The sequence below is a fragment of the Zea mays genome, chromosome 9 (genome assembly GCF_902167145.1).
Source record: "Zea mays cultivar B73 chromosome 9, Zm-B73-REFERENCE-NAM-5.0, whole genome shotgun sequence".
NCBI lineage: Eukaryota > Viridiplantae > Streptophyta > Magnoliopsida > Poales > Poaceae > Zea > Zea mays.
In genome coordinates, this window is record NC_050104.1 from 156,642,035 (window position 1) to 156,713,427 (window position 71,393).

General features: G+C 44.5%; 5 protein-coding genes across 6 annotated transcripts; 1 reads left to right on the forward strand and 4 right to left on the reverse strand.

Moving 5' to 3' along the window:
- Positions 1–17,652: 17,652 nt before the first annotated feature.
- Positions 17,653–27,352, reverse strand: LOC103639503 (phosphoinositide phosphatase SAC2). 2 transcript variants are annotated; one of them, XM_020544329.3, is made up of 18 exons: positions 26,631–27,120; positions 25,705–25,909; positions 25,445–25,610; positions 24,578–24,800; positions 24,357–24,478; positions 24,081–24,212; positions 23,728–23,804; positions 22,582–22,769; positions 22,408–22,502; positions 22,115–22,248; positions 21,897–22,010; positions 20,491–20,806; positions 20,065–20,186; positions 19,829–19,939; positions 19,188–19,370; positions 18,932–19,090; positions 18,443–18,524; positions 17,653–18,311 (listed from the first exon to the last, which is right to left on the reverse strand). In XM_020544329.3, the coding sequence occupies exons 6-18, from the start codon at positions 24,093–24,095 to the stop codon at positions 18,204–18,206; spliced, it is 1,704 nt and encodes a 567-aa protein (XP_020399918.1). In that variant the 5' UTR covers positions 24,096–24,212; positions 24,357–24,478; positions 24,578–24,800; positions 25,445–25,610; positions 25,705–25,909; positions 26,631–27,120; the 3' UTR covers positions 17,653–18,203. The 2 variants fall into 2 exon arrangements, with proteins under 2 accessions (XP_020399918.1, XP_008660476.1); XM_008662254.3 differs by lacking the exons at positions 24,081–24,212; positions 24,357–24,478 and having other exon boundaries at positions 26,631–27,352.
- Positions 27,353–36,586: 9,234 nt separating this feature from the next.
- On the forward strand, positions 36,587–39,556 carry LOC103639505 (uncharacterized). Its single transcript, XM_008662256.3, has 8 exons — positions 36,587–36,854; positions 36,939–37,000; positions 37,114–37,204; positions 37,315–37,398; positions 38,102–38,176; positions 38,364–38,455; positions 38,562–38,628; positions 39,158–39,556. The coding sequence occupies exons 1-6, from the start codon at positions 36,801–36,803 to the stop codon at positions 38,385–38,387; spliced, it is 390 nt and encodes a 129-aa protein (XP_008660478.1). The 5' UTR covers positions 36,587–36,800; the 3' UTR covers positions 38,388–38,455; positions 38,562–38,628; positions 39,158–39,556.
- Positions 39,557–41,904: 2,348 nt separating this feature from the next.
- Positions 41,905–46,048, reverse strand: LOC103639506 (probable flavin-containing monooxygenase 1). The gene is made up of 5 exons (XM_008662257.4): positions 45,322–46,048; positions 44,062–44,302; positions 43,355–43,533; positions 42,927–43,282; positions 41,905–42,791 (listed from the first exon to the last, which is right to left on the reverse strand). Exons 1-5 carry the CDS (start codon positions 45,808–45,810, stop codon positions 42,452–42,454), a joined length of 1,605 nt encoding a protein of 534 aa, XP_008660479.1. The 5' UTR covers positions 45,811–46,048; the 3' UTR covers positions 41,905–42,451.
- A 14,107-nt stretch (positions 46,049–60,155) lies between these two features.
- LOC103640425 (3-ketoacyl-CoA synthase 10) lies at positions 60,156–64,504 on the reverse strand (the record flags this gene model as incomplete). The annotated part of the gene is given in 5 exon segments (XM_020544811.1): positions 60,156–60,473; positions 60,475–60,502; positions 63,966–64,047; positions 64,050–64,356; positions 64,358–64,504. Coding segments are annotated over 5 exon segments (882 nt in total), but the record flags the coding sequence as incomplete, so codon positions are not given.
- A 4,576-nt stretch (positions 64,505–69,080) lies between these two features.
- On the reverse strand, positions 69,081–69,962 carry LOC100284433 (uncharacterized). The gene has a single exon (NM_001157328.2). The coding sequence runs from the start codon at positions 69,840–69,842 to the stop codon at positions 69,324–69,326; it is 519 nt and encodes a 172-aa protein (NP_001150800.1). The 5' UTR covers positions 69,843–69,962; the 3' UTR covers positions 69,081–69,323.
- Positions 69,963–71,393: the final 1,431 nt, after the last annotated feature.

The following is a 71,393-nucleotide window of genomic DNA, read 5'->3' on the forward strand; positions in this document are numbered from 1 at the left end:
GACCCCAAAAGACCTAACCATGTGTTCAAGCTTTCTAAAGCTCTCTATGGGCTTAAGCAAGCTCCACGCGCTTGGTATGAAAGGCTTAGGGATTTCTTGCTTTCCAAAGACTTCAAAATTGGGAAGGTTGACACTACTCTATTCACTAAAAGAATTGGCAAAGATTTATTTGTTTGTCAAATCTATGTTGATGACATTATTTTTGGGTCTACTAATGAATTATTTTGTGAGGAGTTCGGAAAAATGATGTCAAAAGAATTTGAAATGTCTATGATAGGAGAATTGAGCTTCTTTCTTGGCCTTCAAATCAAACAATTGAAAGATGGAATTTTTATAAGTCAATCAAAATATTTGAAGGACATGCTCAAGAAGTTTGGTTTAGAAAATGCTAAGCCTATCAAGACTCCAATGGCAACAAATGGTCATCTAGACTTAGATGAAGGAGGTACTATAGTTGATCAAAAACTTTATCGTTCAATAATTGGTAGTTTGCTTTATATTACCGCATCTAGGCCCGATGTTATGTTTAGTGTATGCATGTGTGCTCGATTTCAAGCTTCTCCTAGAGAGATTCACTTGAAGGCCGCTAAAAGAATTCTAAGATATTTGAAGTATACTCCCAATATTGGTCTATGGTATCCCAAAGGTGCTCAATTTGAATTAATTGGATATTCGGATTCGGACTATGCGGGGTGCAAAGTTGATAGAAAAAGCACCTCCGGTTGTTGTCAATTTCTTGGTAGATCTCTTGTTTCATGGTCTTCTAAGAAACAAAATTCGGTTGCTCTATCTACCGCCGAGGCGGAATATATATCGGCCGGAAATTGTTGTGCTCAACTTTTATGGATGAAACAAACCTTATTGGACTATGGAATTATTTTCAAGAATGTGCCTCTCATGTGTGATAATGAGAGTGCGGTAAAATTGGCTACCAATCCTGTCCAACACTCAAGAACCAAGCATATTGATATACGGCATCACTTCTTAAGAGATCATGTTGGCAAGGGAGATATCTCTATTTATTCCATTGGCACCGATGATCAATTAGCAGACATTTTTACAAAACCTTTGGATGAAACAAGATTTTGTTCTCTAAGAAGTGAAATGAATGTGATCGATATCTCAAATGTGGCTTGAAGTTGATCACACATGTGTCGCATTGCACCTCGGGTCTCAATATGCTCTTTATGCTATTTATTTGGTATTTTTGGTACATTTTTCATTCCAAACTACTCTAGTTCGTTTAAATTCAAAATTTTACATTACTCAATTACATCATATGTATATGCATGCATACTAACTCTTGGATTGGTCAAAATGTCCATATATGAGCACCAATTCGGATTCGAAATTCAAAATCAGCAAGTGGACAACAATTGGCAAAATGAGTATCAGGCTGCGGACCGTCCGCCCATGGACCGCGGACCGTCCGCAACATCAGGATATGGACAATCCGTTCAGCTTCGCAGACCGTCTGGACACATCAGGGCGCGGACCGTCCGCCGCCCCAGCGCGGACCGTCCGCGACAGGGCAGTAAAATAGACCAGTGGCCGCAGACTTGTCATTTGTGCTCACTCGCTCTATCTCTCTTGCTCTCCACTCGCCATATACTCTCTTGTGTCGAGTGTGCGCGGACCGTGAAGTGCCGTTGCGTGCGGACAGTCTGACAGCTTGCAGCAACATTCCCTCAACATGTCTTCATCACGGTATCTTCAAATCTTGTGGATTTAATCAAATTTCATCAACTTTGAGATTATTTGGGTTTCTTCTCTGATCTGAAATTGAGCAGTGGGTTTCAAAATCTGATTGGTGGGATTGATAGTTCTCCTCAATATCAATGCTATGCAAAATTTTGAACTTGTTTTGCTGGGTATTATCTGCAAAAACATCAAATTGAACACTTGTGGCGGCTAGGGTTCTTGGAGTCGCCCCTGGTCGGTCGCGGACCGTCCGCCTGGTGGACGCGGACCGTCCGGGCCTCTGGCGCGGACAGTCCGGCCCCCTAGCGCGGACCGTCCGGACCCTGGCAGAGCATTACCATTCCATTCCTTTTTATAAGTGGTGATTGGTATCAATTATTTACCTATGGATGTCTGTCACCTTGTTGCAGTGGTTTTGGTGGTCTCCGCAAGAAACTTGCAGGTCGCTTTAAATCCAAGCGCCCTCGTGGCAATGATGATGACTATACACCGACCACTGATTCAGAGGCCCAATCCTCAGCTGGGGGCACTGAATCCATGGATGCTGAAGATTTTCTTCATGTTCATCCTGATTATCCCATTGATATCCAAGGATGGACTTATCCCAAGCGGAGATTTTCTATGGCTGAGTACTGCTCTAGACGGACTGTGAAACAGTATGCTCTGCCATCTGATACAAATATCCAGTTTTTCCACACTCAGCTGCAGTTTGATGTCTTTTGGGGCACCCTGGTGGATACCAATTTTCATAAGCATCAGGTGATTGATTGGTCCTTCTTGCTCAGTCAATCAGTCATGGAGGGTCTCATCCCCAAGTTTGAAACATGTGGACTATATCAGTTTATGGGGCAACGCACCGATTTCAATGAAATGGCAGTTAAGCAATTCCTGGCTACCTCTGAGATTGACATTGCAGAAGAATCTATCACCTGGATGACTGGCTTCAAGCGCTATTCTGCTTCTTTTGCTGACTTTGCCGCTGCCAACAGTCTGGACTATGTCACCATTTCTGCTGGGCTGGATCTTTATACTGAAGATAATTTTGAGAATTTTGTGCAGTTTTATGAGCCAGCCAGGCTCGGTATACCCAGGAGGTTTGGAGAGACAGCAGGACTCTGACATCATCCTGCTGTCATCAACAAGATTGCCAGAGTCACCATTCTTCCCAAAAGTGGTGATAAGAGTAAAATTCGAGATAAGTTCTGGAACATAATCCATCACATCATGAATGGTGAAGTCATGAACATTGTTCTTTTCATGATGAGGCAGCTTAATGATTTAAAGATGGACAAGAATCAAAACTTGGCATATGCTCCATACATTATGGCTCTCATCAAATCCAAGACAAGATTTGAGGGCCCATGCGAGATTGTTCACACTCCATTCAGGCCTTTTAAGAATGAGATAGGGTTTCTCACCAGGCCACTCACTCCATTCCCAGATGATGAGGAAGACCCTGGCTATGAGGGTGGAGCAGCTCCTAATGTTGAGGAACAACAGATGCCTCCTCCTCCACCTCCTCCTCAGCCTCAGCACTATTGGGAGCCTGCTCCAGGATATTTTGATCCTTATTTTCACAATATGCAGCAAGGGCTGGAGACTCATATTGATACTCGCTTTGAGGGGTTGATGTCACATGTGGATCACCGCCTCGATGACATGCAGTCTCGCTTTGACAGCAACTGGGATGCGCTCAACTCTGAATTTTCTGACTTTCGTGATCAAATTCACACTAATGTCACTGATCCCATCATGTCAAGGCTGAATAATATGCAACAAAGTTTTCAAGATAACATGGGTGCTCTCTCCAGTCAGTTTGACAATCTTTCTACAAATGACAACATGCTTGATATAAGTCAGAGGCAGCAGCAGCTCCAGCAGGATTTTGGCCAGTTCTCCTCCCTGTTTGACACCTTCAGCACTCATTACTACAACATGCATCCTCCGCCGAGTGATCAGTGAGGCCTCTCCTTTGTGGCAATTGATGCCAAAGGGGGAGAGATGTGATGAGAAGTTGTCAGGCGTCTCCTTCAGGGGGAGTTGGTGGTTCTATGTGGACATTAAGACCATGCATATGCATTTTACCTTTTCATGCCGCTTTAGTTTATGTCTTATGCATTTGGAACTTGGTTTGATCTATTAACTCTATGTCGTATGTCTGTGGACTATTATCTGTAACTCTATGTCGTATGTCTGTGGACTATTATCTGTAATATTCTGTGGGATGAACTATGTTTTAGTTCAAATTACTCTGTGTGTGGTTAATCGAGATGTGATTATAATTGCTGCGCTCACTCTACGAATCATCTCTTGTATGCCTCGATAACCATGATTGTAGGAAAGTCTCCATCAAGCTCGAATATATTATGTGTGTCATATCTTCAACTTCAAATAATCCTGCACACACTTAGGGGGAGCCTTTCTTGCATACTGAGTTTTTATTGGGATTTATCTATCTCTTGGACAGAACTTCAAATCAAGATAAGTCCTATGAAACTCATCTCCAAGATCTATCTTATACCTTAGGTATGAGAGAGACTTGGAGTAACTAAACTTCTCTTTAATATACTATGTGGTGTTGTCATCAATTACCAAAAAGGGGGAGATTGTGAATCATCTAGGCCCCTTTGGTAATGTTTTGGTAATTAATGACAACTACTTGTGGACTAACGATTCTTGGAGAAATAAGAATGCAGGGTTGGACCACATAGAACAGGAAATGTTGAAGAGTCATACGCATTGGTTGTGGATCAGATGAAGGCAAAGGTATAATATAGGTTTTACTTTTGCCGGTCTTGAGGAGTTTAGAGAAGATACCTGACCGGATTAGTAGGCTAGATAGCCGTACTATTAAGAGGGGTCAATGACTTAGATCTGTGTAAAACTTAGTGCCTCATAGAGCATCAAGTAGTTGCATTTGCATAAGGACTAACAACGCTTATCATTTCGTGAGTTAAAAGTTCATTCAAAAGCATGTTTAAAATTTGAGAAGTCTTGGTCGCGCAGACTGTCCGGCCCTTGGGGGCGGACCGTCCGCGATCCTCCAGAGGGTCCGGGGTTTGACCATTTGTGTTGACTCTGTGTTCTATTGCACTGCGGACCGTCCGGGCCTTAGGGCCGGACCGTCCGCAGTCCTGACCAGAGGAAGGTGGCTTCGGGTCAGTCCCTGAATTATAGGCGGACGGTCCGCCTGTGAGGCGCGGACGGTCCGCATGTGTCTAACTCGTTTTTGGACAGGGACTGTGTGTTTTTATAGATTTGTACTACAGACGGTCCGGGGGACCAGTCCGGACAGTACTGTCTCAGGTCGCGGACGGTCCGGGATTTATAGCCGGACGGTCCGCGTGTGTTAACTCTGTTTGATCCGAGGCTCGGGTGTTTGAAATTGCCAGGTCGCGGACGGTCCGGCATTGAAGGGCGGACTGTCCGGACCCACCTTTTGAGTCTGCTCTGACATGTTTCAACGGTCATTATAGCCGTTATGGTGTACGGCGGACCGTCCGGCCCTAGGGCGCGGACGGTCCGCGTGTGCGCAGAACTGCCCCCTTTTGCACATAACGGTTGGTTTTAGATGGGGGACTATAAATAGAAGGGTAGCTCGTGTGTGAGACCTCTCTTGGCCATTCCTTACACACATTGAGCTCATTTGTGATCCTCCAACTCACTCTCTCACACTCTTTGCTTGAGATTGCATTCTAGTGAGAGATTGAGGGTTCCTAGTGCATTTGCATCATTTGGTGATTCTTGAGGCACTAGGTGGTACACCGAGCAAGCGTCGTTGGCTTGTTACTCTTGGAGGTTGCCGCCTCCTAGACGGCTCGGGTGATTGTCTCCGTCGAGCTCTCCAAGAAGATTGTGGAGAAGCCGCGGTGTTGATTGTGAGGGGTTCGCGCCTACCTCGCCGGAGCGGCAAAGGTGACATTAGTGAAATCGAGGTATTGAGTGATTTATTGTCCACTTGGCTCAAAGATCAAGTCGTGTCTTGATAGAGGAGCAAGTGAGAGCTTGAAGTCCACCTCAACGTGGATTAGGGGTGATCGGCAAATCACCGATACCACGGGATAAATTTCGGTGTCTATTCCTTCTCGCATTACTTATTGCCTTGCAATTGATTAGTGTTTTGCTTATTGTTCTTCAAGTATTCAATCTCCGTAGTTGTCTTTCATACATTGTTTACTTATTGACACTAGTAAATTTATTCCTCTTGTTGAATTGATTAAATTTACTTAGTATTGTTGTTTTTAGTCAAAACCGTCTATTCACCCCCCTCTAGCCGGTGTCCTAGATCCTACAGCTATTTCTAAAAACGCTGGCGCCACCAGACTTCACTCGGCCACTATTTCCAAAGCGGCCGACGTGGCCCGTTATAACTCGGTTGTTACCTCTAAAACGCCGACCTCGCCAGCAGTCACTCGGCTATTATTCCTAAAGCGGTGACGTGGCTCCAAAGGATTCAGCTGTTACCTCTAAAACGCCGACATCACCAGTAACCCCCCGGTCGTTATTTCTAAAACACCGACGTGGCCCGCTATCACTCGGCTATGACTCTAAAAGCGCCGACATCACCAATAATAACTCGGCTGTCATCCTTAAAGCAACAACATGACTCCAAAGGACTCGGCCGCTACCACCAAAGCGTTTGACATCGCGAAGAAGACAGTTAGAAGCGTGATTCGATGATTCCAAGCCGCTACTCAAGCATCACATTCAGAAAGGACATCTGCAATAAGCATTAATACAATCGGCGAGTGACAAGAAGGAAAAACGGTGCACACAAAGTCGGGTGAAATCATTCTTCATTATAACAGGGAAGCACCACCAAACTTACAAATCAACTCATTATGAGTTGATGTCCTCCCCACTACTACATTACATTTCGCTACTCTATACTATTAACTACTACTATATTACTTCACTAATACTACTTCTACTACTAAACTATACTAACATCTAAAACCAGTGGCGTCTAGCCACTGGCCTTGTTGCTGCCCTTGCTGCTGCCGTCGCCGCCGTCGCTGCTGCCACCCTTGCCGCTGCCGTCACCGCCTTTGCCGCCGTCGCTGCCGCCATCATCGTCGCCTCCATCGTCGTCGCCGTCACCGCCGCCGCCCTCCTCGGACGAGCCTGAGGAGTCCTCCTCGTCCGAGGAGTACTCCGACTCATCTGAGCCCTCGAGCCCAACGCGCTCGACGGCCCGGATGTAGGTCCATACCTCCGCGGCGATCCCCTGAGAGTCGTCTGAATCATCAGACGACACCGGGGGAGAGGCAGGAACCGGAGAGCCCTCGGACTCGGAGGAGAACTCCTCCTCCGAGTACTCCGAGTCGCCGAAGTCCTCAGAGGGAGGAGTCGGCTCGCGCTTGCGCTTGTCGCCAGAGTGATGCGAAGAACTACCACCCTTCTTGCTCTTGCCCATGGTTGAGGAGAAGGAAAGAGAAGAGAGCAAACAGCAAGCAGCAGTAAGAGATGTGAAAATGCCGGAGAAGCAAGAACACTATTTATAGAAGAAGAAGGCAACCGCTCACCTCCTACTACGGCCACCGAACAGTCGCAAAAATTCAATATGCAATTCAAACCGTCTGGAGACACGTCAGGCGGCTGACGCCGTTTCACGTAACACGGCACCCATTGGGACTCCAGTCAGCTGCTCGGGCGATATGATTACACCCACGGTCACATCAAATAACTACTCAGAAGCAGTTTGCTAAACGCTCAGCGTACCAAGCCGTCCCTTGCCTACACCCATTGGGGGGGACGTCCAGGAATTTTCAGTATATTTTCCAAAACAGTCACATCCGTACAGTATATGCAATGAATACTTCAAGATAGAAGAAAGATATCAGCAAGGATCAAAGGAAAGCCAAATATAGCCGATGAGGTACAAGTCTAATCGACAGAAGCATTGAAGCACGAAGTGATGTGAAGACTAGCCAAAGGCCATCTATCGAACGTCCAATCAGTCGCAGATCAAATAAATTGCAAGACCTAGCAAGATATGGGCAGATCGCGTACCCGACCTCAAAGACAAAAATGTATGCTGACCTCTAAAGCATAGTGTTAATAATATGACGCTGATCTCTAAAGCATTCGACAATAGGAAAGGATGATTCCCAAAAAAAGGCATGAAATGAAGACATTCGAGTGGATTATTTTCAAAAATTCGCTCGAAGCTCGGGGGCTACACCCATTGGGTGCACCTTCGGTGCACCCAATGAATTTCGAAGTTCTACAGTACAAAATGCTGACCTCTAAAGCATAAACTCAAGGCAGAACACCAAGTTTTGAAGAGTAATAACGGAAGAAGACAGTGAAAGATCGTTTTTACCGGGTCACTCAGAGTTCAGGAGCAATGGCCCAGCAGATTTACTTTCGAATTATCCCGCTAAAAACTGCAAGCTGGACCTTGGATCTTTGGGCCGGTTATTTCAAAATTAACCCAAAGATCGGGGGCTTGTGGGGGACGAATATCCCCCGGGTCCACTAGAAGGATAAAAGACCTCACGAAAGGCCCGTGGGCCCAATAATTCATGAGATCATCCATTCATGGGCCTGGGAGAGAACGCCCAGTGAAGTGGAACGGCACGAGATCAGATCGACGCAGGCCCAGACGGCCCGACGAATTCGAGCAGTGATCACAACAGTGACCCGACCTTCTCGCGCGGGAGCCCCATGCATCGGAACCGAGCGAGGATGGGTCGGCTGAATTATAGGAAGATAAACTCATTCAGTTCACTATTACTTAGGCTCACGTCGTTATCATATCCACATGTAATGCCCCACGGTCGAGTATATAAGGCCTAGGGGGCACCCCTTCAAAGAGATCTATCGACCTCATTACTTAGCCACCCACTTGGCTCTCTACGTCTCCAACACTAGAGAAGCCCCTTGTAACCTACCACATAAAGTATTCACGCCAGGACGTAGGGTGTTACGCATCTCCAAGCGGCCCGAACCTGTACAAAACTGTCCACTATCTCTCGTGCATCAGCACGAACCATCGAGCTACAGTCGATAACACCGTCCTACTCCAAAAAGCACCTTGAGGGGCAACCCCGGGTGCGCGATCGGACCCAAAACACCGACACGACGGGTTTGTTGTACCGTCGTACTTCTCTGGCAGGTGTGGCCAGAACTTGGATGGCCACGTCGTCGCGCGGAGATGGTCTGCTAGAGCGGCGCAGCCCACACCAGCCAACGGGATACCCGTCTGGGATCGGGCACCCCGTAGGGTCTGCGGTGCAACCGCAGCAAAGTCTTGTTCGAGGTTGCGACCCTCTATGTTTTGGCGACGCTCACGCGCCCTATCCAGTGAGATACAGGCATCCTCGCCCGCTCGCCTGCGGTTGAGCTCGTCCCACAGGTCCTCAGGCCTCTCCAGAGAGGCTTGAGCGTCTTCTACCGCACGCCTGCGGTTGAGCTCCGCCCTTAGATCTTCGGTCGGTGCAACCCTCACCAAGGGTGAACGCACCGAGGCCGATGCCCCGTGCTGGCGCCGGAATGATCGAGGCCTGGGCTTAGCTGAGCCAGAGTGCGCCATGCCAAGGAGGTGATCCACATCGTCGCGCCACTGCTTCATAGCCCCTGGCGAGGCCATGGGGCTTGGTGGGTGACGCAACAACTCCCTAGCTGCAGAAAGCGCCCCAGCGGGAGCAACCCCTGATGGAGTTCGGGACGCTTGTGTAGGCGTGTGCTGCCGTGCAGGGCGCACAGCAGCTGCTCTAGGTGCCGGGCGGCTGGAGCTCAGCGGCGCAGAAGATGTGGCATCCTCCTCCATGAGGAAGTCCCCCGAAACCACGTCGCGGTGCTCGACGATGTGAACCATGGCGCCGAGCAGGAAAACAAGCAAAAACCTAATACTTGGCCCCCTACCTGGCGCGCCAAATGTCGGAGAGGAAATCTCCGGCCGGGTGGAGGAGTGCACCCGCCCTAAATCCTAAGATGAGGAGGGGCCTAAGCGTTTTGTTTGTTAGAGATTGGGGGGATGAACACACAAGAACACGCAAGGGTTTAGAGTGGTTCAGGCCGCCGGAGCGTAATACCCTACTCCACTGTGTGTTGTATTGCTCGTGAGCTTGAGTCTGAATGAGTATCCGAGCGTGCCCCCCTGTAACGCAGCGTGCCCTCCCTTTTATAGTCTAAGGGGGGTACGTACAAGGGTGCTGAGCCCCGACACGTGGGCCCAGGGACATAACGGATGTAATACTTGGAGCGACTAATGTCCGCCCCCAGTGCGATCTTCCTCGCGCCCTGATATCCGCGATCTGTGTAGCTTTGGCGTGCAGGGGAAGCTTCCCTGGCAACTTACGAGTGATGATAGATGGGCACAGTGCACCTTACAACGCGGGCATACTGTTCGGCAATGGAATGGATAGGCACGCCGCCTGCAGGATGGCCTGGACGCCGCCTGCCAGCTGAGTGGACAGGACACATTAAATGCTGAAGGGGCACATCGCCTGTCAGCAGGATAGTCAGGCGGTGCATCTTCTCCGCAATAAATGCAGAGACAACGCGGCCCAGAGGCCTTACGTCAGGCTCCGCCCGCTGGCTTACGTCACGTGCGGTAGGCCACGTGGCAGCATCGGGTCTTCGCTTGGGCGGGGAGCAGTAGCGTTATGTGGGCAGGTCCGCACCAGGCTGGGCCTGAACACATGCCGGCACCGGACCCCCGCCTAAGCAGGGCCTAGGTATTCCCTACCCCAGAGTCCCAGGACCCGGCTGCGGGTAGTCCGGACCCCACATAGAGGGGTCCGGGACCCAACCCGGAGGTCCAGGTTGCACTCGCGGGGGTCCTGAACCTTGCCCCGGAGGTCCGGTCTACATGTATAGGGGTCTGACACTTTCCCATGGGGGTCCAGATCCACTGTTGGCATCTTAGAGTGTATCATTCTCTCTGGCCACATGGCGACCCTGGAGCCATCCACGTGGTGGAGCCGGGCGCTGTTCACCACGTGACTAGAGATAGTCGTGTGGGCATCGCGCCTTCATGCTGTAGCAAGGGGTACCCCTGTTTCAGGGTACCGACAGGGCCTTAGCTCCAAAAGGTTTGGAGCCTATGTGCATACGTGATTCAAGACCAAGTCGTTAAGGACCTCGGGGCTAGTAGGGGGCCTTAAAGTTTAATGGATGTCGACTATTTTAGGGCCAAGCCACCCCCAAACACATGTATTATTTTGAATACACTAGGACACGAGGGGCCCTAGGTAGTTAGGCTCATGAATGTTCCAAGACACGAAGGGCTCAAGGACTTACTCCCACGAACTCTCTAGGCATAAGTAGCTCGAGGTTGTACTCTCATGAGTGCCCTAGGACACGAGGGATTCTAAGGGCCTAGATCACTAATCATTGCCCTAAGAAATAAGGCTCTTTAGGGACAACACCATGAGCCTCGATCACAAGAGTGCCCTAGGGTTTGATGGGCCCCAAGTTTCTCTATGTGATCTTACATGGAGCAAGCACAACACCCACACACAAATGTGATCCATTTTGTAGCAGCACATAATCTCCATGCATGCTATAGAAGAGCACACAAATCTCTAGCCATCGAGGAGGTGGCAACCTTCAAGAGTAATAAGCACCATCGGCTCGCAATGCAAACATCTAGTGCCCCTCGTTGCAATCACTCAATGCAATACATTAGAATTCACTCACTCACCAATAAACATGTCCACCACTAATTACAAGTGAGTTAGAGGCCCAAAAGTAAGCACAACACTTGGGAAAACATGTCCTCAAGGTGTTCAACCAGTCCAAAGGGTAGGACACCCTCTAATGTTGCATGAGAGGACTCATGTTTAGCCTTTCCCAACGATACTATGCATCATGGTGGTCTGATCGCCTACCTGATGGTTTGATCGACCGAACCCCCACTAATCAGTGATCACTCATGTGCTCCAATAACTCCCTGCCATAGCAGGACCCATCCTATAGCCACACTACCTAGTGGACCCACCGAGCCTTCCCGCAGTCCGACTACCCAACACATTTAGGCCACAAAATGGTCACTAGAGGGCATTTGGTTCCCCACACTAAAATTTAGTCTCTGCCATATTAAATGTTTGGATGTTAGTTAAAAGTATTAAATATATCCAAAATTACAAAACTAATTCCATAGATGAGGACGAAATGACAAGACGAATCTATTAAAACTATTTAGTCCATGTTTCACTCATCTGATGCTATAATAAAGATTTTTCTAATTATGGATTAATTAAGCTTAATGAATTTGTCTTACCATTTAGTATTCAACTATGTAATTAGTTTTATAATTAAATTATATTTAATACTCGTAATTTACATTCAAATATCGGATGTGAATATATGATACAGACTAAACGTCGGTCTCTAGAACCAAACACCGTTACATGCCCGATGTGGCTTCCTGTCCAACATTGGACACATCCATTGGCTTGTAGCCCATCTTCCCACTTTGCAACTCTTTCGGTGAATGGTGTGGCAAACCGCTTTGGTGGCCCATCGGGCAGGCCCATGGCCTAGGATGTTTGGTTCTAGGGACTAAAGTTTAGTCAGTGTCACGTTGGATGTTTGAATAACAATAACTAGTATTAAATATAGTCTAATTATAAAACTAATTACATATATAAAGACTAAAGGATGAGACAATTTTTTAGGGGCAATTGTGATTATACCCTTCTCTGGCATTGCAATTGCGAGTTTACCCCTTGATTTCCAACTTTGTGATTTTATCCCTATGTTTTGAAAATGAAGCTGTCGTTTGCCCCTCTTTCTTAATACCGTTATTGAAAATCAAAATTAGTAATTAAAACATAAAAACAAGGGGTAAAATCACAATTGCAAGGTGAGAGAAGGTATAATAACAATTAACCCTAAAAAATGTTGAAATTTTTAGAGTTAATTGTGACTACATCCTTGTCTCACCTTCCAATTATTTTACCCCTCAATTTTTATTTTTAATCACTAATTCCGATTTTGACTAACGGTGTTAATGGGTGGAAGCAAACGTAGGCTTCATTTTCAAAATAGAGGGGTAAAATCACAAAGTTGAAAAATAAGGGGTAAAAGCACAAATTGTAAGGTCAAAGAAGGGTATAATCACAATTGCCCTAATTTTAAGCCTAATTAATCCACGATAAGAAAAATATTTACTATAACATCACATGACTGATTCATGGACTAATTAGGCTTAAAAAGTTCACCTTGTCATTTAGTCCCCATCAATGTAATTAGTTTTGTAATTAGAATATATTTAATAGTTCTAACTAGCATATAAACATCCAATGTGACAAGGACTAAAATTTAGTCTAGGGAACCAAATGGGCACTAAGCCACATGTATACCACACACTAGTGTTTGACCCCTTTCAAACATGGCAAGTTCGCATACTACTTCCCACATTTGATTTGCTAGCTATAGCCTAATGGACTGAAATACAGTGCAGAAGTAGATGGGAAACTTTTAGATAGTAGGCCCATATTTTGCAATGGACCAATGCGCATCACTTTGGGCCTGATTGGTTGCTTGTACCCCTCAAAACTAGTTCCCCCATGTGCAACTGGGTCTTGTTTGGTTCCCTGTATTCCCTATTGGGCTTGTCCCTCCATGTGCTACTCATCCGTTGTGGCCTAGATCCCGAGATGCGAGTGGGATTCTCGTTTCTTCTGAGTTTGGCTCTCTCTGTGCTTGCGGGCATCATCGAGCGAACACTAGAAGCTAGCGGGAAATCGCTATGGTTTGGCGCCTCCTTCCCACCAACTCAACACGCTATAAGCACGTCGACGCCGCTGCTCACTCTTTTTGTCCCTCTTGCTAAACTCTCACAGTAAGGTTGTTTTGTTGTCTCCATCTCATTGCGTTCGTCGACTGTTCGTCTTCTTCCTTACAGATCCATGTATTTCTTGGCCTCTTTGCCTTCTAAACATGGTTCCGACCAATTCTCTCTTCAAGGCAAGTGTTCCACTTGCACCCTATATTCCTATTTGATTTGTGCTTAATAATCCCTATGTTCTATGCGGGCTATAGATTGGAACCCAGATCTGGTCCCTTGAGGTCTCCAGCCGAGTGGCGGAATGCACCCACCTAATCCTTAGAACAAGGGGTTGCCTAGGGTTTTCTTGTGGAGATGCAAGAACACATAGATACATAAAGTGGTTCAGGCCGCCAGAGCGTAATACCCTACATCCATTGTGAGTTGGATTGCTGAGAGCGTGGATGGAGATGAGTCTGAGTCTCGGAGAGCTTGCCCCTTGTATCATATGTGACATCCCTTTTATAGTCCAAGGGTGTCTTGTTACAAGGGTTCTGAGTAGCCCCGACAGGTAGGCCCTAACAAACTAGTATCAAATATATATACTACATGAAGTAGTAAAGGCTACGACGGAAAGAGATCTTCTCATCGCCCGTCGTTCTGATTTTCTGACCAGGCGTGTCTTCCACCCCTTTTGCGAGCTTGTGCCTGCTGCAAAGTACACCTGGTATGTTGACGTATGTAGGGGTCAGTCCTACTGACGTGTGGTGGATTTAATGCGGTGGACGTGATAGTGCTGCCCGAGCCAACGACTGCTGATGATGGTGCCACCCATGCGCATGGCACAAAGACACAACTGCCTGCCTCAGTTACCGATGCGGGCGGTCATTCGTGCATGCAATGTCTGACAAAAGCCTGCACATGCCCTATGTGAGGTAGGGCACGCCTCCGCCGCTTGCATTAAATGCGGGCGATCAACTTACTTCTAGTCGAAGGCTCCTATCACGTGCCTACGTGCCACGTGGCGGTATCAGACCCCAGCCTAAGCGAAGAGAGGGAACCAAGGGTGCCTGGTGGCTTCAAGACTTGGGTCCCACCTGTTAGGGGTCCAGATGTCAGATGGAGAGGTCTAGGACCCTTGTGCGTAGGTCTGAACGATAGGCGTGGAGGCCCGGGACCCATCCATGTGGGTCCAGACTACATATGCGGGGGTCCGAGACCCGCCCATGGGAGTCCAGACTATACACGTTGAGGTCCAAGACCTGTCTGTGGGGGCCCAGACCCATTGGTGTACTCGCTGAGCATTTCCCCTTCCGGGACACATGGCAGTACATGACCTAATCCTGAGCTAGGAGCAGGTTCTGAGGCCAGCGATCCTATCAAATGGGTTCGGTCCCGTGGGCCCGGCTGCTCGGTTCCTTAGTACGTGGTTAGAGAGCTCACCACGCGAGTCCCTATCTTAACACAGTAAAAGTGGGTACCCTAGTTATGGGGTACCGAAAAGGTGCTTCTCAAAGGTATGTTGTTCCCCCACTAGTGCTTCATTGTTTTTTTATAGTTTCTAACCTAAGATTTACCATATATGTGACTTTTTGCATGGTCCTAGATCCACTACTCCCACTGCTCCTCCATCGTCCTTGTGAACTTGCGTTCTTCTGTGTCTGTGGTATAAACATTCTTGAAACTGAACCTCTATTTTCTAGTGATTTGCTTGAATGGTTCCCTGTTTCAGTTTCATACGTCTTGCATATGTTGTGTGTATACATTGGGTCTGACCAAATGTTTATAAATAACTAAGAAGTGCCCGATCCATTGGTTTTTATGAAAATGTGAGGTCTATTGGTTTTTATGAAAATGCGAGGTCTATTTGATATTTCTGAGCAAATGTAATATGTCAATGATGTGCTTAATGTTATCTTAACCGTCAGTTTCATACTATTAGTGGGTTTGGGAATGTTTCATTTATAATAGTGATCGAGTTCCTTCATGCCAAAGATGTTAAAAAGTATATGCTGATTTGTTGTCCTGTTATGATTAAGTTATGCCCTATGTTGTGTTGCACATTTTTAGATGACTTCAAAGGAGAACTATGTTCATTGTTTAGGCAGTAGGTCTTATCACTACAATGTATGCATTAATTATGGTCAGGATTAGAGTGCACGAAGAAACTAAGCCTTATATAACAATGCCCAATGAGTGCCATGGATGAGGAAAGGAAACAAAATCTGGATAAAATACATAACTACAAAGATGTAGAGTGTGTAAACATGCTACGCATGAGAAGAGTGCCCTTTTCCATCTATGCACCTTGCTTAGGGAGAGAAACCTATCAAGGGATATCATTCACTGTTGTGTTAAGGAGCAAGTTACGATGTTTTTGCATGTTGTTGTTCACAACTAACGTTTTAGAGAACTGATGTGTTGAGGGATAGGCACATCCTAAGGATGTTGACTACTTGAACAAACCAATAGAGAACTACCAACAGATTCCTACCATCTCTGGCAATGGGTTAGCAACTGGGAAGTAGGGTATGGGGTCAAATGAGGCTATAGGTTCACCTTCTGACTTTACTGAATGCTCACAACATAGTTTGTCAATGGATGGGGCAAAATGTGGTCTAAAATATGAAGAAGGACCAAAACCACATGAAGAAATAACTAATATGAAGACACATGACCAAGGATCACGGGGTGGGTCTGCATCTCAGCATCTGCAAGCAAGACCAAAAAGAGGTATATGCTAACTAAGGAAGATACATTTGTGCATCTAGGAATGAGTGTTGTTGTCAACAATGTCACTAAAGCTATTAGTGAACCTAAGGTGGTAGAAGTCCACCTAGATCTATATGGGGCGGTGATGTTCATGACTGGATTCAGTGATGAGGCCTTAATGGTGGCATACTCCCACTTGATTGACAGTAAGACCTAGGGGCGAGGACGCTACATCTGTTAGTATGAATGAGGCTCATCGTGTCCTCTGGTTACACACATTCCTAGCTAAAAACTGCTACACAATTTAGGTTCTAACCGACAGTGCCGTTTCTAGAAATATGGGGCTCCGAAGCGAACTCAACGATAGGCCCTAAATAAATATGAAAATTTATATATATGTATAGTATAGCCAAAGTATGCTTTAAGTCACTTAAATAACTTAGATATGTATTGTTCCATATCAAATACTAATATTAAAATAGTAAATACGGTGTTAACCTTATATTCTAGATAAAAGCGCCAACCTCAAACGATGATGGTTCGATGTAATTGTATTCTAATCAAATCACTACGAATTGAGTAGCTATTTTATATTTAACTCCTCCAACCTATAGTATTGGATGTAACAGATTGTTTGGTTGCACGATTCTGTGACTGATTTCGAAAGATAATTATAAACGATGGAAATAGATGCTAAACGCGGGCCGCGGATGGCGAAGCCGCTGTCCTAGATACGGCTCTCCATGGACACCACGAAGCTCGAATCCGTTCACGACTACTGAAATGGTGAACTGGCGACATACACATTGCAATGGTTGTGGTTAAGGCTGCAAAAAAAGCTCAAGGCTCGTGAGCCTCGAGTGAGTCAAGTCGAACCAGATTTTCGAGCTTGTTGGTCAGCGAGCCAAGCCGACTCGTTCTGACTTATGAGCTATATCAAAACAATCAACTTATATAATAATATTGAATATTGGATAATTTTATAGGTACGTGCCTTATTCCTTAACCTTTAATGATTGATATATAATAATTTATAATTTAAATTACTTATAATGTTGAATAATAATCATAATTTTTTTATATTTATACTATTAAATCACTATATAATACAATATTATTTATCAAAATATAACCTACGAGCCAAACCTCCTTAACCTTTGATGATTGATATATAATAATTTATAATTTAAATTACTTATAATGTTGAATAATAATCATAATTTTTTTATATTTATACTATTAAATCACTATATAATACAATATTATTTATCAAAATATAACCTACGAGCCAAACCTTCTACAGCTCTTTGAGAGCCGAGACAAACCGAGCGAAGCTAGCCAGCGAACCCACCGAGCTCGAGTCTTTCGTTTCCATCCCTAGCTGTGGTAGGAAGCGGACACCGGCCTCGTCCCGCCGCCGGGGAGCTTGACCGAGGCTGGCCGCACCGTGAGAAGTCAGAGGTTAAGATATTTTTGCAATTTTATCTCTTCCATAATCTGAGAAACAAATAAATAAATAATGCATACTGTGCGTTACAGTAAATTTACACAGTTTTCGTACTGATACGGGATATATTTTGTTAACACTGTCCAACAGTATATTACACGTTTGAGCGAAGTCGTGTCGTCAGCAAAATTTCACAATATTTATACTTCCGTAACATACTAACTATTTACAGCAAAAGTGTTCTTTATCTAAGTTTTTTTTCCTCCTTTTTCTAGATTTTCCTTTTTTTTTTTGCTTTTCAGAATTTTCTATGGAGAAGGGGGACGCACTGTAAGCTAAAATAAAAGAATCATATATATTTTGCCTATTTATTGTCTAAACAAACTATGGTAAAATTTTTCACCACAGCAAATTGAATCTTGTACTCAACCCAACCACCGAAATCTCCATCCCCATCCGATGAATATCAGCGTTCAAGCCTTCCAGTGGTCACAACCATACCGATGCGAGACTTTTTCCACGCCCACCATCTCTGCATCTAGCCATGTCATCTGCTCGCATCCATTTCCTGCGGTCACAGATTCTACCGAGTTGTCAAGCAAGACAAAAGTCCATGGCCTTTTACCAAAGCATGCCTCCATCCGCGACCCAGTGCGCAAACCGGTCAGAATAGTCCCGAACGTCTGAGACCTGGCTGCTTGAACGGGAAAGATCCATGTCATCCCTTCCCTGGTAAAATGAACAAGGCTCACAGCATGAAGTTCAGAGGAAAGCCGAGTAACCGAACATTCAGTTGACCACAATTCTCATTCCATTTTCAGATAGATAGCTCAGGAAAAAATTCAGATAATGAGACTAACCTCATCAGTGTGTCCTTGTTCACTGTACGACGTAGATGATTCAACGCTGACCACATCCATAGGTGAATTGATCAGTGATGACCTGCAAATCACGGTTCTTGTGATACATCTTAACAGTGCAAGGGGAGTAAAAAAAACTCGGCCGTGGAGGGAAAGACCGTCCTCCCAGTATTATATTAAGAAGAGACCGAAACATGGTCCCGGCCGAGAAAATCCCCGAACCCTGGCCCCCCATCACTAGCGGGCCGTCACCGCCCACTCTGCAACGGCCCAGCCGGAGGGTGGCGCGCAGGACGTAACCCGGGAGCGGGCGAGGCACAACGAAAGGATTTTTTTAACCAAGCCAGAAATTCGCCCCCGAGGGGGATCGAACCCAGGATCTGGAGGTGCTACTCGGAAGCCTTAACCATTACGCTAGAGGCCCTTTCGCAACAGTGCAAGGGGAGTAGCAGCAGGACGTGCAAACTAGTGGCAGTCTATCAATGTTACCTCTCAAAAACTTCCTCGTCACAGGAATTCCCAGAAGACGACAACAAATCAAGGTCGAGGAAATTTGAAGAATGCAATTCAGGGTAACCTAATCTTTTCAAATAACTCTGCCGCTCTTCTGAAATAGAGTGTCTTCCAGGCACTCTGCCGTAGTTCACACTGAAGATGTATAAACAGACACAATTAGCTCGTATTGCATTCACGTAAAAAAAACAAATTCAAGTGGCCCACCACATTCATGCAAGTAATGACGCACCTGGAGCACGGGTTAGGTTCACATATGGAGATCTCTGGCGCAGAGTCGGTAGGTTCTCTAATATCATCCAGCTGTTGCATTGGAAGCAATTCTGTGTTGTTTGTTTCATTGTTACAGCTAGTTACAGGCAAGTTGTTCTCCAACAGTATGTTACCATCTGATAGTGACCTCTTTATGAACGATCTGGTAAAACAAGATGAGGATTGATAAAAATTAGAAGAGTCTAAAGAACCAGCACAACAGTAGCACAATTGGCAGAACTACCGATTGAGTCCAGACTGCAAAAGTATCTAGTTTTTGCTGTCCTAAGTTCTTGTTGCCTTTGCAGTTTTAAACAATATCCAGTGTTCCCAAGCATTATATCAGTTGCATAATCATTTTGACACAGTTCTCTTAGAACAAGTGGTTCTTGAAACAGGGTAAAAAAAACTCGATTTGTACTTTGAAATAGGGTCTATTGATTCATGGTCAATACATCAAAATCCTAGCTAACTTTTTCATGTGAAAAAATGCGATTTTCTGAAGTAGAGAAAAATGCTTGTGTTAAGTAGTAAACCATCACTAAAATGCAAAGTGTATAAACAAAAGGTGAATATAAGATATAGCTATTTCAAGAAATATTGGAAGCTTATAATCTGCACCTTCCAATCTCTTCTTTTAAAGTCCCTTGCCTCCCAATGTTGTAATGCTGATCTGAGTCCAGCTTCCACAGTGCAGGTTTCCCTTGCTGAGGTTGGAAATGACCTAAGAACCTGCATTTTTTTAATGACATGTAAAGCTATTTGTGATGATTTGATGAACATACAAATATCAATGATTTACATTGGTTCAGTCATTCCTACAGAATATTATTTTTGCAATATATTCAGAAGCATACATGTTTATAGCATCCTGCTTGTCGTGATCAGTGTAGGCGTTATTATAGTAGCGTTGAATGGTCCGAAGGAACTCCTGAGATTGGGTTGCTGCCTTCCATTGACCCCTTTGCTCGCAGAAGATCTATGGCAAATATGAGTAACATGAAATAAGACTAATATAGTTCAACAAAGGGATTTGGAACATCAAGTATCTTTTTGTAACTAGTTGACTTTGACATTCCTGGGTACAAGAGAATCACTTTAGAAGAAAGAAATGTAGATGTAGCTCAGAGCATTTTTACATATCTGTCAGAGTATTCAGATGCCACTAATTTATAGTGCTTATATTTACAAAAGAAAGAAGCAGGGCCTTGTAAATTAAGCCTTTCAGTAGTGAAAAATGTAAAACATGTTTCCAGAGTAAGCTAATATAACATGAGATATACCTTGTTGTGAGCAGCAGAACCACCATACTGAATAGCTAATGTATCACCCATCCATTCATAGAAGTCCATCAGATCATCAGCCAGAGGATCGTGCAATTCAATTTTCTGTGCTTCAGTAAGCCCCAATGCATGAAGTTGACGCCCTAAAGCAGCTAAACCATATGCAAATTGTGCAACATTTGTGCGATCTAAGCAGTCTATGCAATTTGTCCTGAGGACACCCTTCTGTAATAAAAGAGGTGCCAACTTAGCTGCACATTCAGTTTGATCACTGCTACTTCTGTCATCATGTGGTTTGGCAGCAGTTCTTTCTCCACTGTAATAGAAGGATAAAGAGAATTATGACTGAAAAAACAACCACTTACAAATGTACAATTTTTTTGTGATCTCTAACATATGAATTTGGCATAAATACTAGAGACAGTATGCCATAAAATAAATTATAGTGAAGATTATTCTTTAACAAACTTGATGAACTTTGCTCAACAATATCTTCATATGATTTAACAACTGCAGTTTTAACAACAACAACAACCACAAAGCCTTTTAGTCCTAAGCAAGTTGGGTAGCTTAGAGTTGAAACCCAACAGAAGCCACGAATCATGGTTCAAGCACGTAGATAGTTGTTTTCTACTCGCTTCTATTCAAGGCTGGACCTTTGGGTATATTCCATCATTTCAAGTTTCCTTTTATTGTCCCTACCCATATAAATTTTGGACTTCCTTACCTCTCTTCCCATTACTATCGCGCCTTAGGATCTCATTATGTACTAGTGCCTGACTGCTTGTCTCCGTTGGATATGTCGAAACCATCTCAAACAGTGTTGGACAAGTTTTTCTTTATTTGGTGCTTAGTTGCTTGCCCCTAGCCTATCACGTATATCATCGTTCTGGACTCAATCCCTTCTTGTACGAACACAAATCTACTGGACATGACTTCTTTTTGTAGGCCAAGACTCTGCACCATACAACATAGCAAGTCCAATCGCTTGGTATCCACTTGTCACATAGAAAGCCAGATGCTTGGCACCACTTCCAACAAACTACTTTGATTCTATAATCAACAACTTCATCAATATCCCCATCTATCTGTAGCATTAATCCTAAATGCCAAAAGATATCCTTCTCGAGCACTACTTGACCTTTCAAACTAACATATCCTTCCTCATGTGTGGTAATGATGAAGTCATGTCTCATGTATTTGGTTTTAGTTCTACTATGTCTAAAACCTTTGGACTCTAGAAGTCTCTAGCCACAACTCCAGTTTCCTATTTACCCCTGCCCGACATCCATCAACTAGCACTCCATCGTCCGAAAAAAAACAGGGATACCTTGTGTCCCTTGTGCATTTTTAAGAAAAAATACCTTAGTGAATTTTAGAATGTTTCAAAGTAGATCATAGGTTACCTTGAGGTGTCATCAGGTTTTGTTGATGTACTTATTTCACAGTGGAGGAATTCAGTTAGATCCAACACATCTGATGCCACCTTGGTCAACAGTGCAAGCACATTGGTGCCTTTCCTGAAAGTAGCAGGCAGTACTTCACAAAAAGGTATACACGATATGATTGTCTTACATGGAAGGAGCGATCTTACATAAGATTCGCTTGGAATACAATGCATTACCTTCGAGAAAGCTTACTCAGATCCATGTGTAAAAATTTTAGACGCTTGTCATCAGGCAGGCTCTTGTTAATGTAATGGATAGCCTTTGCAAATTCTGCACGGAGCAGAGATTCACGGGGCTTCTTCTCACGGGTCTGATTGAAACATAATTAAGAGATTCAAAGGAAAAATTCAGACTTATAACAAAGAGCAGAATGCTATCACGTTGGTGATCAAACCCTCAGATATAGAAGTCAAATAATATAAGCACAATTGAAGACATTCACATCAAACAACATTGATGCTGCACTTGCCTTTATTAAGTTCAAGATGATTACTGGATTCCCATATCTAAGTGCAAGGTTCTCAAAATGAAGGCGAGTCGCCTTGTAGTCCACATCAGGTTTCACTGTAACAGCAACACATTTAGAATACCAGATGAGGTAGTCAACATACAAACTCATAATAAACTTAACTGAATAACTTACATATAATATCTGGTCTAATATTAAGTCTTGAAGTTTCCTGAAACCAGACAAGAGGTATCGATCCTCTATGCTGTACAGCAGAAGCCATCTGAGTTGGGATTCCATCAGATGTGTCTTCAAAAACAATCTGCTCAGTCTCAACATCATTCGCTACCCTGCCCTTTTCATTAACGCCACGTTTCAAGAATCTATAATTTGAAATGGGTGAAAAAAATTTCAGCACAATGCACAAGGTTAAAAGCCTGAAATAAAATTAACACGGAATGACAAAACTGGCTACTTGAACATGCGTTTTTTATCCAAATTAAACTAGTGTTATTAAAACTACGTTTAAGTGTCAAAACTCTAATTAGAGGTTGAAACCATGTTTTGGCGTTCTAAACTGTAAAATGCAGTGCTTCATCATTTTAGACAATTAGCTACTTTTGGGCCCAGTCTGTTAGTTACTTTTGGGTCCAATCTTAGTAACCAGGTTCCTGGATCGATGGGATTGAGGAACGGGAACGCGGTACATGGTACGCTACTAAAACTAGGTTGTAACACTATGGGATCGAGATTGTTCCCACGTTCTTGGAATGGAACGAACGTTCCCGAAACGAGGAACGTGGCTGCGTTCCCAATTCCGGTTACTAAGGGTCCAATCCAGCCCTGTCTCCACACGCTTGCCCTACTCCCCTGCCCTGAAGCCCAATGGCTAATAGCACACAACTCTGCTCTCTATCATCGCCGTCGCCTGAAGGTGTTGTTGCCATCGTCTGCTGTACCTTGAGCGCTCTCTCCCTCTCTCACTGCGCCGAGTGTGCCCTCCTTCCGTGGCGTGTGCAGCCGCTTCTCCACGCCGTCCGCACCGCTCCTCTCCCCTCGTGCTGCCCTCTCTCTCCATGCATCTGTTTACTAGCAGCCGGTGGCTGGCACCCAACAGTCGACTCCTCTCATCCTCTCTGCCTCTGTTTTGGTATTTAACTTCATGTTATTGTCTGAAATTATGATATATTGGTATTTTTCCTATGTTGTTTAAAACTTCGTTTAAACTTCATTGAAATGTTTAAAAGTCAAAACTTCACCCATGAGCGTTTCAACGTTTTATCGTTTTAATAACCTTGAATTAAACTACAAAGTTAAAAACTCCAAAATTGTAACACAAACCTGGTTCCCGCAAAGTGTCGTGAGCGCCTAGCTATAAGGGTCAACCAAAAATCCTTCCCAGATACGGAGAGCTTCGACTGTCATACCAAAACAAATGTATTAGCATGTCTTCATATGGCACTTTATTTGCATATGTAATCAGGACTGGCATTTTTTGAGATGTTTTTGTTGTCCTTGGACTAGGATCAAGAGACAGTGCCTGGCACTTGTGAGAAAAATCAAAATGGATAAAATATAGCAATGAAATTTCATAATGAAGGATTAGGAATAAAAGTTAAGACTATATGATGTTAGTCTGTATCAACATTCAACAACATTTATAAACAATAGATTAGAAGGAGCAGACCAAGTACCGGAGGCTCCCACATGAGTGGGGTCTAGGAAAGAGATAAACCGATGCAAGTCTTCCCCCGCAAATGCGGAGAGGCTGCTTTGAACCCACGGCCTGGTGACTAAGTGAGACAGCTCTCACCACTGCACCAGGCCTGCCCTTCAAAAGATAGATTAGAACTGAATAAAAATAATAAGTCTGCTGAGACTTATGAGCAAAGGTTTCAACTCAAGAAAGCTTCAAGCAGCTCAAACTGAAAAAAAAATCAGCAGGTTATACAAAGCATGCCTTTGCCAACCTTGTTTCAAGCTTTCACTATATATCAGGTCATGAGACGCGGAGTAAAACACTTAAGTTAGTGGGGGTGTCATTGAGTTAGCAGCAGCCCTACTTGTGGTCTTCAATGATGAATAGATGATACTGGTGATATGGATAAGCTCATAATCAGAATTTTAAAGGAGGGATCAATTAACACACTAGCAAAAGGACTTTCAATTTAGTTACCGCGAAAGACCATACCTGTTTAAAAAATCCATGGACTAAGGCAACAGTCCAACATGTATTCTTGAGATGATTCCGAATTGCTCGTGTCAGAAATTCATTCCATACACACATTGGTTCATAAACAGCCTGCCCAGTATTCTTCTGGGTTATGTTCTTCTGAAGGCTGCGCATGATGTTGTAAGAGTAGCTGAAGAAGAAATCCTTCGAAAGGTCAACTGAGCAAAGAAGGCGCTTATATCTACAGAAATTGAGAGGTGAGAGCATAAATTTCTTCATAAGACAAAAATGAAAAAAGAAGTTGAAAAATATACTTGTCGTATAGAATGGTGAATGATAATAAGCAGAATACTACAGGAGCAAGGAAATTCGAAACTTTTCTATATATACCTCCAACCATATGAGCAAGTACACAAGGCTCAGAACTGCAAGAATTTCCATTGTTCCATTATGTATATTGGCTATATGAGTTGGATGTACGTTGTTTCTGAACAAACAAATTTATACACATAGGAGAAATGGAGCTAAATGAACACAACGACAAAATGTTACTGTATTATTGTACAATCGAACAAAATCATAAAATGGAATTGTCCATGTTCTACTAGGACATGAACAAATGAAAAAAAACTGGAATGTCATTATGCAAAACAATACGGACAAAGGAGAGGGAGGGGGCACAGCAACACCAAGAGTTCTCAACACAACATAGCAACCAAAATGAGATCAAATATGTGGAAAGAGAGCAACCAACAATGAGGTAGATGAATAGCAAAGCTATAAAACGTACACTAGATAGCAAGCTGGAATTATTGATAATGTTAAGAACCACTGATTAAATTACAACAGGCAATACACAATATTTACATGTTGAAAAAAAAAGACCTGTTCTCGTCCCTAGAATAAGCCACGTTGGGCCAGACTGTAACACTTGAAATTGCAATCATTTCACTCTTGCCGACGGAATAAATTTCATGGCCGCATATTGTGCCGATTTTCCTTCTACTGGTTATTATAACCATGTAATAAGGACCAAGAAACTTTACAAAACCTGAATAAGCAAATAAGTAAATGTTATAATCCGAAGCGAAAAGCAAGGAGTTGTGATTGATATGTTCAACAAGTGTCAATTTATGTTGCATTACCAACTATTCCGTAACATTTTGTGACAAATTTCAGTCCACCAGTCAACATGTTCCCCTCATGGATCCGCCAAAGCAGTTCTTGACATTCACTTTCCGTGTAAATAGTTGGATCCTCATCGACACCCAGCTCAGTGGACTCCAACCGATCAATTTTTAGCACCCTCCAGTGAATCCTGCTCTTGTCTCTTCCAATAAGATAAAATTTCTACACCAAAAAGACGCACACATATTAACTGGAATAAAATTGAGCGATAAATAAAATGCAAACAAGCTTTCAACATCAAGCCTCATCTGCAGTGAACCAATGGAACAGTATACAAGGAGAAAACATCTAAAAATGGCTATTGTCTATCCCTCTATCGTATCAACATTGAGGTCTTCATGTCTAGATCGCAGAGCTAGCTATCCTGGCACTTGAAAAGGCATCTGCATATCAGCATATGCAAACGAAAGCTGAAACCTTGTATTTTTTAATTGGCATAGCACAGTCAAAGCAGAAGGCTATTGCACATTAGGAGCCAAACTACACAACAGTAAAGCCCAAACATCATTCTAGCAAACAGTTTAATGCATCTGAGACAATTCCAAGGAATTAGCATTTAGCTAAAAGGAAACGGCCCTTTTGTTTTCATTCCCATCCCTCCATTGCAAAAGAAACAAAAGGAAGGATCTTTTGCAACCTTTTTGCAGCCTTTTTCCTTTTTCCAGTAACCTAATTGACCTAATTGAACAGAACGAAGCATAATGGACACGCATCACGTGATTGTAGCATTAAATCACACAAGAATTCATCATAAGCACAAGTTTGAAAACACAGCCCTCGTAACAAGTCAAACACAAGATGTTTGGAGTCAAAGGGATCTCTAAGTTCAAACAGCCTCGAACTGAAACCAACAGAGGAAACAAGATTTGCAAGAGATTCATACCGATCTGGTTTCGTAGAGTCGAAACTTTTGAAGGAATTTGCCACCCGTCATAGCCTCCATCCGATCAGATCAACAGACGACGAGAGAGAACGATAAAAAAAACACAAAGACTCAGCTCCTCGTGGGCTGCTTCAAATAGAGCATCTTAGGCCCTCAGAAACATTAATGCTCTGGAAGAGAAAACCCAACCAAAGCTTCCACCTTCCAGAACACGGGCACCCGAACTAGGGATAAACGGATCTAAATCGATTCAATTCAACCCAGCGACCACAGATTCAACTCAACCCGGCGGCGAGGGCGAGGTTTTTTTTTTCTCCCTCCGAGTGAGATTAGGTGAGGGCGAGGAGTGGACGGTGGCGGCGGCGGTGGCGACCGGCGGCGAGGGCGGCGCTGGCCGCGGTGGCGGCAGGGGAATCAGGCTCGACGAGGAAGAATAAAACAGGGAAGGAGGTTAGGATTAGGAGGATGAGGAAACCGCGAAATAGGACCTGTAAAGAGAGTCCCGAGCAATCGTCGAGGCTAAATACTGGGAGTAAAATAACGGAATTTTCTGGAGATGCGGAGTGGGGAGGAAGAGGAAGACAAGGGCGCAGCGCAGAGCCACATGCAAGCTGCCTGGCGACGACGGCGTCGTCCACAAAAGCGCCACGCAACTGCGCTGCGAGCAGGGGGGGTGGCAAGGGGGGCAAAACCATGTAATCATTGAAGGAACAGTATCTTTTTCGGTATCTTCTGGTGCTGGCTCGCCCTCTAGTGTCTAGTCTAGCGAACAACTTGTGTTTCGTCTCGTCCAAGAGGAAAACGGTAAAATGATGCTTTTGGCGCCATGACGGAGTAAAAATGGTGCTACTCTATTTATTCTTTTTTTTTTTGCGAAATAGAGGAGAATTCAGTACCACGTGGAATTATTGTAGCAAACAGGATTTTCTGTTTTCAAATTGAGCCTTTGACTTTGTGGGGGTTTTTTTTCTCTTGAACCGCTTCAATGATTGATGATGTATTTGGCAGAGATCTGGATTTTTTTTTTAGAAACGTTTTATATGATGAATCATGGTCACTTTATGAAATCGTTTTGGAGCCAATGGCCGAAGAAGGGAAGGGAAGAGGAAGGGGGGACGTGTAAGCAACTGACAGAAGATGGTGCTACACATAGCATTCTGAAAGAGGAGGGACTGCGAACTGGAAGCTTAATTTGGCCATGGAATTAAACCTGAGCATTTGCTGGCAACCAATGGCCGGCAAAAGTATATACTGCTGCTACGATCCTGCTGGCCGGCATTCTGAAAGGAGCCTTTAACCTGCACAGGTACTGCACACGGACGGTATATCCTGGATCGACCGTTGTTGCTCGGTGCAGTTGAATGCCAATCAACCAACTACCTGAACTGACAACGAAGCATTGTATGTGTGGAGTGAACAGCACCAGCGGTCCATTTCTTTCCTCCAGGACCACAGGAACCCGGCCCGTTTCCTCGCGCGGCAGGCCGGTGACGTGCGCTGGAGAAAACAGAGCACCTGTGACGCCGAGCGCAGGGAAGCCATTCTGAACACATAAACATTCTTTCTCTCTCTCTCTCTCTCTCTCTCTCTCTCTCTCTCTCTCTCTCTCTCTCTCTCTCTCTCTCTCTCTCTCTCTCTCTCTCTCTCTCTCTGTGTGTGTGTGGGTATGGTTTCAGTCCGTTAAGCACGATGCTTATCTTATCTACAAACCAGCCCATCAACATCGGCGTACATGATCCAATCCAATCCAAAGACAGCTTTTTTTTTACATGGTTACTGTTTAACCCAGCTGTCCCAGCAGGTGCCATGCCAAACAGGTGTTGGGAGCAGGGCGCCATGAGCACGAGCTCTGAATGTCGTACGCGCGTTGCCGAGAGCCCTTTTCTTCTCCCCCGCCCCCCGGGCAGGCGGCAGCTCGCGCGCGCTGCTTGTGCTTCGTCGTCGTTCTCGTCTGTCTGTGAACGCAGGGCACTGTGGACTGCGAGACGTCGCGTTCGTTAGGTGCGTGTCCCCCTCCCTGCTTTCCACATGGATGGATGGATGATTCGAGAGGAACTAGTGGCCGTGAGCATGGCCATGTAGCCAGGAGCGACGTCCTTTTGAAATGTCCCTCCTTTTGGTAGGTGGCTGTGGATGCAGCGAGTCCACGATTACATGCTGCTTTTTTTTTCTTTTTCGCGTACTGTTTTCTTCTGAATTTGGGAGATTGATGGACAGTTCGCAAACATCCAGAGGTTTTGTTTACTGGCCCGTGAAGACTGACGACGTTGTATTTTATGCAAATCCTGGAAGTTTGCTGACAGGCAATGGAGAAATGCTACCGGAGAAAAGGCCCTGCTGCAGCCAGACTGAATCTGTTCGCTCGGTTCATGCATGTCCCACAGTACTTCAGGATCTGCAGAAAAGCTGCTACAGTTCTATGCCATGCGATATTAAAAGGCGTTGCTCTCTCACGTAATGAACTCTAAAGGATTATGTATCCTATATTTATATTTAGGTTGTCCGATGCAAATCCTGGAAGTTTGCTGACAGGCATTGGAGAAATGCTACGGGAGAAAAGGCCCTGCTGCAGCCAGAACCATATATCTAGATCGTGTAAAATATAAGATTTGCGAACTGTCTATCAATCTCCCAAATTCTGAAATATTTTATATTTATGTTGTTCGTAGCAGATCGTGTAAAATATAAGATTTGCACGGTAGACTACACTAATTAATTAGAAACTAATTGATGAATTGAACGCATTAAAAAACAAAACAAAAAATAATTAGTTAAGAAAACTTGGCCTACGCGGGGGCCGGGGGTAGAGATTAGAGAAAGCATCGTAGGCCATGTGAACTAAGTCTGTTCTTCGAGCGCTATTTTGGACATACAGAACAGACGAAGAGGTTATCCTGATGATCGTCCTCGTGGGCCGGGTGTTCGAATCCAAAATGTTAAAATCCAGTTTGAAAGCAATCCAGTTTTTAAGAAACAATTTTTTATTTATTTGTTAGCTAGTAGAGGCTAGTTTCTTGATTTTTAATAAATGTAAATCTAATTTCTATAAACTCATGCATAAACTGGTATGTTTGGAACCACCTTAGTTTCCATAAATCAGTTTCTTAAAAACTGAGTGATTCCAAAACAGGCCATAGGTGTGTTCGCAAATTTAACTAGCCTATATTTAATCTATTATCTAACGGATTAAATTTTAGTACGATAATCCAAAACTATTATGTGTTGAGCTCCAAAATGAGCGACGGACTGTCCGGCCCTGAGGCCGGACGGTTCGTGCCTGTGGGCCGGACGGTCCGCGCGTGCGCAGAACAGATTAGGGTTCTGAGTTGTGTGGTACGGTTTGTTAGCTAGATTCGTGAAATTAGCTCAGGAGATTAGTTTGTAAAGGGTCCAGCCCCCTTTCTCTATAAATAGAGAGGTATACGGTCGATTTGTAATCATCAATCGAATCAATAACACTTCTATTTCACATTTATTTCCTAGGAGTAGTTCTAGTCTAGTTCTAGTTTAGTCTTCCAATCCACAAATTTTTCGTTTCTCCTCGACTCTACGTCGATTAGAGGAGTCTAGGTCGGCCTGCCCGAGTCTAGACAACTCCTAAGATCTCTCCTCCCCGACGGGTGCTCCCGGGAGCGAGATCCAGACGACGCCGGCGATCTTCCGCTGCCCCTGCGCACGCGCGGACCATCCGGCCGTCAGGCAGGAAAACCTAGCCTCGCGCCAGGCCATGGACCGTCCGGCCCCTCGTCGCGGACCGTCCGCCCCTGTGCAGAGAGCAACGCCGCTGGTTCATGTTGAGTGATTGACGCCTTAAAAAGGTGTCAACATATTCTAAGTTTAGTTTGTACATCAATGCATGGGTTCTATGCTTCCATAAACTATTATATATAGTCTTAGTTGTACATATTGGTGCATAGTTCTATGCTTCCATGTGGTACTAGTAGCTAGTAGTGAAGACGAGAAAGACGGTTCACCAAGCACCCAGCAGCGAATGCCAGATTGCCAGCTCTCTACCTGTCACAGGCCCTCCAGTTCAGTTCGTAATCATGGAGATCATCATCGCCACGCGCCAATTGAGCACGAGGAACATGCGTGGCCCTATTCTACAAAACGCCGTCGGTCTCGCTTGTTCAGACATGCACACGCATACATGTAGACAAGCCAACATTTCGTGTGACAATTAAGAATGGACATGGTCGAATTCGCATGCAATTAAATCCAGATGACACTATTTATTACATTTTAAGTATTTTTATATGTAAATTTAAATATATAGAGAAAATCAATTAATATATACATAAATAAATACTTAATAATTAATATGATGCATCATAATAAAGTTAATTAATTAACTTTCCTCTATATATTTTTAATAATATTCTAATGTCATTATCCGTAGATATAGCTTTAAAATAATATTAAAACAATGCATAGTATATGCTATATTAAATTTTTTGTTAATTAGTTATAAATATAATTTTTATATGTTTATACCAGGTACCCTTTTTATAAGGTTTTAGTGGGTACTTAGCTTTGCTACTCTCATATATAGTGCTGGGAATATGGACCGGGTTTTTCAGACCAGCACGAGCACGACCCGAAAATAGGAGCCCAAAGCACGGCCCGGCACAAAATAATATGGGTCGGACTAGCACGGCACGAAGGCGGGCTTGGGCCGGGCCTCAATTTCTGACCCGTCGGGCCCCCGACACGGCACACATAGATGGGTCGGGTTTGGGCCGGCACGGCCCAATTAAGCCCAATTTGTTTAATTTCTTCAATTTAATAAGATATCGACCTTATATTGTTGTTATATTTGGAGTTTACGTGATCAAATAATGCTAGAATTGTTTAATATCTTTAATTTAGTAAGCTATGAACTTTATATGGTTGTAATATTTTGATTTTATGTGGTCAAATATACGGGCCAGGCTTGGGCCGACACGGCCCAAAGAAGGCACGACGTGGTTTAGGGCCGGGCTAGGCCACTGTTTTTACACTTCGGGCTGGCATGACACGGCCCAAAAATCTTTTGGGCTTTGCTGGCCCGAACCGTTTGGCACGAAGCACGATGAGCTTGGACCGGGCTGGCCCGGCCCAACCCAATTCCCAGCACTACTCATATACACATAATGTAGGATATATCACATTTATTTTAAATACGAACCTAAAATCAGAGATATAAGAATCATAAAAATAGATTTAGATGTGTCATTTAATATCTGTCTTAAAACCAAATATGGATATAAATATCCATGTTAAGATTAAAATGGATAGAAAGTTTTTGTTTCAGATTTTTAAACATTAGGTTCCATAGGTAATAGTCTAAATATAGGGTCTATTTGAATCTGTCAAGGCATTTGATTATTAGTAAGAGTTGAAATTTTGTTAGCAGTGCATATTGGATCTTAGGCTAAAATATCCATGCATACATCCCTAACAATGAAACTATTAGCATTATTTGTTGCGTTTGGATAGTAAACTAACAATTGGGCAAGGATTTATTTAAAAATTTGTTCTTATACTACAACTATCTTTAACCGTTAAATTTTAGATGTGGTGGTCATTAATGATGAGACAAAATTATTATTACTAACATATGTTTTGTAGAGGCAATTTTAATTAGATCAAAATAATAATGAATGTTTGGGCAATCGGTAGTTCACATGCCTCTAAATATGAAATTTATTTTGATTTTCAAAGAATAAATTACAAGGTTAATTAATGATGAACTATGACACACACTTATTAAACTTGGCACTAACTAACTCAAAGGAGGACCAAAAATATTTAAAAAATAAACCTTGTTCATACAGTGTTTAAATTGAAAATGGTTTGGTGGTGTTTGTAGGTGTCATGCTCTAAGAAATAGGGTCATTGGACCATCGAACATGGTCCAACGCTTACACGTGGTTGCTAGAGAAAACCTGATCGTCAGGCCATGAGGAATATGGTCGTTGAACCATAACGTTTGAGCCCAACGGTGTCCAGAAATAGACTAGATAGGTTTTGTATGTGTCAGGATGGTCTGATGGTTGTTGTTGGACCAAACTGTGCAGCTGTAGCAACTAGGGTTCTCCTTACAAGGCGTTGGACCCTAACGGGATGGTCGTGGGACTATCATAGAGGTTTCATGAGTGTTGGACTGGTCCGACCGTAGAGGGGGAAAGGGTCGTCCAACTATATGGTCCAGTTGAATACTCTAAAGGTTATATCTAACTCAGTAAGGTCATTATGACTATTGAGTCTCATCGGACCAAGGGTTATGGTCCGACGGCTAGGCATCAGATGGCCCGACACCTATGTTTTTACCCTAGAGTTTTTATAACATACAATTAGGTGGTTGGAGTGTATAAATGCACCCCGACTCTCCCATTCTAACTCTCTTATCTATGTGTCCAGCTCAAAAGTCATTTGAAGAGATAGGGATTTGTTATTTGTGAGATTAGTGCCTTACTAGTGCATTGAGAGAAGTAAATGTGCACCTATCGATCTCATTAGCCTTGGATAGGTCAAGTTAGAGGTTGTGCTTGTTACTCTTGTTGATCGATATCATGCATTTAGATGGTTAGACGTCGATTGAGAGTTTGGTGATCGCTCACAGAGATTATAGGTGGTCCAACTTAAGGTGTAAATGGTTGTGGATTCATCCTACTAGAGTGGTAAAGATTCAATCCGTAGAGAGCATATGGTCCTTGGGTGAATAAAGAGAGAACGATACTCTTGCGTGGTTGCTTCAACGAGTAGTGGAGAGTGTCAACTATTTGATACCTCGTCAAAACATTGTCATCTTTCAAACCCTTTTTACATTACAAATTTATATTTGAACAACTCATTTATTGTCTTTACATTATTAGACTTGTTATGCTAGAGTATAGTTGGAACCTAGGGTGCAAAACTTTTGTTTAGATAACACTTTTAGGTGAAGTGAGCTATCAGGTAGAATTTAGTTTATGCAAGAAACTCTATAAAGAAGATATTTTTAGTATCGATTCACACGTTGCTTCACATGTTCTATCCTGACGACTCTACTAGATATAATGCTACTTGTGAGTAGAAAGAAGATTCTTTTATTATATTTTAAGTTTGTAAGAGCCTTTAGAACCGGTTGATGGTAAAAGCTGGCAGTAAATTAAGGGGGTGTTTAAATGCACTAGAACTAATAGTTATTTAGCTAAAGATTGTTAGTGAAATTAGATAGCTAACCAATAACTATCTAACTATTAACTAATTTATCAAAAATAGCTAATAGCTGAAATATTAGCCAGGGTGTTTTGATGTCTCAACTAATTTTAGTCACTAACTATTAGTTCTAATACATTCAAACACCCCTAAGAGCCATTTGGTACTGGTTTTTGCCATCAAACAATACTAAAGAGCTCTTTAGTAGCTGATTTTGTATCAACCACGCCTTTAAAGATTTTTTGCCCAGTATTATCGATTGGAGCCACCAACCTATGCTAATATGTGAAGGCAACATCAATACAGATAAAACCACCAACCGATATTAACACTCTCACTTGTCACTAGACCCTTAATATTTCGAACCCGTATTAATAATAGCATTAATATTGGTTCTAATTCAATAATCCTATATATGAAGCCCCTTATTTTACACGATTTATCGAAGTTAGCCTTCATATTAGAAACTGTTTCAGTACTCAAGATGGCAAAGGTCGTCATCAGTGTTGTTATTCACGTGTGTTTGCTTACCTACGAAGAGAGTTAATAATACTATAGAACACGTACGACCGATACAGCAGTGATGTCAACTGATGGACGTTTGCTAGCTAATTGAAACGCTAGCAGGATCGAGTTCAGACCCGGACCAATCGATTGAGAACACATAATACACAGACATCTTGTAGCGTCGTCCGCGCGCATATTCTGTCGTGCTCGCCACTCCCACCTCATCATCGATCGATCGATCGCGGAAGGCGTGGTTACTTTTTTAAGCTCTGGATTGAGCTGGGATATGGTCGCGAAGTCAACCCCCCGCAGCCGTTTCTTGGCTGACGGAACCGGCAGCAGCGTGGCGTGGCGTGCGCTGCGGCCCGCCGGCCGGCGATTATTAGCTGGATCGACACGCGATTAGACCGCAGTGATCGCCGAGTTTATCGATCGCAAGGGCAAGACGCGGTGGGTGGGTGACGATGACGAGTTGACGACGACGGACGTCGTAGCAAACATTCTTATCTTTATTATCTTAAAACCATGGCACTGCTACGTGCACTACACTTGGCGATGGATGCACGCGGCATGCAGCTCTGCTCGGACATATGCTGACGACGACCGAGAGCAGCATGCAGGATCAGCAGAGCAGCTCGGGATAACGATGATCCGCTCCAGTAGTTCAGTCGTGGTTATCCATCGGCCTCTCCGCCACTAATAAATTTCCTAATTTGGCCCTCGATCAAAACGGTGTCGTTTTCTTTCTATTCTAGTAGGATAACAGAAATGCGCAGGCCATACTGGATTTTTCGCTTCTGGATGTCGGCGTTTTAGCATGTGGACTGGTGTCCGCCTAGGAATGGTCACCGGCACCGCCTCTTCCGTCGCCCGTCTCTTGTCTCGTGAGGATAGCAAATCCAACATCACAAAAGGCGAAGCCGGCCTGGGCCCTCAAAGCCCAGTCCGGTAAAACAAAGTGGAACGGCCCAACTAAGCCGAGGCAACCCGTTGATTAAAACCCAAACAGTATATCTGCAATGTTACAGAAAAGGACGGTAGGCTTAGGTTTTAATTAAAACATATCATGTGCTAGAAAAAAATGACTTCATGTTAATCCTCATAAATCCTGCTAGTGCTAGGTCGTTGCATTCTCGAGATGCACCGTTGTCTAGTCAACAGGGTTTGATCGGAGGCCGCGCGCGCCTCCTCGTCAAATTCGGTTGATTTTCAGAATCTTCGAGATTAACGATTTCTTTCTCCTGCTACTCGTGGAATCGTATGGGTGTGTGAACATAAATATTTTGAATTCCAACCTCATCCACTTTCAGCATTGATAGTTGATACGCCATTATGCGTGCATTTGACGATGTTTCACCACCCCTTTGCAATTGCCAAGGTTATATGGATGGAGTGCATACGGAACGCACAAATAAAGACCAGCTGCAGTATTGTACATAATATGTATGTATATGCATCTCTAATCTTTTAAAGCGAGTTTGGTGCATTGCGTGCATCAAAGCAAGCGTGTAGGTTAGTTTCTCTCCCGCTTCTCGCCTAATCATAGGTTATTACGTCCTAGATAGACCGTGATGAACTAACTAAGTCAAACACGACACCAAGTCGCACATAGCGCAGTGTTCCCATTTAGTACTATGAAGTAGGACGAATGACACTACACCAAAATCATACACTTCCTACGGTTTTTTTAACTTTCTACAACTTTTATAATAAACCGTAGAAAATAAATAACTTTCGAGAGACAACTGATAGATCTAGGAAATAAACATATTTTCTTATGGTAATTTATAAATGTTGTAGGAAGTTAGCTTTTACATGCTGACTCGTTCGTGTGGTCAAACGAGCCGCTAACTTTCTACGACCTACTCTAGTAAGTAAGCTTCTCTTGCTAACTTTCTACGGCCTACTCTAGGAAGTAAGATTCTCCTGCTAACTTCCTACAGCCTTCTCTAGGAAGTTAGCTTTCAGTTGCCGATCCCCGGGTGCGGTCAAACGAGTCGCTAACTTCCTACGGCCTCCTCTAGTAAGTTAGCTTTCAGCTTTTGACCAGTCAAACGAAAAGCTAACTTCCTATGGCCTGCTCTAGGAAGTAAGATTCTCCTGCTAACTTCCTACGGCCTCCTCTAGGAAGTTAACTTTCAGCTTTTAATCAGTCAAACGAAAACTAACTTCCTACGGCCTGCTCTAGGAAGTTAAGTAACTTCCTACGGCTTTACTTTAGAAAGTTATATTTTTTTATCTTACCCTGCGAATCTACCTTATCTTCCTCTCACTATCCTTTCTCGATCTTGTTCCTTGCAACCACCGTCGGTCGCGCCCCACGCCCGCCCCACCACCCGCCCGCCGCGCCCGCCCCCACCCACCGTGGGCTTTCCCCGCACCGCCGACGCCCCCATCCGCCAGTCGGCCGCCGCGCCCCCGCCCGCCGTGCCCCTCACCGCCCCGCCCCACCGCGCCCCTCGTCGGTTGGTGCTCGTGGCCATGGCGGTGGCGAAGGTCAAATCGGTCGCCGTCTCCGTTAGTCACAAGTGTCGGGTACTGATCGCGAGCAATATCAGCGACCGTTTCGCACCTCCTTAGTTGTTCTTTCTCTTACTTCCCTCGCCCCTGGTTTCACAGAATATCTTGGCCACCGGTTGGGAAGCGCACCTCAACACTGTCAAGGCTGACAACAAGGGAAGGTGCATACGCTCGTATCTTATCATTTCATCTGTGTATTTGTGCGCATAAATAAGGTCTCAACGGTAAGAGTTGTTTGTCTTAATTGTTTTTTTGTTGGGGTGCTATTGGGCAGCAAGAATGAGATTTACACGTCGAGGGTGCACTACATGATCCATAAGGGCACACCCTACTTGATTGTCCCCGAGAACGACATGCACAACATTGTAAAACTCTTAATTCTTCATTTACTTATGGTGTTCGGTAAATAGTAGTTGCTGTTATAATCAAACTGCATTAAAAATTTATTGCTTGTGTGGAATCTTGTGTTTGATAGAACATTATAATCGATGAGCGGGGGTCTCTTGCAGTATTCAGTCTGATTCGTGACCGAGTTGCGAGCTTATTGAAGCCATCGAAGGTACTTCTCTATGAATTTCAACTTGATGCTTTTGAAATTGTTGCTCGCTTGCTTTTCTAGCATTGCTTGTACAAGCACCTTAGTCTTGTTGTTGAATACATACACCTCCTCGTGTTGGTATGACTGGTGATGTTCTGCGCCTGAAAGACTCAAAGGTAAACTTGTTCTGCAGTCACCCTGCATGCATAAACATGCTCCATTGCTTACTATTGGTAGTAAGGTGATGCCGACTAATCTTTATGTATTGTGCTTAAGGTTCCAATTATTGAAGATAGCCTGAAGCAAACTATGCATAATACTTCTTCCTTTGAGTATCCATCTGTGTTCCTATAATTTAAACACCAGTATGCTCATGCCCACCTGCAGGGTGTTGACTCCACCTTCTAGTGCCTCCTTATCCAGCTCTCCATGTAGACATGTCCAATATTTCTCCAGTGCCTTTAAATAACCTAATGAGGGCATGTAAACATTTTGTTATACAATGACTCATTTATGTCCTACAGATTTGTTATGCCCATATGCCAGTTATTGGAAAAACCTATCATGAGCAGCAATACTGATTAAAATAATAATCAACTTTGCTATTTTCATGTGTTGCAAAATAAGTAGAACATATCATTGAACAACATGTTGTCATTTTTTTAGACATTTTTAAGTTGAGTATCAACATGGCTCTTGTTTAAATTATTGCGCTCTTACTCAGGATGAGATTGAAGCTGCTCGAATGGCAGCGATCAACAAGGAAATTAAGCGTGTATTGACTGAAGTCCTTTCGAAGGTTTTATTCTTGACTTGACCATCTTGTTTACTGTTTACATTATTGAATTCATCCAAGAGGTGCAAGGTTATTTCTGATTGGTTAGCTTCTTACCCTTTTTCATCACATACATAATCGGCTATCTTAAGGTTAGTGTCCCTTCATGATTGTTAGCTCATTTTAGGCTGAAATAATTGATTGGTTGTAGGCTGGGCAAAAGGTTCGTGAATAAAGTGAAAGGCGGCGAGCCTGCGACAGCAGGAACGTGAGCAAATTGTAATGAAGCGTAAGCATGAAATGGTAAGTTCATGGCTTGTTTTCATCTGTTACATCTACACGTTCCAATTGAAGCGCCTGCAGCATAATTCAAGGGAAGGTCCAACAATATTAGTTTGTCTCCAACCAGGGAATTGGCGACAAAAATTCAAGATGAAGCAATCAAGTTTGGCAGATCTTCAAGAATATATTCTACTGTATGTCATTTTATATTTTTCTTATATCTGTCATTATCATTACTATGCTTGTCTCACTACCGGAATCCGAGACTTTGCCGAGTGTTGGCTTCTTTGCCGAGTGCCTTTTGTCGGGCACTCGGCAAAGAAAGCTTTGCCGAGTGCCGTACTCGGTAACGTTAGGCACTCGGCAAAACGTGCTTTGCCGAGCGCTGAACACTCGGCACAGAACGGCACTCGGCAAAGACAACTTTGCCGAGAGTCAAACACTCGGCAAAGGAGGCTCTCGGCAAACGGCCGTCAGCGGCCGTCCCAAAGCTGACGGCCGTTAGTCTTTGCCGAGTGTCATCCGTTGGCTCTCGGCAAAGAGGTTCTGTACCGATCTGCCTAGGTCTAGTACATGCCATATTTCTAATTGAATTAACTATGTTAGCGCCTCCAACCATATTGGTTAATTTTAATGAATTCATATGTGAGCAGATGAATGTTCCATTACATTTAATATATGTTATATGTCAGGGATGTTAATTATTTTTGTTGTTGTTTGAAGTGCTTATATGGAGGTGCTCCAAAAGGCCCTCAGCTAAGAGAGTTGGAGCGTGGTGTTGACATTCTTGTCGCAACTCCTAGGAGATTAAATGACATTTTGGAAATCAATAGAGTGAGCCTGCACCAAGTATCATATCTTGTCCTTGATGAAGCTGATCGTATGCTCAACAAATATCATTTGTACAAGTATATTAGACCCCTCCAGCTACCTTGCCGACGCATGAACGAGAAAACGGGTTAGACTTTGTCGAAGCCCTCTTCGCTAGTGGAGGTACCGACCATCACTCGTCACTGTAACCCGATGGTGATCGGCGATCGTGAGCTTCCATGTTATTGTGTTCTGATACTTGAGACTTTTATTATGACTATGTATAAGATATTGTCTCTTATTAGTACTGGATGAGATGTGTCTTATTATGACTATGGATGAGACTTTTGTGATGTAATTGATGAGACTATGGATTTAAATATTGTTATGTGATTGTGTGTGAGATGTTTTATGTGAAATATGTTGTGATATATAGTTGTTGATATATTTGTTATGTTATGGAATGTGGTGTAAAATAAAAATAAACAACATTTGTAATGCTGGTCAAATTAACTTCCTAGAGGCTTATTGGGCCGTAGGAAGTTAGCTGGCTAACTTTCTAGGGCTACAGTCAGCCGTAGAAAGTTAGTCGTAGGAAGTTAGACAGCTGACGGCGCTGACGGCGTGAAGCTACTAACTTCCGAGAACCTACTAACTTCCGAAAGGCTTCTTTGGCTATAGGAAGTTAGCTAACTTCCTAGAGGGCTCTAGAAAGTTAAGCTAACTTCCGACAAAAAAATTTCGAGAGCCAAAGTTCCGACGGGATGGCTAAACTTCCGAGAGTTTAGCTAACTCCCTAGAGTTAATGGCTAACTTACTAGGGTTTAGACACTAGGAAGTTTACTATTTTAGTGTAGTGTGATCGAGCGAGCTATAAAAAAGATTATGCTCTTTTATGCACGGTCATTGTACTAGTACATGGAATTACGACCCATGCCAGTACGACCATGCATGTAGTATATTAGTACATCTGAACTGCACACATATATATGGTGGATGTTCAAGTTACATAATGATGCAAACAAAGGATTGTTAGCTAGATGCATGCATTCCGACGCGTTTGCTTGCGAATTCCAAACCTTTTCTAGGGTCAGCTGAGACTCTCAACTGTCTAGCTAACACAATCATCTGATATCCCTATACGATGTTCAAAACGCAAAATTGCGCAGTCTCCTATGTGCAACCCACGGATCGATTTGACTAGCTCGTTGACAGTTGACACCCAACATGCATGAGCAAGGCCATGGCAACATGCAGATAAACTAAACTAGCAGCTTTGCTACCTCCATCTCTCATCTAAACCCTCCCATTAAAACGCTGTCTAAGGGCAAGGGGGTGTTTAGGTCCCAACTATATAAAATACAGTAATCAGATAAAATAATATAAGTATGGTCCAAATACCGATTATAAGTTAGATTAAATAATTATTAAATAACTGCCAGATTATTAATTATAATCATATAGTCCATCTGAAACCTATTTTTTAGATTATAGGTTATTCGTACTTCAACTAACAAATAATTTACCTCTATAATCTATAGGAATCCAAACCATGCATATATATTATAATCCATAATCATGCATGTAAATTAGCACTATACTGTAACTAAGCAGCTGACTATAATTTTAACTTTATGACTCGCGCCCTGCTTTTTTTATTACGCAATGATGCCTACTTGGAACGGGGAGTCGGGGACTACAACATTCTATAGCTGTTTAGCTAGCTAGCTATATATACTAGTATTTATGCTTATAACGCGGCGATGTAATATATATATATATATATATATATATATATATATATAGGAGTCAAATGTATTCTGTATAATAGCGTCAACTCTTAGTTATTAGGTATAATAATAGCGTCATTGCGAACGGGTATGTACTTCATTAGTATGGAATACTTTGACCGTTTTGACTTGGCTTCATCATATTTTAGTGACCATTTGTGCTTTGGAGCCATTGACTTTGGATAGCTCGTGGGAAACAATGTATTTGCTTGATACGTATGGTGAGAATAGATCATATTTGTTTGATGTGTATGGAGGAGTCTTATTAAAAAATTATCTAATAGCAATGTTTGAAGATTTTCACAAAAATAAGCTCCCTCTACATATAGTCTGAACTTTGGTATCATGATTTTGATACCAAAATTGAAAGAAGTCAAGCAAATACAAAAATATAGACCAAATTATATGTTCAATGTAAACTTTAACATTTTTACAACAGTATTAGCAAAACGAGTCATAGGAATAGCTTGTAAGGTGGTCAAACCCTCATATATGACTTTTTACCTAGAAGAAATATACTGCAAGGTGTGGTAATTTTACATGGAACATCACATGAGATACATAGAAAAAAACATAGTGGACTAGTCATCGAAACTAAATTTTTAGAAGGCATATGATAAGGTGAATTGGCATGCCACGTCGGCATCTGGTGAGCAAATCTGGTTTTGGATGATCTACCAAGTTCGAATTAAGACCTGTTTTTCTGGTTTCGAGAGTTCAGAGATCTAAATGACACAACATCCCAAGTTCGAGAATCGCTGATACATTTTACTTGATAACACACAGACACACACAAAGAGGGTACTATGACAATGACCCCAATCTGCAGACATATATCTTAGCATTATTAGAGCCAGGAGCATGCCAAAATATGAATAATCCATTTTGTGTATATTCAATATACATATATAGCACATACACATATACAATATATTTAATTTATTGATACGTTACAAGAAAAAATAAATTACAGGGAGGACGTGCGGGACATGACATGCATGAGTTGCAGTGGTCAGCTCTTTTGGTACAAGAAGCACTAACTAACTATAGTTTGCTCCACACATGGTCCAGGTTGCTGCTGGTGTTTCCCCAGACATGCATCTCAAAGTCTACATGGAGTCATCTACCAAACGCGCCCTAGGTTCACATGGCATGATCATGCATGACCTAATTTTTTCTCCCGATCACATTATTATTTATGTAGCTATATATATTAGTACTCCTTATTAACTTCATATACTATACTAGTAGTATATATAAACCAATAACGAATCTTAAATTATTCTGCTATACGTACGCACACGTATTATACATATTTTTCTTGCAGATATCAATAATTAACAAAGAGGGTTGGGTTGAATGAATTTATGGCAGGCGCGCATGCACGCACGCATGCATGGATTAATTAATGATTGGATCAGTCTTCCTTGTAGTCCTTGTTGTTGTAGGGCGCGAAGAGCTCAGCTAGGCAGTTGCCCTTGCGGAGAACCCTGGAGCCGAGGTCGGCGCACATGGCGTCGCTGTCGTGGATGCTGTAGGTGGAGATGCAGTGGCGTTTGTAGAAGCGCGTGGTGCGGCGCATGGCCTCCGCCTCGCCGTCGACGTGCCGCACCATGTCCTCCACGCTGGGCAGCGCGAACCGGCCGCCGAGCAGGCCCGCCAGCCAGCGGCAGCGCAGCTCCGACGTGTGCAGGTTGGACACGCTCTCCACGTACCCCACGAACGCCATGTTCGGGATCAGAGGGTGGATGGTGCCGCTGCAAATGCAGTGCGATGCGATTAATTACAAGTAATTATTATTATAAGACGAACTAGCTAGCTAGCTATAGCTAGCAGATCATCAGTAGCAGTAGCAGTAGCACTCCATGACCATGCATGATCTACGTACGTACCGGTACAGCGGCATCATGCCGGACCTGTCGACGACGAGGCCGCGGAACGGCTCCGGCAGGACGGCGCGGACCTTGTCCTTGCCCTCGAAGCCGGTGGCGAGGAAGACGAGGTCGGCCTCCACCTCGGTGCCGTCGTCGAGGAGGACGCCGTTGCGGGAGAAGCACCAGCCGCCGGGGCCGGCCCTCTTGAAGCGGATCATGTCCCGGTCCGCCATGTCGAAGAAGCCGTCGGGGAGGATGGCCATCTGGCAGCTAGCGTAGTCCTCCACGAAGGGGTGGTCCGGGCGGAGGCCGTACTTGTCGAGCGGGAGCTTCCACGCCAGGTAGGACTCGATGAACTTGGACACGCCCGCTCTCTGCATGCATGCGTACATAAAATAATACAATAATGCAGATGCTCACACATGATCCATGATGGATATACGTACCAGCGGTGCCATGAGTGTGCAGAGCATGGAGCGGAGAAGGCCCTGGTTGGGCCTCTCGTACAGGAACTGCGCCAGGCGGGTGGAGTAGAAGAGGAAGAAGGGCAGGCCCCAGATGGAGTAGGACGGCACAACCCAGTGCAGGGTTCTCACCAGCATGGTGCAAGCCTCGCCTCCCTCACCTGCAACATTTACAGACACAGTGCCGATGCTAATTAATTAATTAATTAATTAATTAAACGACCACAATGCAAGAACCAACCAAAATGATGACTAATAAGCAAGTGGTCGTACTCTCGTACGTGTCTACGTGATAGTGTGGTATGAAGTGCATGGACTGATCCGGGCCGGGGAGGCCGAAAAGTCAAGAGGTGCATGCGTTCGTACGTACGTGTCGCGTCCAGTGTACTTTGAAGTGCAGTCTAGATGGAGTGTACGACGGATCATGACAAGAGTGACCTTTTTCTCCATCATTTCCTAGCTAGCTAGCTAAATATGTAAATGCGCGTACATGCTACTAGGTTGCCGACCACGACCACAAACCCATAGCTTCTTGTACGACTCACTCAAGTACTAGTAATAAATAAAATTAGAACTATTCAAATTTTGTAGCAACAGCTTTTGCTTTTCTTGTTTGAATCATTAAATGCAATACGCCAGCTTTTGTTTTTGTTTCCCTGTGTGCAACAACAGGAGCAGCAGCACAGTACCTTGGTTGGCCTGGGCGCATTCAAGTGCGAGATCGATGGCGCTCTTCTTGTACCCGACGACCACGACCTTCTTCCCCCTCATCAGCTCCACGGTCTCCTCCTCGCCGAGCTTGCAGTAGTCCAGGGAGTGCATCACCTGCCCCCGGAACACCTCCGGCCCCCTGCCCGGCGGGAACGCCGGCATCCGCGGCACGTCGCCGTACTTACCGGCGCACATCACCACGAACTCGAACTGGTAGTACTGTAAACGTAACAGGTAACACATTCCGTCGTCCGGGAACTGGTGAAGAACACTAGTACAAAAAGGCTCAAAGCCTGCGGGGACAATATATTTTTACAGGCGGTTTCGTTTCACCACCGACTGTGTTATTTCTAGTAGAAATCCATGATTTGTAGTGGCGGTTTTCTTAAGGAACCGCCACTAGAAATACGATTTCTAGTGGCGGTTTTCTTAAGGAACCGCCACTAGAAATCATTTTTATCCTTAATTTTTCGAGTTTTTCAAACGGCCTCGTATGACAAAACCACCAAAATAAAAGTTGTAGATCTCTAAAAGTTATGAAACTTTGTAGTTGACAACTTTTTTATTTGAACTCATTTCGGTTCTCAAAAATTGAATCTAAGTATGTCAAATTTAAAATTCAAATTTTGCAAACTACCTCGGATGAAAAAAGTGTCAAAATAAAAGTTTTAGAACTTCAAAAGTTATTTATCTTTGTAGTTGACAACTTGTTTTTTTTAATTCGTTTAGGGTCTCAAATAAGCAATTTACACTCAAATGGTTGTAATATGTGGAGAAAACAACTACAAACTAGACATAAGACATGTCATAGACGGAGTAGTAGGGGAGGGTACGCGCGAGGGTGAGGTCGCCGGTTCGAATACTAGCAACCGCGTAGCGCGCGAATTTTGCGCGAAAAATGCCGCGACTTGCGGCGGGTGGGGTGGGCCTAATAAAAATAAATTTTTTAACTATTTTTAAAATATGTTTTATGTTTCCTGGAAACGATTTGCACTGGCGGTTTTATTACGTCGACCGCCAGTGAAAATCGATTTTCACTGGCGGTTTTATTACGCCGACCGCCAGTGAAAATCGATTTTCACTGGCGGTCCTCAGTTACCCGACTGTACAAATGATGATTTCTACTGGCCCCTAGCACTGGCGGTTACGAAAAACGCCACTATAAATAGGTTTACAACCGCCACTATAGAACTTCTTTGTACTAGTGGAACGAGCAACAAAGCGAATCGTACTCGTACCTGAACGGTGTCGGAGCCGGCGGTGGCGACGCCGACCTCCCACAGAGGCTTGCCCCGGAGGAGCGGCGGCTGGCCGGCGGCGCCGCCGCTCCACAGCTCCGTGAGCCCGCCGCCGCCGAGGAACTTGATGTCGACCACCCTGGCGCTGAGCACGATGTAGCGCCACAGGCCGAAGGCGTCGGCGTAGCCCTCCAGGTACTCCACGATCTCGGCGTGCGTGGGGAAGGTGGGGTCGTCGCGGTTGCGCCACGAGTAGTCGGAGAACTCGTAGTCCCGGCGCGGCGTCTGCAGCCGGGTCGAGCGGTACACGCAGTGCTTCCACACCCCGCCGACGGACGCCGTCGCCTCGAACACCACGGGGTCGTGCGCCGCCAGCTGCTTCGCCGCGGCCAGGCCGCTGATGCCGCCGCCGATGATCGCCACCCTCGACGACGCCGGCACGGCCTGCCTCGTGCTCCGGTGGGCATCCTGCCGCGACGCCGCCGCCATGATGGATGGATGGACTAGGGTGCGAGCGTGATGTGCAGGTGCGTGCAGCTCTTCCACGATGGTGTATGATCGGAGCTAGCTAGGCCAAGAACGAGCAAGAGAGCGCGCTAGTAACGTACTAGCTATAGCTGCTGCTAGTGCTAGGGTTTTGTAAGCTTGCTGATGGCTTCTGTGAAAGAATGTGCGGGACAAAGGAGGGTATTTATAGCCTCGCGGGGTCGGAGCGAGGCTTTGGGGCTTTCAGTATTCGGCACCGTCCGCCACCGCGGCCAGCATATGTGAGCTTCCGCTGCGTGTCACAGAAAATGAACAGAAATGTACGTGCTACCGGGGATGGTGTGGGCTGAGTCGGCTGACATCCTAGGGTAAACTCTTTTCCCTAGCTAGCTAGCAGGATCAATCATCAGTACAGATGGATTTTTTTCACTAAGCAACTCATACAAGTTTTAATTTGAGAGGAAGCTTATTTATGGTATTTCTAATTACGGCCCAATTCTAAAACAATATTCTATCACAACTCACCGACCATATATATATACACTACATCTATTCCAAATTATAAGGTATTTTAGATTTTTTTCTAAATCATATGTCTATATATGTATTAAAAAAGTTAAAACGACTTATTTATTAGCGTATATCAATCGATCATTGCGATGCTTAATGTACCATATGACATGTAAAATTAAAGAGTAAAAACATACTATACCGATAAGATCATAATGAAGCTATATATATTATATTGAGACTAGATGCAGCTAAGATTGTGATGCATATGCATGATCCATGGTGTGAGACGATCAGGGGTGCATGCATGCACTGACCTATAATAATAATAAAACTGTAAAAATGTTTCGTTATATCTCACATCTTTCAAAAAATTATAGTTGATTAATGATCAGCAGCAGTGGTATGTAGGCTTAATTAATTAAATGCAATCGAAAATACTTGAGCAGCAATTATTAACTAAACTGCTGATGTCGTTTTCAGCTGCTGCGGCAGACCTGCTAGTCATCGTTTTTTACTCGTTTCTTTCGAGCATGGTGGGCGTGAACCTGACAGAGGAACAACGAATGAACTACGACTTCGTCTCGTTCAAGGGCTAGCTCTTCGTCGTCTCGATCGAGAGAGAACTTGAACATGACGTTGGACCGGAGGAAAAGGAGACGCGCGCAGCTAGCAGTAATACTCCATGCATGCTTGCCCGTTTTTGGCAATATATATATCTTGTTTGTCCCCTCGTGAAATAGACCGTCGGTCATCCTTTCTTGTTCTTAATTTGTCCGGCCGCCACGGCCTGTCGCATCACTACGTACTGGGCTAGCATGCATGCGAACTATCCTTTCCCTGTCTATCATCGCGGTAAGGATTATGGAAGCAACAAAACTACTAGGCTGGCAAAACGCGAACTCTATCGATCAGAAAAACTGCAGAAGATCGATAGACCTATAGTAGACTAACTCGGTTTAGGGTTTAGATATTTATACAATTCGTTACACTGCGTAAAAAATCTGGCATGTTGTTCACTGATGGACGCATCTCTGGGTGGAACGTAAAAACCTTAATTTTGATCATAAAATCTCTCAATTATAAGCGTAAATACCGAGTCAATTTAAGAGGTTGATAACTCTAGTAGGTTGTTATTACGATCCTATTTTTATGACAGATCCGAAAAACATGTCAGTCGCATGCATGCAGTTTCTATTTTTATATAGATCCAAAAATTATGACAAAATCGTGGTAGTTTCCATTGCATGCGCGCAAATTACGAACATCATAAATTAAGGAATTGCCTTTCTAATGTACATACAAAAAATATGCATGCACCAAACTGATATACGAACTTCGTGTTTAAGCATAAAATCGTACAGTTTTTAGTGTAAATAATACATATGGTAGGTATAAAACACAATAATCGAAAAGAAAACACAAATCGGAGGAGGTAGTCGCCGGAGGACGTCGTCGATGACATAAGCACAAATGTATGTCGTCATTCGAGCCGCCCGTACTGCGCTGGATCGGAGGATGTCATGTGCGATCGTCGCTGCGCGCACTTCGCACCTTCCGTGACACCGCTCGAACCTCGCGCCTCGTGTGTCGCTGTCGCTACTCGCACATCGATGGGTGTCGCTTGCTCGCCGGCCATGGAAGTGCCGCCGCCTCGGAGCTCTGGGGACGTCGTCGCTTGCCCGCACAAGGGCACTGCCGTCGCTCGCCCTTTGAATCGGGAGCCGTCGGCCTGGGAACCGCTGCCTCTATTTCGGATCGAGGAACCGCCGCAACCGCATATCGAGGTCGGGGAGCCGCGGCTACCGCAGCCACGACTGACGAGGGTCTACCGCCGCGCGCGCTATCGGGCAACCGCCGTCGCTAATGAATCGAGATGGGGCGTGAAAAACTGAACCCTAGCACTCCGAATTTTCTTTTATAGACGTCTCTGGACTGGTCTAGCTCGACCGAATTGTACTGTCTAGCTGCGCTTCCTCTAGTTATTGGAAGTACAGAGCTCCTAATATACAATATATATATATATATATATATATATATATATATATATAGTATATGTATTTAGAGCCCTAGGCTCTATTTAACTATAGGAAGCCCCGACCACGTACCGACCAGGTGCGCGACCGCACCGGATCCTTTTTGGCTTATTGTACCTAACTGCTTACGCCAAAATATAATACGAGTTATGCTGATGTGTGTATCAGTTTATGCAAATATAGTCTGCACATATTACGTGCATCGGGCCCACGATCCGGCCCACGCCACCACTATAAAAACACCCCCACGCCGCCAGGAATTAGGTTTTAGCGGCGGCGGCGGTTCTCTAGGGCGTGCGAGCGGCGGTGATCCTGGGGGCCAACAGCGGTGTCACCTCGAGGCAGGCGACCGACGGCGGCGCTCCACCAGGAACGAGCGACAACGACGCTCCGAGGCAGGCGGGCAAGCGGTGACGGCGCTCTTGAAGCGGACGGACGACGGCAGCGCACCCTAGGCCCGGTGACAACGGCGGTTGTCCCGTCCGTCTCTGCGATGGCCACCGCCACCGCCGCTCCAGCATCTGTGGCGCGACGACGGATCTGGGGACCCGCTCACGACGGCGGATCCCTGAGGCGCGACGGCGGATCTGGGGACACGCTCGCGATGGCGGATTCCTGTGGCGCGACGGCGAATCTAGGGACACGCTGCGGCATCGGATCCCGAGGGCACGCACGCGGCGGCGGTCCCATGAGGTGCGCACGACGGCGATGTGCCAGCGGTCGCGACGGCGGATTTCCCTAGGCGCTAGCAACGACGGCATCCTCCCCTAGGCACGAAGTGGTGGCGCATCCCAGATGCGAGGCGCTGGTTCCGCAGGACGGCGATCCTATTTTTATGCTATTTTGTATACATATTTATGCCAATGTCAATAGGATTTTATGACCTATATTTCAGTTCATGGATCCGCTTCCATCTATTTGTCTGTTTCTGATATTTCTATTCATTTACGCTAAAATTTATACTCATTTACGCTGTTTTGGTTCACGATTTACACTTAAATCCGCTCGAGCCAGAACCCGCGCACGATTTTTACACCGTAATTTGTCCCCATTTGCCGTTACGAAATCAATCGATGATTACGCTAAAATTCATACTCATTTACGCTGTTTTGGTTCACGTTTTATGCCGAAATCCGCCCGAGACAGCGCCTGTGGCGATTTTCATGCCGTAATTCGAGACCCATTTGTCGTTACGAAACAGATCGATGATTTACGATAAAATTTGTACTCATTTACGCTGTTTTGGTTCACGTTTTACGCTAAAATCCACCCGATCCAGAACCCGCGCACGATCGGGTGCACACGATTTTTATGCCGTAATTTTAGGCTCTGTTTGCTGTTACAAAACAGATATAGGAATTACGCTAAATTTCGTACTCATTTACGCTGTTTTAGCTCACGTTTTACGCTGGAATCCGCCCGAGCCAGAACCCGCGCACGATCGGCTGCATGCGATTTTTACGCCGTAATTTTAGGCCCCGTTTGCTGTTACAAAACAGATATAAGATTTACGCTAAATTTCGTACTCATTTACGCTGTTTTAGGTCACGTTTTACGCTGCAATCCGCTCGAGTCAGAACCAGAACCAGATCCAGCGCGCGTAGATATACCTGACTGGGGCTTCCCATACTAATGGAAGCCCAGGGCTCCAATTACCATCACCCTATATATATATATATATATATATATATATATATATATATATATATATATATATATATATATATATATATATATATATATATATATATATATATATATATATATATATATATATATATATATATATATATATATATATATATATATATATATATATATATATATGCCCACTTCATATCGTCTGATCAGCGATGCGTTATTGCGCACTGGTCTATGTCTACGTACACTGTGTATGTACGCGCGCTTATATGAACTGAAGAAACCGAGACTAGACTTTCCTGGGCTAGCTGATGACCTTGAACATGGGGCACCAACAACCACAAGCAAGCTGCAGGGTAGCTAGCATCACTAACACAGTACAAAGAATATTATTGTTAAGTAGGCTGATCGATCAGCATACTATTACATCTGAACTTCCTCTGAAGAATAGAGATCTGATTTGAAGACATGCATGTTTTAATAAGGTTTGACTTGTGCCTAGACACGCGCACACGTACTTCTAGCTGTTTCATGCAATGGGCCGCATGGCTGCTGTACTACATGTAGCTAGCGGCGCGCATCTGTTTGTGTAGTACACATGGCCCGGTTCTATTGGTCTAGATTGCATATGCACTGCAGATCGATATCTCTAGCTAGCTAGCTATATAGGTGTACATTTATGTCAGGTCTGATGGGTTGATCCGAAGCACAAAAAAAAAGCACGGCCCAGGTACTATAGATGTCCAAACAGTGCGGGCCGCCCGTTTGGCCCGTGGCACGGCACGAATTTAGCCCGGTCCAAACACGGCCCGGCACGGTCGGTTACGGGTCCGGGCCGGCACGGCCCGTTTAGCGGGCCGGGTATGGGCAGATACAGCGGCCCGCGTGCTTTGGCCCGGCCCGGCCCGATAAATGGATCGGCCCGACGGCGGCCCGCATATTTATGTAAATACTAAATATGTAAATACATTTAATTCTCTCATAGTATATAAATACTAAATACACGGCCAAACATATATAAAATGCATACATAAATATAAAATGCATACATAAATATTTTGTTGTCTTAATATATATAAATAATATGTTATTATATATGATTAATTTTATTAAATATATGTATTTATATACCGTTCTACTGTTGGTTCGGGCCAGTGCCCGGCCCGGTCCGTTGAGGCCCACCGGGCTAACGGGCCGGCCCGGCACGATTTTTCCCTGTGCGTGCCGGGTTTGGGCATGTCCCTAGGCACGTGGGCCAGCCCGACCCGGCCCGAAGCATCAACGCGCCGTGCCTGGCCCGGCCCTATTCGTACCGGGCCGAAACGGGTTCGGGCCGGGTCCGTGCCGGGTGGCCCGTTTGGACATCTATACCAGGTACACGGCACGACCCGATATATCGGGCCGGGTTTGGACCGAGGTCACGGTCCATGGGCGGGCACGAGCACGACCCGTTTAAGGCAGACACGAAATGACCCATATAGAGGCACGAAAAGACTCATATCTATACTATACTTAAAGCACCAGTTTCAACGGTCGTCATGCGTCATTTTTTTTATAAATAACCCCTCACAGCTATTTCAAATTAATCTGTTGCACGTCTATAGATGCCAAACGACGCCCGACAGGGGCTAGATGCACGCGGGCCACAACTATGGCATAGGCACGTCATGCCGGCCTGCTAACCGTGTCGGGCCAGCCCGTTAGCTCGTCGATCCGATCCATTTAATTAAATCGGCGTAACGACGCCCGACACGGGCTAGATGCACGCGTGCCACAACTATGGCACAGGCACGTCATACCGGCCTGCTAACTATATCGGGCCAGTCCGTTAGCCCGTCGATCCATTTAATTAAATCAGCGTAAAATGTTAAAAACCGGTGTTGGAGTTGGGGTTTGAACCCATGCCCTGATGGAAGAAGGGCGGGAGACACTGGGTAAAACTGTCTAACCAGTAGAACATCACGATAAAATGTTTTTAATATTGAATATAAATTGTATATAGGTATATACGTTTTTTTGTAAAATAAAAAATAATCGTGTCGGGTCGGGCCAGCACTACGGGTAGAGGCTACAGCCCAAGCACGACACGACGTTCTTTGCTCTTGCAAGCATTAGGTCGTTTCTGAGACCACATTGGCGCAATGGACTACATGGTATTTGAGGTTGCTGAATTGGATGGATCAGCAATGATTTGTCACACTAACAACAAAATGAAAGGTTATTTGTTGGTTTTAAACGTTAGTAATTGCTACGAAGTAGCATAATTTATATGGAGCGCATCCAGTTTTTATTGATGCCTGACTTTATCAATCACTTTATATTTTGATCTATCTTTTTTATAAGTTTGACTTCATGGGACTTATTTTAGAAACTTGATCTCACAAACTTTCTCTTATTTGGTCTTTGTATGATGGAATTATGTCATTTTATAATCTCTGTTCATTCAGTCAATCGTTGTGAACTCTCTTCTAATCGCTCATTTCATTAGTCGTGTTGAATTTTTTTTATGGATAGTTTACGTGGGTATTGTTGTAAGCCGTCGCAACGCACGGGCAACTGACTAGTATTTATTAAAACCACACTTCATTCCACACTTTCATATAGTTGGTAAAGAACATAAAGCTATAGATAATGCTAGTTAGATGTTTTTTGTATCTTTGAATTAGAGTATGTGATGTAATTTTACTTTTGTTATGAACATAGACAATAAACTGAACTTGCGAACTTTGTATAGAGTTGATTATACTTTTTTTCCTTCTAACAAAATGATTTGTAAACGAGGTAGTCATTGCATAGCTCTGATAACTTTAATACAAATATTAAGTTTGCTTTTGTTCAAATTTATTTGTCTTATCTTTTATTTATTTTTTATTTTTTTCAATTTAGGGTTCTGATGTAAATTTCGGGCTAAAAAATTGAATTTCGGGCAAAAAATTTGAAATTTGGGCTTTTATAATTTCGGGCCGCTCGAAATGAGCCCATCACGTTTAAGCAATTACGGGTCGGGCCGTGGGCCGAGAGCTAGGCCCGTGGGCCGGCCCGGTACAACCCGAAATTCAAACGGGCCGAGCCAACCCGAAATTTAAATAATACGGGCCTTTTCGGGCTTGGACCGGGCGGCTCGAATGTACACCTATAGCTAACTAGCTAGAGCGAATGTATATGGTACTACTTGTTGTTGAATTTCAAATTGACAATTGGATTTCAACTGATGAGAGGAGGCCCGGGGGGGGGGGGGGGTGCGTGTGGCGTGTGCTGCTGTGTGCACACTACACATTTTGATATCGATACAGACTAACGGTGCTTGAATATGCATGCACTGCTGCATGACTTCCCTTTGACTGTTCCGCCATTAACAAATACTACAAAACTGTCACTCGGTCTACTTATTCCTCTATATGTGAATTACCACCAAGCTTAGCGACAATTTCGCCTACATTTCTTCTTCTCTTTAGTTTGGTTCGCGAGGCGTGCATATATCATCCGGTCCGATATCCGATCAAGATCCTTCAAAGGAAAACATATACAGTGTGATTGGTTACCATCACGTCTCGCGCCGGTCTCGCGTCAGCCTGGACCGCTGGGAACGCAGCTTTCCTGCGTTTCTGCTTATGCAGGCGAAGCGAGCAAAATAAGCTATAGGTTGCACGCGCGGATGCAAGCAGGCGTCATACACTGCAGCCATCCAAATAGGAGCCGAGCGTGGTCAACGCGACGCCGTGGGCCTGGACGCCAGCAACCACCCAACCAATCACGCGGATATAGTGTGCCTGTGTGCGTCCAGAAACAAGTACAAAGGGCTGGAAAATGCATGTATCCACGCGTAATGATATTATATGGGGGCAATTGTGATTATAATATTTTCTGACCTTGCAAGTGTGATTTACCTCTCGTTTTTCAACATTGTGATCTAATCCCTCTGTTTTGAAAACGAAGCCGTTGTTGGCCCCTCTCCTTAACACCGTTAGTGAATATTAGTATTAGTAATTAAAAAATAAAAATATCGGGTAAAATCACATTCACAATGTCAGAGAAAGATATAATCACAATTAAACCTGAAAATTTCAACAATAGTTTCAAGGTTAATTATGATTATACCATTATCTCACCTTGCAATTTGATTTTACCCCTTGTTTTTTATTTTTAATCAATAATTCTGATTAAGGGACAAATTAAACAGATGTTTGGGTAAAATCATAAAGTTAAAAAATGAGAGGTAAAAATATTTTATTGTCATCTAGCTAGCTAGCTAGCAACGATTAGCCTAGTTAGCATGTGATTTTTTCACCTTGGAACATTGAATAATGATATATGGTTCAATGTGTTAGAAAACTAACTTTGAAGTCTCATCCACACTACTGGACCGCGCACACAGAAAGGGAACACGGAAGACATACACATACATAAGCTAAGACGCTGGAATTAATGGAGTAATTAGAAGTACCTGCTGGCCGGGTGTATGTCTTCCGTGTTCCCTTTAATAACATGCATGAGCTAACTTTGCGCCAAATTAAACGCAAGCGTAGCCCGTCAATTAAGGTTGTGCACACGGAATAACAATTAATAACATGCATGCAGTCTAGATGATATGACCTTATTAATTACGCGCACAAGGTTTTTTTGTCGAGGTTGAGGCGGTCAAGGAACATACTATACTAGTACCATAAATGTCTGTGTGCTTGCAATGCCTGGTTTGGTTTTTAATGTCGAGACGAGCCTTGACCAAGGTTCAGCGGTCTGCAGCTATAATAGCTAGCTAGTAGGTAGCCCTACCTACCTACTAGCTAGCAGTTATGGTTTTGGCGGTTGCAAGCCGCTTAACCTGTACAGGTCAAAGGCCGTACGTATGCTACGCATGATTGCTGGTACATGCCGGTACTGGTGCGTACGTACATTAGGCGTGTATCTATATATGTGTAAACTTGCATTGCCACGTGCGATTATTGACTTTTGGGTGTAGTAGACGAAGACTTTGGAGACTTCTCAGAGCATGGCATACATTATGCTCACTTGCTCAGGTAGCTGCAGGTGATATTATACTCCTTCCGTTCATAAATATATGACACCGTTGATTTTTTTTAAAAAAAAAACTATAAATATATGACAACATTGTTTTTTAAAAAACCCTTTAATTACTCATCTTATTCAAAAACTAATGAATTATCATTTTTTTATTTTTTTATCACTTAATATAGGCATGTAATTACTAGTATAACGTACTATGGACCTGTAAGTCTGTAACACCAAAAAAAATCCAAATTTGGCCAGATGTCAAGATGATTTGAACATAAAGAAGCACCAACCGAACAGACGAAAAGAAGGCACTCAATAAGAATGATGTTCAGCACCAAACAATGTCCTTTCACACACCATGCATGATTAGTTGACAACGCAATACAAGGTAACCCAGTGAAAAAAATAACCAAAAATCTGTTTACAGGAGAAAAGTATTTTAGTGAATAAGTGCATGGTTTAGGAAAAAGGGAAAAGGATTATTGTATCAATATTTCTTAGCTTTCCAGGAAAGAATAGTGGTGTAGTCGCCCGCCCCTCAACCAAAAAGAAAGCTAAATTCTTGCAAAGCTGTAGCTCCGTGGCCATGATCACGGACACACAGACAATACCAACTTTCCCAATCCATTGATCATCTCTCCATGTCTCAGACCACCGCATAGGAAGGGAGTGTGAAGAAACAACCACCTTCCAAAAAATCTTGTTGTAGTAACCTTCCAAAAATCTTTCTTGGCTTAGAATTTAGGAAATGAGGAAGAAAGCCAACGAGAAGTAAGAAACGGCCATCGTTGCCTCGTTGGAAAAGGAGGATCGAGAACTGAGTAATAAATCCTTAAACTTGTGTAGCTAGGTCAGAACAGTGTTAAAACGTGAGGGAAACAACTCTGCTAGCTAATTTGATGCTGCCTCCTACTATACTAGAATCAGAACTCCCTTGTGCCAGTCTGTGTGCAGTAAAATGTCATCAGTGTCATCCCATAAAGAGTAGACAGCTGCACCGAAACTAGTCCTGCCCGCCTTTTAGAAAACCGATGAGGTCTTGCGAAAGGGCGCGGCGCGAATAAGGAAACCGTGCACACTTGCACCGTCTCTTGCAGACTAACCAACAACCAGGCTATGGAAACGCTACGGGGAGAAGAAACTGAAGCCGGGAGCTGCGCGGGAGGAAGCCAAGAAAGGCACCAGCAGTTGTCTGAAGAAACTTACATGTGCAGCGTAGCGAAGGCCCCTGTTGAGGAATCACGCCTAGCTACAGCGAGGAGAAACGGTGTGGTTCCTGGAGCAGGTGAGCGGCACGGCACAGCAGCGGAGCAAGAGCACGCTCTCTCCGTCGCTGCCGCCGCCGGGCGAGAAGCGCCGCACAGGTTAACGACACAGGCCTCGGCAGAGCAGATACGGGAACAGCGAGCGAGTAGTCCCTTTTTTCTTCTTCTTTTCCTTACCTCCAGTACCCCTACTCTCTCGTTTTTTTTTTCGCGGCTGCAGCGTTTCGGCGAACAGGTGGTAGGGAAGTAAAGAGAAGCGAGGGGGACGTAGTGGTGGTGGAGGAGGAGGCGAAGCGAGCGAAGACGACGTGGTGGAGATGCAGGAGCCCAAGCGGCAGGCGGCGCCATAAAAATAAAATAAAAAAAGCCGCGGGTCGTCCAACCGCCGCTAACCGCCCGCTGACACGGCGGCCGGGTCGTCCAATAGCAGTCGCACTGACTAGCAGTAGCAGGCTACTCCTACTCGGCCGTCCCCAGCCTTTTATATATATATATATATATATATATATATATATATATATATATATATATATATATATATATATATATATATATATATATATATACTAGCAGTAGCAGTAGCACCTGTTTGGCGATCTGATTACTGCAGCAGCTAGCTGGCGTGAAGATTTCTGGGCACATTTTTTTTGTGTACTTTCGCAGCAGCTGGCACGGAGATTTCTGCAGCTTCGTCTTCACACAAGCGTCCTCTAATGGAGTTGGGATCAGCGATCAGCCGGCCCGGACGTCGGCATATTTGTTGCTCTCTCCGCGTGCCGTCGTTTCGTCGGCGAGGAAAAGTCAAGTATTGGCGCCGCCGCGGATCACGCCACTGAGGAAGGAGCACGTCAAGGATATGCACATCGGGTCGGGTAGGGCCAGGGGTAGCCCCGCAGGCGACAGGCTTCTTTGCCTCCCCTTCCCTTCCCCTTGCGATACGATACTTGAAGATCTTTTTTAAAAAAATCATAATTTAATTCAGGGTGATGCTGAAGGAATTGGGCGTTTCAAGGATCCCCAGCCAGAGCCAGGCTCTGACATCTCACCGCACGGGGTGTCTTGCACCGGCAAGTGACGAAATGTCGACTTCGACCGAAAGCGACTCTTTGGCTTCCCTGTTCTCGCCTCGATCTCAAGTAGGAGTAACACGGGCCGGGCACGGCAGCATGGAAGCCAAGCATGACATGATTCATTCTGTTTAGTTTTTTCAATGCTTATTTACATTGCCCACATGACATGGATCCACCACGACGATCGAGCCATGGCTACCATGCATGCATGGCGCAGGCACAGGAGGCACCGAAGAACTGAACCTCAACCACCACACTGACGTGGAGCGCAAACCTAATAAGAGCATCTTCAACAGACTAGCTAAATAGCTTGTCAAGCTAAAATTTAGCTACTTAATAGCATAATAGTTCTTCAACATAGTGGCCATTTAACTTGCTAAGCTATCTGACTCTCTAAATTAACTCCCTCACTAGCTAAATTTGGCTAACAACTCTCGCTTGTCAAGTTAAATTGTATTTTGGAGAGTTTGTTGGAATGAGATGTTATATATATAGTTTAATATTTATGAAGAGACAAATAAAGAGTTAAATAGAGAGTCAAAAATAAAGAGTCTCATGGAGATGCTCTAACCAACGATTACTCACCAAAATCCACCTCGGCTGGCGCGACAGCATATGACCACGTCAATCGGCTTAGCAAATGCCATCGGGAGAGCAGCAGCTCACCGGTCGTATCAAATCAAACAGGATCTTTCATCTTACTGCTTTGCTTCCCATAGCATTTGCATTCCCCTCTCCATTTCTTCTTCTTCTTCCCCCTGCTCGAATCACTGTCAGGCGTCCGGAGCGCATGTAATGTCAACGTGGACGTCCCATCTAATTCACAGTAGCTTTTATATGCATCTCTGCAAGCATATTCTATTTATACTCGTAGTGTGCTGGTCTGGACAGCAGCATTATTGAAGATAAAATGCCTCTAATAACCAACATGATTCGCCAGATATAAGTCAATGCATCATGATTGCAGTATATATAAGAGGGAGCTCCCGACAGACACTCGTGCTGACATTCACCAATTCCCCGGCCTCTAGCTAGCTTCCTCCGATCCCTAACAGTTTGGAACTTCAAATCGCTTCATTTAGAGAATCCTAGATTGTATTCTCCCACCAGTGAGCAATCGCAGGAGATGTTATGTAATTAAGACATTTAGTTATTTACGAGAGATGTTATGGCTTAACACAGAGCATATTGTCCGAAGTGATTTTGAAGACGACATGGTAGCTGAGGAGGATTGGTTCCCCCTCTTTTGGGATGATTTGGTGACCAGGAAAATGGAGTAGATCAATTGGAAAGGAATCTCTTCGTATTCAATTTTAAATAAGGATATGATTCCTCCGCTATAGATCCCCTCCATTTCCCCTAGTTACCAAACCATTACTTCGGTGGCATCAACTAGGGCTCTCCCTGCATAGGCCTCAAAGGTTATGCCTTCACCCTTCCCTTGTGGAATTTCTACTCTCCTTAGGGCCTGACTAAACTTTAGCCCCTCTCTTTTAGTCCCTTTTCAGGATTAAACTGCCAAATAGAGAGACTAAATGAAGGACTAAACCATTTAGTGTGTATCCTCTTGTGGGATGACTAAAACAGACCAAAAGCCTATTCTAAACATCATTTATCCCTCATTTTGCATGTGTCCCTCATTAACTACTTGCAACATGGGATATTTTGGTCATTGTTCATCTGTTTAATGATCTTTAGTCTCCTTTAGTTCCTAGAACCAAATAGGGTAGGAACTAAAATTTAGCCCATGGAGTAAAGTTTAGTTAAGAGACTAATGAAACCATACAGGGTAGAAACTAAAATTTAGTACTTGGAGTAAAGTTTAGTTCAAAGACTAATGGAACCAAACAAACCCTTATATAGGTCTCAAGTGGTTGTGGAACTCAAATCCAAGTCATTGATCAAGCATAAATGGGTTATCATCAAGCCGGCAAGCCTACCTACTAAAGGCGAAAAGCTTTCAAACAAGTGTGTGCATATGGTGTGAATGCAGATTGCACAAAAGTGGGACATGCTCTCTCGAAGTCGTGTCTGGTGTGGCTTCCCGTACTGCACTGGACACGTCAGGTACCCTTTGCTGATTACCTGATTTGTGTCCAATTTACATACTATTTGCAAACCGTATCTAATGAGGGTCTCGTATGCCACCGAATACGTCAGGTGTGCCTCTATGTTCTGAAATCAAAAAACAATCTCTTTGCAAACTATATCTAGTGCTCTATCTGGTGCGCCGAATACGTTCGGTGAATTTTGAACTGCACTATATTATTTCTTTGACTTTCTTTGCTTGGGCTTGACTTGACTTGTGAATTGGACATTTGCATGACTTAGGCAAACCTTTAATATGTCCTTTAAGTCATTTGCTTCACAATTTGATTCAAATTGGTCTAAGTTGATCTTCTAGTTTCTTTGCATATATTGTATAAGTTTCTGATGCATCATTTTGCACTATATAATTAATCACTTAGCAAGAATGTTACTCCAATTAGTTGTGCTGGTCTTGAAACACAAAATTCAATATTGAAATGGTGAGGTCAATTTTCTTCTTAATCTCATCTTTTTAGGTGATTGATGACAACACAACCAAAACAAGTAATAAATAATACTCCTTCCATTTCTTTTTATTTGTCGCTGGATAGTGCAATGTATAACTTTACAAATGACTTGCCAAGGATATGTATGCGTATAGATAGAATTCAGAAACTATAAATTTAAAATTTATGCAAGACATAATTTTTTAGACCGTATCTGCAACCACTAGTATTTTTCTATTGGAGTTTTCCTCATAATCTTCTCCCCTTTTGAAAGATTTCTCAGATTTTTTTTTCTTTTTCCAATGAAAATTTATGCAAGGCCTTCAGGTCGGCGTTGCGCAGGCTAAGGTTGCTCTGCAGGTGCTCCAGCACGTCGCCGCTGGCCGCGTGCATGCAGAAGTTCTCGAACGCGCGCTTGAAGTCCGGGATGTAGGGCGCGGCGGCCGAGGCATCCCCGGGCGCGGTCGTCGGCGCTGGGGTCGAGGCCTTGGACGGGAACAGGTGGCGGAACAGCACGCCCGCGAAGAAGAGCAACTGCTCGGAGAACGGCAGCACCAGGGGCCCCCGGGTGGTGATGTTGGTCTTGAGCGCGTGCCCAGTGCCCACCCACCTCCAGCAGGTCGCGGCTGATTTTTTTTTAGAAAAGGGAATATTATTAATATTCCAGCTTCTGTATCGGTTGATACATTCGGCTGTCAAACTCACAAACATGGGGTTCCACATTGGAACGAAATCTTACATTCTACAAAGGTTTCATAAATTTAAGCTCTCAAACTATGCTCTCAATCTATGAAAAAAAGACCATCCATTATTTGAAAAGATCTCCATCATTGTTGTTTCAAGCACACGACAGGCCCATTTTACTTGAGGTCTGTCCTCCTCCTTCTGCAACAGTGTCCAGAACCTTGTCCAATGTGTCCCTCTGAAAGTGACCTGCAAGGGAGTGGAAACTTGTGCATTATCAAAAACCACATCATTACGACTTAACCATATAGCCCAACAGAGGGCACATGCTCCAACCCAAATCAGGCTCTTAAGTCTAGAATTTAAACCTTTTAGCCAAGTGCCAAACATATGTTGGATGCACGAAGGTGGAGTAATGTTAAATGAAATTTGTACACCTCTCCAAACACATCTAGCCATATGACAGTCAAAGAAAAGGTGTTGAATGGATTCATCTAAGTTACATCCACAACATTTAACACTTCCTTTCCACTGTTTTTTGCTAAATTATCCTTTGTTAGAACTATGCCTTTAACTAAGTACCACATAAAAATTTTAATCTTCAAAGGTAGCTTTAAATCCCAGATGGGGTGGTTTCTCGAAACAATGTTCGGGGCGACTAAAGCCCTATACATAGAGCTGACCGTAAACTGACCTTGCTGGAGAAGATCCCAAACAAACGTGTCTCTTCGATCAGATAGACTAATAGTAAATACTATAGCTACTACCTTATTCAAAGCAGCTAGATTATTTACATTAAGTGACCGACGAAAAGCCACGTTAAGTTGATTATGTTGAAGAACATTAGCTACTGTTGCCTTTTTCTTTCTCACAATGTTGTACAGATCTGGAAATTGGTCTTTCAAAGGGACAGACCCCAACCATTTATCTTCCCAGAACTGAATCTGTGTACCATCCCCTAACACAAATGACCCATTCTCATAAAGTCCTGTTTTACCGCCATAAGTCCGGACCAAAAGTGAGAATCATCGGGCCTGTGTTCTACTTGGGTTATTGTTTTATTTTTAAGATACTTATTTCGAAGGAGACTTTGCCAGATGCCTTGTTCGTTAATGAGTCTAAAAAGCCATTTACTTAGAAGACATCTATTTTGTAACCTCAGATCTAGGATGCCAAGACCCCCTAAATCCTTGGGTGTGCACAAAACACTCCATTTAGTTAGCCTATATTTCTTTTTGAGTCCCCCACCATCCCAGAAGAAACGAGACCTAAACTGGTCCAAACGTTTAAGGACTTCCCGTGGAACTTCGAAAAAAGAGAACATGAACATAGCTAAGCTACTAAGTATCGAGTTAATAAGCACCAGGCGACCGCCGACTGAGAGAAGTTTACCTTTCCATCCACTTAGTTTTTTCTGAAACCTTTCTTCGACTACCCTCCATTCTCTATTACTCAATTTTCTGTGGTGTATCGGAATACCTAGATATTTGAATGGAAAGCTCCCCACGCCACACCCAAAGATGTCAGAGTATTCTAATTCTAACTCTTTGGCAGCACCATAGCAGAAAAGTTCGCTTTTATGGAAGTTGATTTTTAGGCCTGAAAGTTGCTCAAATGCACATAGCACTAGCTTCATGTTGTTAGCCTTTTCTAAATCATCTTCCATGAAGATAATCGTATCATCTGCGTATTGGAGTATTGAAAGTCCTCCATCTACCAGGTGTGGTATAACACCAACGACTTGCCCCAAGTCTTTGGCTCGATTTATGAGAATGGCAAGCATGTCGACCACTATATTAAAAAGAATAGGTGACAGAGGGTCTCCCTGTCGAACTCCTTTTTTGGTCTGAAAATAATGGCCATAATCATCGTTAACTTTTATTGAAACACTTCCTTTTTCCACCACCTGTTGCATCCACTTACACCAGGTTTGAGAAAAACCTTTCATCCGTAACACTTGTTGTATAAATGGCCATTTTATTTTATCGTACGCCTTTTCGAAATCTAGCTTAAGGATTACACCATTTTTCTTTCTTTTGTGCATCTCATGAATGGTCTCATGAAGGATAACCACTCCTTCCAAGAGATATCTACCAGGGATGAAGACTGTTTGAGTAGGTTGGATTATCTTTTTGGCGACGATTGATATTCTATTTGTAAGGACTTTTGTAAAAATCTTAAAACTAACATTTAAAAGACAAATCGGTCTAAAATTTTCCACTTTTATAGCCTCTTTTTTCGGCACCAGAGTAACTACTCCAAAGTTGAGACTATGGAGTGGCAAAATCCCATTGTGGAAATCCTCAAAAAGTGCCAGTAAGTCCTTTTTTATAACCTCCCAAAAGTTTTGGTAAAACTCAGCAGGAAAACCATCTGGACCTGGCGCCTTATTGTGTTCCAATTGGAAAATCACTTTTTTTATCTCAGCTTTTGAGAAACTCCCTATCAACAACTCATTCTCGATATTCGATACTTGCGGGATGTCATCACGCGTATCTTCATCTAACGAGAAATGATTTAAATTTGGCGATCCAAATAACTTTTTGTAATAATCTGTTATATATATTTTTTAAGATTATTTTGGCCAATGATTATCCCTTCCTCCTGTTCCAATTGTGTTATTTTCGTCTTACGATTTCTACCACTTGCTAGAAGGTGAAAAAATTTAGTATTATTGTCGCCTTTTAATAACGTAGTTGCTTTCGATCGTTGAATCCAGTATATCTCTTCCTCTCTAAGCAACTTTGTTAATTCGGTAGAAAGACAATACTTATGTTCCTGCTCTTGTGGGGAGAGAATCCCCTCCTCCCTTTTTTTATCCAAAGATTCTAAGGAAGTAAGCAAGAACCGCTTTCTTTTCCTAGTATTCCCAAGCACATTTTTTGACCAACCTCTCAGGTAACGCCGCAGAGCTCTAAGTTTATTTTGCCATCTAACTAGGGAAGAGCTTCCCCTATTTTCCTTGTTCCACACCTTTGCTACCAATTCATGAAAACCTTCCATGTACAACCAGGAGAGCTCAAATCTGAACATTTGGTTATTTCCTCTATAGGAGGCATTTTCACTTTGAAACAATAAAGGTGTGTGATCTGAAATATCTCTCGATAGGGCCTCAACCACCGATAAAGGGAATTTTCGTTCCCACTCAGCGCTCACCAAAATCCTGTCAAGCTTCTCATATGTCGGGTTCGGCCTAGAGCTAGCCCAGGTAAATTTACGGCCAGAGAGCTCCAGTTCCCGAAGATTAAGAGATTCTATGCAGGCATTAAACAAGTTCGGCCACCTGTTATCAAAACGGTCACTACTTTTTTCCGCCGGGTTTCTTATAATATTAAAATCTCCTCCTACCAAAATTGACATTGTCTCTGTACTGATGACATTGACTAACTCTGTAAGAAAACGGACTTTATGTTCAGGTTGCGCTGCACCACATCCTCCTCCTGGTACACGGAGCGGAAGGCGCGGTCGTCGGCGGCCTTGTGCGTCGCACCACGTGCTCCAGCTGGTACTTGGCGCGGTGGAAGTCGCGGCGGCTGTTGGACAGCAGCACCGCCGCGCAGTCGCACCCGGCCCGGAAGAAGGCGTTGAGGATGAGCATGGAGCGGCGCCTTCCGGGGTACCACGTGAAGGAGACGGCCTCCGTGCTGACCACCACGGCTAGGCCCGCGCCGCTGGCCTGCAGCATGTCGCGGGGCAGGTCGACGGCGATGACCCCCGCGCTGCAGCCCATGCCGCCCAGGTTGTAGCTCAGGATGTTCCCGCGCATCTCGTAGTGGTTCACGATCATGGCCGACAAGCGACGGCGTCGGGTTGAAGAGGCTGCAGTTGACCACCAGCACTCCCACGTGCCGGACGCTGCACTTGTCGAAGAGCTCGTGCAGCGCCGCGAACATGGCCGTGGACGCCTCGGCGAGGCCGGTCCATATAAATAGTAAAAAACAAATTATTAAAGGGTTAAGTTGTAAATTTTAATATGTTTTTATGGGCTTCTAAATAGTGGATGTGATGGACTGTAAAATATGGTTTCCGTGCGCATGTGTAGCCCAGCGTCACGACACATGCTCAAAAATAAGATCACACCCGTTTTGACTACGGCTCGTTGGTGATGGGCCGGGTGACCGACTCAACTGTGAGCTCAGCCCAACGGAAACCGTTGCTATCCTACATTCCTACTACCCGCCCCGGCCGGGCCCATTCATACCGATGGGCTCCAAGGCCCAATGCTCATCTTTAGTGCATGCGATGCGATCGACTAACATCGAGCCAGTAACTAGTGCAAACTCACATGCTGCTAAAAACTTATTTAAGGAGGGTTTGGATTCAACACACAGACTAGGGTTTCCAGGCATGTGGATGTGCTCTGTCGGTGTATTTATGGATGCACGGCAACATTCAATTGGTGGCAGCTAGCTATAGATGTCCAAACGGTACGGGCCGCCTGTTTGGCCCGAAACCCGACCCGATTTTGACCCGGTACCAACCCGACCCGACCCGATCTCCACCGTGCCCGGGTCGGGCCGGCCCGACGGCCGGGCCGTGTATGGGCCGCTCCCTCGACACGATGTACTTGGCACGGCCCGGCCCGTTGAAACAGGAGGCACGTCGCTGGCCCGTTAAAAAATTTGCCGCGGCCCCAATCCCATACGGCCATACCTATCCGGTCGACCGCTCGTCCGCTCCCCACTCCCCAGTCCCCAGGCAGTGGCACCCACCGCAGTCACTCCTCCCCACGCGGCGCCGTTCCCCTAACCCTAATCCCCTTCGCTTTCGCTTCGCACGACGGCGGTGGACCTCAGCGGTGGCGGTGCTCCACTCCTCCCCAGTCCCCACTCGGCCACCGCCCTGCTCACCGGTGGTAAGTCGTCGACTTGGGCCACCGCCTCACCGAGTCACCGCCTCGCCGCTCGCCGGTAAGTCACCGGCTCACCCGTCTTCTTCCCCTTCTGGCCTTCTACGGTGCTTCCCAGAACTGCTCTGTGTTGGATCCTTGGCTTCCCGTGCTCAATCCACTCCCCAGATCCGCTCCCCAGATCCGCTCCCCAGAACTGTTCTTCGGTAAGGCGCCGGTAAGTCCCCACTCCCCAGATCCGCTCTGTGTTGGATCCTTGGCTTCCCGTGCTCGATCCACTCCTCGGTTGCGCGACTACGGTGCTCCCTGCTCTGGTTTTCCTAATCCTACATTCCTACCTAACCCTAAATCCTTAATACTCCCTGCTCTGGTGCTCCACTGCTCCTCAATCCTCATCCTCTGGTGTTCCTCATCCTCATCCTCGGCTGGCGACCAGTAGGTGACTCGGTGCTCCGATTGCGTTAGGTATGCTGTTGATTGCTCCTTAATAAATCTGTTGATTGATGTTAGTATGTTGAGGTCATTCTCATTGTGTATGAACTTTGAATGGAGGTATCGGCCTTGTTCCGGTGCCGCACAGTTGTTGAGGAGCCGTGGTCGCCATGGAACTGGATCCGGCCGCTGAGGATGATGCGGAGGAATACCGACTTGAGGCACATAACGAGGAGCAGGATGCAAGGGCCTTTCTCGGCATCGGCAACGATGATGCTCCTGTTGCTGGTACTGGTATGGGCTCAACTAGCCCCACCCCCACTGCTGCTGATGGTAGCAGTACTGGTACTGGTACTAGTGCCAATGCCTCCAGGAAGAGATCCAAAGTCTGGAATGACTTTGAGGAGCTGACTAATCTCGTCAATGGTAAGAGGGTAAGGTATGGTGCCCTTTGCAAATACTGTAAGCAGACCTTCAGTGCTAAATCTAGTTGTGGGACTGGCCATTTGCTTCGGCATAATTGCAATGCTAAAAAGGAACAACAACGTAGTGGCATTGTTCAGTCTCTTCTTAAGTATAATCCTGATGGTTCTCTAGTTCGATGGGAATACTCTAATGCTGTTGCTAGAACTGAATTATGTCGTTTGATAGCTAGAGAGGATTTGCCTTTATGGTTTGGTGAATCTGATGCTTTTCAAGAGTACATTACTAAAGCACATAATCCTAAATTTGTGAAGTCATCTAGGCAAACAACAGCTAGGGATCTAATTAAGCTTTACAATGAACGTGTGCTTAAGCTTATTGAGTCATTTAAATCTGTTTCATCAGTTGCTCTAACTTCTGATATTTGGAATGGTAAAGCTAAAGAGGACTACATTTCTGTTGTTGCTCATTTTGTGAATTCGAATTGGGAGCTAGAAAAAAGGTTGATTGGTCTTAGGCTCATAGATGTGAAACATTCTGGAAATAATATAGCAGAACGTGTTAACATGGTTGCTGATGAGTATGGTTTATGTGATAAAATATTTGCTATTACTCTTGACAATGCTTCCTCTAATCAAACTGCTATGTATTATCTTAAACCATTGTTTTCTGGTTATCTTGGAGCTCTAACTGATGTTGATGATGATGAATTGTCTTCCATTCTTTTGCATCAACGCTGTGCATGTCACATTATTAATCTAATAGTAAAGTCAGGTTTGAAAAGAGTAAAACATTATCTTGAGGACTTTAGAACTGCCATAAACTTTTTGAATTCATCAAACCAAAGAATTGCTGCATACAAGAGTTACTGTTTAAGTATGGGTATTTGTCCTAGAAAGTTTGGTGTGGATATGGATGTTAGGTGGAACTCAACTTTTTTAATGCTGAAACACCTTATGCCACACAAAAGCACATTTTCTGTCTTCATCCAAACTAATTATACTTTGGCATGTGATGGTACCCCTTTATTAACTAACAACCACTGGTATGTTGCTGAGAAACTGTTATCATTTCTTCAACTGTTCTATGATTCTACTGTTATTTTGTCTGGTGTTTATTACCCAACTGCTCCATTAATGTTGCATCAAATACTTAAAATTGCTAGACACTTGAATGCTTTTGAAAATGATACACTACTGAGGCAAGCTGTTGTTCAAATGAAAGATAAATATTTCAAATATTGGAGAGATATACCCATTCTATATGCTTTTGCTTTCATACTAGATCCTAGAGCTAAGATGAGAGGTTTTCATAAAGCACTACAGCGCCTATCAGCTTTTACTGGTACAGATTATTCTAGACTTCCTCAGGATGTGAGGAAAGGGTTAACTAAACTTTATCAGATTTATGACACAAAGTTTGGTGATGTGCGCTTACGTGTACATGAACCATCATCCACAACTGAGGGTAAGAACAAATCTGCCTGGGATGACATATATGGTGATGATGATATTGGTAGTGGTAGGAGATCTGGTTCTGGTAGTAATGTTGCATCTAATTCTTCCTGGCCTAATACTGCTCAGTCTGAGTTGTCTGCATACCTTGATAGTGATACTGTCAATCAATTTGATGACAGTTTCAGCATTCTGGGTTGGTGGCATGGGCATAAACTTACTTATCCTGTTCTATCTATACTAGCTAAGGATGTCATGACAGTTCCTGCTTCTACTATATCTTCAGAATCTACTTTTAGTTTGGTTGGCAGGGTGATTGAGGAACGTCGTCGACGGCTCACACCGGACATGGTGGAGGTTCTATCATGCATCAAAGACTGGGAGTTAGCAGATTTACACATGCAACACAATCTTGAGAAGGACACACTAGAAATAGAATCTGTCCTTGAAAGCTTAAACAATGATGGAGGACAACAAGGAAGTCAGTCAAGGGCTCAAGAGTGAATTATTGTAACTTGTAATCTTATCCTTTGTCTCTATTTCTTGTGAGTTGTGACTTGTGACTTGTTGTATTGAACATTGAACTATGAACATTATAAATTTGAGCTGGCTGCACTCTTTTTTCCTTCCTAGGGTTTTCTCACGAGGTGTGAGTTTTTACCTGGGAAGGTTTTTAATGAGGCAGCATTGCACGAACAACTCATTAATATATTTCTTGTGTCGTTTTTTGTGTTTATTGTAAATTCTGTTATATAATTATATATGTGATTTTCTGTGAATTTCGTGCCAGGCCCGGCCCTGTACCACTGGGCTGACCAGTACAATGGTACGGCCCGGCCCGCCCGAATACCTATCGGGCCGTGCCTGGGCCGAGGGTCCGGCACGCCGGGTTAGCCCGGCACGACCCGAAGTCTGCCCGTGCCGAGTGCGTGCCCGGGCCGAGTCGGGCCGGGCGACACGTTTGGACATGTATACAGCTAGCCAATGCTGCCCATGTAATGGTACTGCAGGTACGGGTGTATTAAAACATTAATTTTGACACGTATAACTTATTCGTTAGAGAGACGGGGTGGTGGTGGTGGTGGTGCGGTCTGCGGTCACTACGCGTAGTGGTATAGTACACGGTTTTGTAGACACGTTTTCGTAGTGGCCATTTGGACCACTTTTGACTTGTTGGGCAAATAGACAACTCCTAGCTTTGCTTTGCTTGTAGGAGGACTGCACCGATTCGAGGCTGTTTCGTTTTTTGGATTTTCTTCTTCTTCTTTCTGTTTCGTTTTTCCATTTATTCTTTCCGTCTCTCTCTCTCGAGTTAGGCGTGGGGGAAGTTGCTGCTGGCAATCTGGCATCAGGGATTTTTGCAGGAGAATATACGTGCACAAGCACAACGAAAGGCACAAATTGTTCGATCTTCATCTTCTCTCTATTATCGAATCAGATCTCACGACAGCAGCGAAACTCTCGTAAGAAATGAAAAAAAAAACATCTCTACAATCCTGTCTCTGTCTCCCATCTCCATCCAGCATTCCAGCCCCAAAGGCAGGCATGATCATGAACCCATCATTAGCCAATTAAATCGCCACTGGTCGAGGTCGATCCAGTAAATCACAGCGCGATGGTGAGGCGGTCGGCTTCCGTGCTGCGGAGCCCGAGCCAGGAGGCCGAGGCCGAGCCCGAGGCCGGCTTGACCGCCTCCGCGGGGGACGACGGGCGGGCGTAGGGCGCGCGCTCGACGAGGCGATCTTTGCGCTTGGCCAGGAACCGCTGCAGCGACGCCTTCCGGGCGATGGGCAGGTCGTCGCCGGCCGCGAGGCGCATGACCTCGGCCGCCTTCTCCGCCGGGAAGTCCTCGAACACCACCACCCTGCCGCCGTAGAAGATGGTGAGCGGCGGCGCCGCGGCGGGGGCGGGCCCGGGCATCTCCTCGGCCCCAGCGGCGGCCGCCTCCTGCTGCTCGTCGGCGCCGACGTCCGCGCCGGGCATCAGGCTCAGGGTCGTGGTGGCCGGGGCGCGCGGGGCCGCCATCTGCTGCTGCTGCTGCTGCTCGGCCTTGACGTACTGGCTCAGCACCCCGCAGGCCAGCGCGAACCTCCGGCTCTTGCCGTCCGCTGCCGCCATGGCCATGTGGATCGAGAGGAGGACCGCTGCACGCTCGCTTCTCCCTCTTGCGTCGCCGCGGGTGTTGCCTATTGGCTTGTGTTTGCTGCCTGCCTATTGGTTTGGTGGTGCTGTGGGAATTGATTCGGGGGGCGACGCGGGGAGCATTGTGTTTTATAGGGGAGATCGGAGATGGGGGCGGGGCAGGGGAAGGCAAGGCAACGGAGAGGACACGTGGGGAGAAATCGTTTAGGATTAGTTTTTTCTTCTTCTTCGTCCTTCCGGCGGGTGGTGGAGACGTGAGGCGCGCCGGTGGGCACGAAGAACACGTGATTCTTGTGGGCGACCGCGAGGGAGGAGGAAGGGCAGGTGTGTCGGATGGAGACGTGAGGAGAAAGAGAATGCCTAATTGCCTCTGATTGTTCGGTGGTGGAAATAGGTGCGGGTCTTTTCGCCTTGTCGACCACCAGCGGCCACTTGTATTTTTTTTTAGGAAGTATGCTTCACGTTCTGCAGAAACGTTTGGGACGGTGAGACCCCCCTCCCCCTTTTTAAGCCAGCAACCCAACTGGCGATGGCACGAGCTCCTCCTTTATTTATCTAGCTAGTTACTCGTGCTTTGATATAATTGTTATATATCATATAAATATATAAAAAAGTATTTATTTAAATATAATTATTTTTTATTTCTAAATACTAAGATATTTAGGTACGTGTGATCTGATGGTTAGCCTCAAATTTCTGCAGTAGAGGATGTGGTTTCGAGCGCTCACTCTTTAATATTTTTGTTGGGTGTGGTAGTTGCACGAGATCGAGTGCTAGGTAGACACTGAGGCGAGGCACGTGCGGCGGGCCCTGAGTGTCAGTGTGGAAGGTGAAGCCATGGTAGCACCACATGCCCACGTTAAAACTCTGGCTGGAACAACTCTGCTCTAGAGTTTAGATTGTTTCTCATAACCGGTGGCAATGACGGGTAAATAACTCCAAACTCCATGACTATGTTTCTTTTGGTGGAGTTTTCAGAGCAGCAAAAGAGGTACTCCAAAAAAAATGTACTGTAGCTCCAAAAACTCCATAGAGTTTATAACTCTGGAGTAGGGTGTTTGCCATGCCCTGAACAGCTCCTGCTTAGAGTTTTGTTCTGGAGCCATGCCAAACACGCCCTAAGTTTTAAATAAAGTAGTATAGATTTTTTTTAAAAAAATGGAAAACATGGTGTTTGTAGGGTGTTATCCGTTTCTTTAAAGTTCATGTTATTATGATGTTTGGTTTGTCTAACTAAAGTATAACAGTGTCTCATTAAAAATTTTAATATTATTATGAAAGTAACTACACAAATATTGGTAGGAGCAAGGTTCTCCAGCTCTCGGCATGTCGGTCCCATGAGCTGAACGGCAGCAAGGTTCTCCAAATCCTTCCCCGAAGCTGTCGGAGGGATCGATGGAAGAAAACCGTATGAATGTATGTATGATGGTCCGGCGGCGGAGCCATGGATCAGATTCGTCCGAAAACCGTGGTAGCTAGCCTTTACTGCGTGCTCTGCTACCTGGCCTGCTGGAGGCGAGACTCCTGTGGCGG

Excerpts from the sequence above, each read along its gene's own strand:
- LOC103639503 (XM_008662254.3), bottom strand. The coding sequence starts at position 26,690 with ATGGAGGCTATGACGGGTGGCAAATTCCTTCAAAAGTTTCGACTCTAC. Across the intron at positions 24,801-25,444 it reads TATTCTAGGGACGAGAACAG|ATATAAGCGCCTTCTTTGCT; the intron begins GTCTTTTTTTTT and ends CAATTTCTGTAG. Across the intron at positions 22,503-22,581 it reads TATTAGACCAGATATTATAT|TGAAACCTGATGTGGACTAC; the intron begins GTAAGTTATTCA and ends TTGCTGTTACAG.
- LOC103639505 (XM_008662256.3), top strand. The coding sequence starts at position 36,801 with ATGGCGGTGGCGAAGGTCAAATCGGTCGCCGTCTCCGTTAGTCACAAG. Across the intron at positions 37,001-37,113 it reads AAGGCTGACAACAAGGGAAG|CAAGAATGAGATTTACACGT; the intron begins GTGCATACGCTC and ends GCTATTGGGCAG. Across the intron at positions 37,399-38,101 it reads GCTTATTGAAGCCATCGAAG|GATGAGATTGAAGCTGCTCG; the intron begins GTACTTCTCTAT and ends GCTCTTACTCAG.
- LOC103639506 (XM_008662257.4), bottom strand. The coding sequence starts at position 45,810 with ATGGCGGCGGCGTCGCGGCAGGATGCCCACCGGAGCACGAGGCAGGCC. Across the intron at positions 44,303-45,321 it reads CCGGCTCCGACACCGTTCAG|TACTACCAGTTCGAGTTCGT; the intron begins GTACGAGTACGA and ends TTACGTTTACAG. Across the intron at positions 43,534-44,061 it reads ATGCGCCCAGGCCAACCAAG|GTGAGGGAGGCGAGGCTTGC; the intron begins GTACTGTGCTGC and ends TAAATGTTGCAG.
- LOC100284433 (NM_001157328.2), bottom strand. The coding sequence starts at position 69,842 with ATGGCCATGGCGGCAGCGGACGGCAAGAGCCGGAGGTTCGCGCTGGCC.